This window comes from Marmota flaviventris, chromosome 9 (assembly GCF_047511675.1).
Source record: "Marmota flaviventris isolate mMarFla1 chromosome 9, mMarFla1.hap1, whole genome shotgun sequence".
Lineage (NCBI taxonomy): Eukaryota > Metazoa > Chordata > Mammalia > Rodentia > Sciuridae > Marmota > Marmota flaviventris.
The window spans coordinates 38,617,588-38,689,676 of NC_092506.1; positions in this window are offsets into that span (position 1 = coordinate 38,617,588).

The following is a 72,089-nucleotide window of genomic DNA, read 5'->3' on the forward strand; positions in this document are numbered from 1 at the left end:
GTGTGTCAGGCTACTGACTTTAAAAAGATGGATTATTCTGGATGTTCTAGGTGGCTTCAATCTAGTCACATGATTTTATTATAAGAACAGATGTCATTCTCTTTCTAGAGGCAGACGACATGAAACAAAAAGAGAAGTCAGAGATTCAGAGTGTGAGAAGGAATCGGTGCACGATGCTGGTTTGAAAATGGGGGGGAAAATATGGTAAGGAAGGCAGGCTGCCAGAGCTGAGAGCCCCTTGATACCAGCCAGAAGGAAACAGATCTCTGCCTGGAACTGAGTTCTGTCAACTATTTCACAGGAATGCAGCCTTCCTTATGCCTTGATTTCAGCCTGCTAAAATGCTCTAAATCAAGGCGCCAGTTATGCCACTCCTCAGCATCTGCCCTGCAAAAGTATGAGACAAATGGATATTGTTTTAAGTCACTAAAACTTTAAACTTTGGGTTATTTGTTACATCAGCACTAAACAAACAGGTGAGGTCTAAGCCTCCAGGGTTGTGTGTATTCATTCCTAAAACAACAGCAGACATTGTTAATTTATGACAGCACACCACATTCAGACCCAGCTCAGATCTGGCCTTAACATCTCATAACAAGTGATCCCCGGAAGCCATTTGAAAACATTCAGAGACGACACTTCAGTGAATGTTCCTTAGCTTTGGAGGATAATCGGTAAGTACCTCACACACAAAGCAATCTTCTGTAATTGTTTTCCAAAATGATTTTTCAATTTTATCTTCAGAGAGAGAAAGAGTACATTTGAAATTATGTGAATGCAGTAATACCTGAGTCTCTATGAGTATCTGTATTTTAAAAAATCTTTAAAAATCCTAGCCTTTAATTTTCCTACATGTAAAAGAAAGGGGATGATCCTAGAAGTTTAAATATGACTCTTTCCTCCCTTCCTCCCTTCCTTTCTTGCCTTCCCCACAGGATGCCTTATCTGGAAATCTACTCTATGAACAAGGAGATGCTGGCTTCTTCAGATGAAAAGGTGCAGTAGGGTCACTCCACTCTCTTCCAACCATCCAGACTCTCTATCCACCAGCATCCATGTAGATTCTGAAAAGTTTGCTTCCACACCACTGGATAACAAACTGCTTCTCATGATTTTTGTCCCCAATATTACAATTTTTTAAAAGGACATATAAAGAAAAATGGTGAAAACAATTCTTCTCTACATCAATGACCCTCATGTGCCATTTACCATGGCACTGCCTACTTATCATGAGCATATGTGAATACATAAATATACTTATTCAGTATGTATTATTAATCATAAGAACTAATGTTTTTGTGTTCTATGTCTATAGAAATGCAGTTTTCTTTGTCTACTGGGAATTGTCTAATAAGAAGATGAGAATTCAATGACTCATTTCTTTTCTTATTCATTACTTTTGGGATTTATTCCTTATTTAATAATTCATTCTTTACACAAATAAAATATGAGAACACAAAGTATCTGGTAACAAAAACTTTTCTTAAGGTTAAATGTGATTTTTCTCTAAAATACTGATTAAAAGCATAAATTGTTAATATTAATAATTGATATTATAAATGCATTACAGGTTACCCAACATGTTGTTACTCTAGTTGGTTCAAATATTTTGAAAAGCAAATCAGTTTGGTTGTATTTTCTCAAGATTAAATACCACATTTATACCATATATATCTTACTTCTGTATACCTCTTCAATTGTTGACATATAATTTATTACTTGACTTTGAAAATTTAAAAGTTTAGTGGATTCTCTTAAAATTAACTCTTTAATTGAAATACTGGATTAGCTCTTAAACGGTCTCCCATTTTTAAACCACTGTGGCCAATGTCCATAACTCATTGAACTTTTAAAGTTATTAAGTCTCTCTCTACCCTCTTGGTGCATTTCATCCCCCAGCCCTAACTCCCTGTTCCCAAAGATGGTACATAATCCGTGATTGTTATTGTAATTGTGTAATTAAATTAAAAATTTTAAATATAGTGGAGAGCTCTATATATGTATAGAAGGATAATAAAGTGAACTCATTAAAATAAATTTTTATACAAGTTCAAGGCAAAACTTTAGAAGGATTATTGTAATCTTCAAAATATTTTGCATCCACATTGCTTCTCAAATGTCCTTTAATTTTTCAACTCAAGAAAAGGTATTAGAATTAATTGTGGGTTGCGCTAGAAAGGTGATGCAGAGCTCTGATGTGGACTGTAGTTAAATGTACTAGTGTGTGAATTACATGGAAAGGAAGCAGGCATGGCATGTCTGTGAATATGTTTATGACTTTGAATGGCTATTCTTTGAACTAACAGTTTTCTTTTTTTCCTTAACTAAGCCACTTTTCAATCTCATCTCCTTGGTTTAAAAGCCTCCTGTAATATATTAAAAAAAAAAAGTCTCATTAAACTAATAAATCTATCCAGGTGCAGAAAACCCTGTAAATCAGAAGCAGGAAGAAAAAGAAAGAATTTGTAGGACTGGGTGGTAAAGATTTACTTCTTGACTGCGTTCTTTTAAGAATTAGTATGTGAACTCTCTGATATATCTGAAAAAAAAAAAGAATGTCATTTTCATAGTGATTTCAATTTTACTAGCAGGTAATTTTAACAGAGTATGTGGGTATTTCAGCACATATCTTAGTTATAAAGTATTTTATTTGCAGATAATTGAGAACTAGCAAATTACTAGCAAAAGAAGGAATGAATTGTATTAATTTAATCAATGAGGAATACTACAAAAGCAGTAGCTGGGGAAGCTTGAAACAGCATCTCCTTTTTCCATTTTTATCTATGGATAAAGAAATTTCAAGGAATTTTGTAAACGACTTTGAAAAAGTTGTATTTGAATAACTTATTAAAACCACATTGTAACATTAAGAATAAAGATCAGCATGAAGATTGGCATTTTAAGACACTTTGATGCTTAAATATCCTATGAATTTTCTTCTGAGTCTAGTTTCTATAAGATATGAAATTTAAAGACAAAATATTTCAAGAATTCAGAATTTCATATTCAGACCTTAAGTTTTCATGCTACCTGTATTAAATAGAAACTATTTCAAGCCACTTTTCCATCTCGTATCTTAAGGAAAAATTATTTGCTACATCTCTTCATTGAAACTCTCTTATGTGCAACATATAGTAATGAGGCAATATATTCAAATTTATTTTGCTCAACAGATACACTGCTAGTTGTTTAGAGCAGAATAACACCATATATTTTCTCCTCACCACTGTTCCCTGCATAGCAAAGTAATTCTTCCTGAAATACTCTCATTCAATCTGTGGAAGTTTTGTGTGTTAATGATCTTTGGTGAAAGTGAAGCATGGATATAATAATATCTCAGTTGCTTTCTGACATTCTAACAGTTTGACATCCGGCCTTTGATTATGAAATCATTACAGATTTTCAAAAGGAGTTCTACGTTTAACAAATGGGGTCATTAGAATTTAATGCAAAATTAATTTCTCTTATATGGTCTTGTGCTGTGAATTCCTTTTATACTAAACTCACAATTAAATGTCATTAGAGGAATGTGATTCCTGGCAGTCCTCATTTCAAAACTTGTTAATTTGTTCTATATTTAATTTTTTCATAAGGGCAAAATCTCCCTTGTGTATCTCTGCAATATTTTAATAATTTCTCAGATTAGCATATCATGTTGAGTTTTTAAAGAGACACATAAAAATTACCTCCCACTATTCTTGCAAAGGGATTTTTTATGTAATCTCCTTGTTTAAAGATTTTCAAAAGGCTAAAATAGAAAGGCTTGTAGTTACACAAATTCTTTGAGTAAAACTTGAAAATACCTTCTTTCACTGAAAAGTAGGACACAGTAGATGCATGTATGGAAATGTCAAAATAAAGTACAATATTTTGTACACTTAATATATTAGACATTCTCAATTGTAAAGTACAATTTGCAAAAGTAACATTTTCTCCCTCATTTGCCAAGGAATGAAGGAACAGTTTTTGGCCATTATATTTGATGTTTCAATGTAGTTTCCCTGAATTTTTGGACTTGATTCCATGTCTCCAAGTCTTGGTTACTGTTTGTTCCAGGCATGAGAATTATGTTTACTCTTCAGATGCTATCATTCTGATTTCTGAGCTCTGAAGGGGATGTACCCAGACTCTGGAATACAATGAATTCAACACAGCTATGTCTTTTGGAAAAGAGCACCTTTCTTCATCATCGCAATACACTACAACTTTGCTTTAAAATTTAATCTGTAAGGATCACATTTTAATTACTTCTTTATGCTTCTCCCACAAAGGTTCCAAGAACCATTATTATAACTGAATTTAGACTATATTCATATGTATATTTTCACCTATAACTATTTTTACATCTGGTTGTTCTATATAGAAGTGCTGCACTTTTATTAGAATAAAAAATTTTATCTCAGCTTGTTGCTACATCCACATTGTGAGTCACTTCTCTTAGCAACGTCAAGGGATCCTGGAAAGACCACATTGAGAAGGACTTGAAGACCTGAAGTTGATTCTTATTCCTCTTGGCACCAGGCACAGTGCAGCCTTAGAAGTTCACCTCAACTTTCCTGAACCTCCCTATGCTCATTATTTAAACAGACATAAGGCACTATTCCCAATAACCACAAAAATAGCAATAATAACAACCATGATTACACTTATGGAGCACTTACAGTATGCTAGACAGCACTTTAAGCACATTGAAAATTTGAAAGAGGCCAATACAGAACATATTATTACTCCAATGTTATTGAGAACAAATAGTGGAATAGAAAGAGCAAATAAAGCACTCAGGTCACAGAAATGAGAAATGGAAAATCTGAGGTCTGAACTTAGGCATTCTGGGTGTTGTGTCTTTACTCTTACTCAATTATTCAGAGCGTGAGCTTGATAAATATACTTTATCTTTCCTTTAACCACATGCCAATGAATATGTGTAGTCTCAGGATGCAGATCTGAGCTTTTGTCCCTGTGTTTTAATAAGCCATGAAAATATCCAATATTTTATGTATTAGTAGTGGTTAGCTTTCTGAGTATAAAACATCCTCCATATCAACATTCATATCCTTATTCCATCAATATTAGAAATCCTTCTGCTTTTAGCATTACAAAAATTTGGGAGATTTTAAACACTTTTTTCTTTCTTTCCATAAAGTCTTGTTCATGGGTTGCCTTCCACTTGTCCAGTTGAATATGAGGTAAATCCAAGCATTTGGTTGTCACCCTATTAATCTTGTTGTTGTATGGCTTCTCCTTTACAGGGTCAATACTTCTTATTTCTGGTCTATATTTATTCTCATCTGATATCTCTTCACTTGAGCTCAGACATGACTCATTATCACTGATTTCATTATTGGAGCTTACAGTTTCAGCTTCCACTACCAATGGGTCCATTCTCTTTGTGTCTGTCTGATTCTGAACACACCAAATGTTTTATTCTGTCATATGCTGCTCTACAATCTGTTTTTGCCTCAATCTCTGATCTAATTTGAAAAATGTGACAGCTCCCATGCTCAATGTTGGCACTGAGAGGGGTAGACTTACTAAAACATGGGTCCTGTGGATTTTCTGTTGCCTGTGTTCTTAAATTTTGATTATCATTATTTATGAACTTCTTATATCCAAAATAATTCTTATGTCACATTGCTATATTTTATTTATAGTTATTATAGTAAAAAATGCACACAACAACCTGTTCATTAGTCATTTTCCCACACTGGACTTTAAGAATCATAAAAGTGAAACTAATTATATTTAGTTCATGGGTATATCTCTAATAACTACTGCAGTGTCTGTCATATAATGGATCTACAATAAATATTTATTAAATGGACTATGTTAATGAGAGGAAATAAGTCACAAGCCCACACACTTATAATTTATTATTATTTTAAAATTATACATATTGCTGTCAAGAAACCAAATAAAGACAAATACATATTCAATTACCCATACAAAGATTTTAATAAGAACAAAAGTGTTACTTGTGTCTCCGGCTCCTTTTATTTAACAAATGTTAACATGATCAGCCCTCTTATTTACAGAGCTTCTTGAATGAATAAATAGCAGTCCACTTGGAATTCCCTGGTATTTCAGGAAATTATGAGTCTATGTGCTTATTTTCTCCAAAGAATTGAGAATTTTCATGAGATCATCAAAGATTTGAATATGAAGTTCTAAAGAATTTTTAATCCCTATCTTATATGTAGAAAATTATTTTATCATATTTTAGACATATAAACATTTCCATAATTGTCAAGAGGCTAGAATAAATAGTCAAAGTTTAATCTTCTAGAATTTCAATTCAATTAATGTTATTTTTGATAAGTTTCTACATTGTACAAATATTGAATAAAGCATAAAATGGTCATTTGTGAAGGTAAATTTATGATCTAGAGATGAACAATTTACCTTTAATAGCTTCTAATAGAATTTTTTTATCAAATTGATTTCTATAATATATACTATATACACATATATATAATTATTCATAGAGAAAATGCTTCATTTATATAAAAGTCAATGAGCATTTGCCACTTAAAAAAATAAGCTTCATTTTTTGATATGCTTGGGAATATTAAAGGCTGATTTCTTTTTTTTTTAATTTATTTTTTAGTTTTCGGCGGACACATTTCTTAACAATGTTATTATAGATAATCTAAACCTACAATGCAAATTTTATTCATTGTATTATTAAGACTACTCAAAAGTGACTCAAAGACTAATATGAGTTTAATATCTTATGGTCTTCTGGAACCAATAATTAATCAGCTTTTTGTTACAATAGATCCTGTGCCAGATTTTAAAAAATGTTGAAACCCTAGCTAAAAAATCATGCAAATATATGTGTTAGTTCTTTTTGTATCATTACTTTCAAGATGACAAGATAACTTCACCATAATCTCTTCCTGCTTATAGAAAATATATTGTGCTTCTGATATGGATATTGACAAATAAAATATATACTAAATTTAAAATTTTGGATAGAAATAAAATGAAAAGTAAAATCTAATTTTATTCCAGCCAAGGAATCTAGGGACACAATATTTAAGAAGTACATTTCGATCAGTTCTCGTAAGAATAAATATTATAATAAGCTAAAAATATTAATAAAATAAAACATCAACAGATAAAACTTAGAAAAAAAATATGCACCACAATAGAGTAAGGGATGCCAGCTTTAGATTTCTTTTCCAGACAATCATGAAACCAGAAGGGGATATATATGAAATTTTTCCCTCAGATATTTAATAGTAGATATCACAAGATTTGTGATCTCTAAGAGAAGGAAGAGAGTGTGGTGAGCTCACATGATCAACTCTAATTCAAGTTGTTTTGTGAATCACAGACCATGGAAACATAGTGGCTTCACCAAGATAAAGAGAAGATTGGAGGCGCATGGGGAGGCAGAAGCAGGCCAATGTGTCAGGGATGGAACCACTCAAAAAAAAAAAAAAAAAAAAAAAAAACCTGCACTGTGTATCTTTCTTTGATCCTCAGTTGAATCTGTTGCTGAATGCTATTCTGTACATGCAAAAAGTAAAACTCCACAGACAGTTCAGTAAAACACATGGAGATCTGAAGGTGAAAAATTCCCAGATATGAAGCAAAGTTTATAGATGTTTCATTTCCAATCACCCATCATAAGACCTTCAGTGATGATTCAGGGCAGGCAAAGCCATAATTATTATTTTAAAATATCTCCAGAATGAAAGATCTCTGGTTCTAACATCATACCTCTTTAAAACAAACATTGAAAAGATTTACCTAATCTGCACATTACTTAACTTCAGACTGAAAAAGTGTTACTATTATTTAAAGAAATATATCAAAATTCAACATTCCATTAACTACGTTCAATATTTAGTCCAAAATCACTAAAGGTGTAAAGAAGCAGGACAACTTATCACTAGGAAAAAAAATCAACAGAAAAACAAAATTAGTAGGAATGATAATATTAAAAGAAAATGACTTACAAACATTTTTATAAAAATGTTCAGAGATCTATGGGAAATGTGGGCATAAATTAGGAAAACATTGAGAATGTTAAAATATACTTCTAAATGTATAAAATGCAGTGTCTAAAAGGTAAGTTAATTTGATATAAGCCAACTACACACTAGGAAAAAAAGTTCAGTAAATCTGATAGAATAATGCCTGCAATAATCCAGTACTATGCTCATTATCCAAATCCCTGGAATTTGCAAATACCTTATAATACATAACAAAGATGGTTCAAGGTTTAATTGAGTTTACTTATAAAATGAAATAAAAACAGATCCTGCATTATTGAGGTAGGCCAATTGTAAACAAAAAGATGCTTACATGAAAAAAATCAACGTCAGTGTCAGAAACCAAATGAAGGCAACCTGGAAGGATTTGAGGTGCTACTGCTAGATTAGAGGATGGGCAGAGACCATATGCCAAAGGACTCAGGCATCTTCTTGCATCTGGAAAAGTCAAGAACATGGATTCCCTCCTCAATCCCAAAAAGAGTGCAGCTCTAGCCCACACCTGGACTTTATGTGGAGGGATCCATTTGAACTTCTGACATCCAGAACTGTAAGAAAATAAATGTGTTGTCTTTTAAGTGATTAATTTTGTACTAAGTTTTATAGAAACAATAGGAAACTATTTGAGGGGATTTGAAAACATAGCATACAAAATATTCAAGTGAGTACAGGAGAGAAAGAACAGGAAAAATGAACAGGGTCTCAGTCTTTTTATATTTTTAATTTTAAAAATTTATTTATTTATTCTAATTTGTTACATGACAGTAGAATGCATTTCAATATGTGGTACACATATACAGCAACATTTTTTACGCCTCTGATTGTACATTGAGTCACACCATTCATGTTTTCACACATGTACTTAGGTTAATGATGTCTATTTCGTTCCACCATCTTTCCTACCCCCATGTACTCTCCTCTCCTCTCCCTCTCATTTGCCCTATCTAGAGTTCCTCTATTCCTCCCATGCCCCCGTCCCCATTATGAATCATCATCCACATATCAGAGAAAAAAAAAACCCTCCTTTGGTTTTTGGGTTTGGCTCAATTCACTTAGCATTCAGAGTCTCAGCATGCAGTGATGGTGAAGAAATATGAAATTGAAGAAATAATGGCCATTTTCAGCCAATTTGATAAGAAGCTATAAATCATAGCATATCATAAATATATTCCTGAAAAAAGTGATGTTTGCTTTTCTTTTTAAGTGTATTGACAAGCTATATTTTCATCTCATTTGTTTGTAGATTAGAAGGAAATAGTTGGTGACACCAAGGGAGATTAAGTGGGGTGCTGTTAGGAGAGTTGATTTCAAGATCCAATCTTATTTAAAAACAAAGTATATGTGAGTAGCTCATGAGAATGAAGAGGATTTCTTGGAAAAAAGGCAGTGGATGGGTCATCTTATGGAAAAATTATAGTCTTATTTTTGAGAAAGTCATTGGCATATATAAACATAACCTTGACCGAGGGCTTGCTAATTGAAAACAAAAAAAGATATTCTGAAAGTTTGGGGTAGAGACCGAAATGCTATATATAAATATATATATGATGTAATTAAATATAATATAGATGTAAATATACATAACATTTGCATGTCTCTACATATGTAAATTTTAAACATTTATAAATCATCTTTAATTACATTAGCCACACTTGGGCCTTGAGAATACTTACTGAGTATTCTCAGTCTAATTTCTTGTTTGATCAGATTTGAAAGATTGCCTCTGTCTATGAAGATATCTCTGTGGACACTATCCCTGACTTCTCCAAAGTTAGTGTATGATTAGCAGGCCCATTGGTGGAATATTCACAGATAAAACTTTTATGATTGCCTTTTATGATGTCCATATTGCCTGTTGATTCACACTCTCTGACATTTACAGCCAGATGAGTGAATGTATCATAAAGTGAATAAAGCACAGCCTTCTAACAGATAAATAAAAGACGGCATGACCTCAGAGGTCATTCCCAAATTGAATGTCTGTGGATATGTGATTTTTCTTTGAGTTTCCATCAACTCTGATGATCAAGCTCCTGAAAACCTCATGTGGATAGAGTCTATTTGCCAGAAGGTTAAGGAGGCGTTTTAAATCCCTTTTTATCTCTTTCTATTAAGAATATATCCCCTCTCTTTTTTAGAGTTTGGGAAATTTTTTAAAAAAAATCTTTCTTTAAAGTAAATAGTCAAAGAGTCCAATCTTGGTTTATTTCTCTTCTAACCAATTCATACGTGTGTTCTTGTAGTTCTCATCCATAAATGGAATATTGGAGGCAGTTTAAAATTTAACTACGACTTACAATTTGATTTTTTTTAATCATAAGATTAGGAGTTTGGAAAATACAGTTGAAAAGAAACTCTAGGAGGAGGGTGGAACAGTCTTACTCAGGCTAGATTATTCTAGATGCTTATAAATTTGAGCTTTGATATGATTTCTACAACTGTCTTTTATTGAGTACCTGCTCTGTGCTAGACAGCATATTGCCCACCAGTCTCATACCCTACACACATAAGCATACCCATACCTCAGATCATGTCCCATATGCTTAGCTTATTCAGTTACAAAATTGCCTCTGTTTTTAGCTACAGAATTGCATCTGTTGTTGTTTGAAGTTTTACTAATATGTTTCTGAATTCTTAACTTTTTAAAATTATGTTACAATAAATATATAACATAAAACTTATCATTTTAACTACTTTTCAGTTTATAGTCCTGGGTACCAATTGAATTCACAGTGTTTTGCAATCATCACCACCAACAATCTTGAAAACAATTTTTTTCATCTCCCCAAACTGAACCGGTATACCCATTAAACAACAATCCCCTTTCCCCCTTATGCAGCCTTTCCTAACTAGCATTCCACTTTGGTTCTCTAAGGTTATGACTCTTTGGGGACCTCATATAAAAGAAAACATAAAGTTATTTATCCTTTGATGACTCGCTTATTTCACTTGGCATAATGTCTTTAAATTTCATCCATCCTGCAGCGTGAAATGTTTGTCTTTATAAAACTCACTAATATTATATGATATTTCTAAATGTACACTGGATTTGCTTTAAAAGGTATGGTAAAATTTGATAATGAACTATTAAATATTAATTAGACTTTGCAAATGTATATGTGAACAACATTTGACAGTTTTACATATGTTTATAAATATTAAAGAAAAAGAGATCAATAATAAAAGTGGGGAAACTTGATGACATACAAATTGAGGACATAACCTACAATACTAATAATTAATTCAAAGACTATTTGAAAATGTTTTACATAAATTATTTTGTATTGTCTTTTTAAATGCATAGTATACTTTTGGGATATGGAAAGTATGAGTTCTAGATCTATTTTTAATTCTAACTCATTATGTGACCTTGGAAAATGAATAAAGTTGTTTTTTGAGGCTCATTTCCAATATTCTTTTTTTAAAAAAATATTTTTGTTTTAGTTGTAGATGGACACAATAGCTTTATTTATTTATTTTTTATGTGGTGCTAAGGATCGAACCCAGGGCCTCACACATGCTAGGCAAGTGTACTACCACTGAGCCACAACCCCAGCCCTCAAATATTCTTTTAATACCATGATTTTATTATTATGCCTGATGTCAAATAGTTACTTAACTGTGGATAATAAGAGCAAGGAAATGGAATTATTATTTTTCTCCTCTCTACACATTTGTCTTCAGATTTGAATAAAATTTCACATGAGTATCTCATATAAAACTTATATTCTGGGATTATGATCTTAAATGCAACTCAGATAAAATGATAATAGGGATCATTTATTAATATCAACTGAATTTAAGTCCCTTAATAAATTCTTTATCATTTAAATTTTCATATAACTTTTTTGAGCCATATTTGATGCTTGCATTTTTCTAATGATGAAAATTATATCTGAAAAGGAACATTAAAGAGGTTATGTAGAGTTTTGGAATTTATGTCCATTTTGAATCCATTCTGAGTTCTTTTTTATGTATGGTCAGAGGTAAGGGTCCAGTGTTATTTATTTTTTATTTTTTATTTTTGCAAGTGGAATACTCAGTTCACCCAACACATTTGGTTGTAGAGACTCTTTGTGAATTCTTAACACTCTTTTCAAAGTTAAGTTGACCATATATGTTTGGGTTGATTTCTGGGGTATTAAATATGTTCTATTGGTCCATATATCCATTTTCAGATGAGTACCTTCCTGTTTGGTTACTGTGATTTTATAATATTTTTTTGAAATAAGTGTCTACACATGCCTGTTATCCCAGCAATTTGGGAGGCTGAAGCAGGAGGATCATAGGTTAAGGCCAGCTTCAGCAACTTAGCAAGGCCCTAAGCAACTTAGCAAGATTCTGTTTCAAAAAATAAATAAATAAAAATTTCTTGGCATGTGGCTCAGTGCCTTGTGTTCAATCCCCAGTGCCGGGGGAAAAAAAGATGAAAGATAAAGAAATGAAACTAGGACATGTGATGACTCTAGCTGGATAACATAAAAAACCTAGAAGAAAACATGGGGAATGAAAATATTCAAAAGGTACACACAGCAAAAGTAAAAATAGACAAGTGTTATTACATCAAAATTTAAAGCCTCTGCACAACAAAGAAAAAAATGAAATGGTAACTGTGTTAGTGAACTTTGCATCACTGTGACCAAAATACCTGTCAGAAGCTACTTAGAGGAGGAAAAATTTATTTTGGCTCATGGTTTCAGAGGTGTAGTCCATGGTCAGCTGAATCCATTATTCTGAGCCATTGTTGTTCATGGGGGAAGGGCCTGGTGGAGGAGCATTGCTCCCCTCAGAGCAGCCAAGAAATGAGAAGGGTGGAGAAAGGGCCATAAGGCTGATGATCCCTTCTTGGTCATGACCCCAGTGACCTACCTGCAAATGGTTAACACTAAGTCTGTTCAAAACTAGCAGGGGCTGATTTGGTTATAGATTTTACAATCCAATCATTTCACTCCCGATTATTTTTGCATTAACACAGGAACTTTTGAAGGAGTACCTCATTTCTAAACCATAATAATAAGCTATTTTTATACCATATATCATAAAAGATAGGAAGGGAATTTTGGGAGATGAAGGATTTTTTATGACAAGGATTGTGATGTATACTTATCTCTCAAACTGAAATTACTGGTATAAACTTATCTCCAAACCCATGAAGTTGTATGAATTAATCAAGTATATGACTTTTTGTACATTAATCAATAATGCAATATAGGGAAGCAGGAGATTTAGAGGAAAGTTCACTAAAATGATTCAGAAATATGACAATTTTTTTTATTCATTGACTACAAAAAATAGAAAAAGAAACCATCAGTTTTGTTCAAAGTGTCAGCTACTAATGCAAAGCAAGTTAAAGCTAGAAGAGCTGCTATTCTCAGGCACTCTTGGCAGATTACTCCATGTCACAAAGCATTTTCTTTGAACAGGAATAGCTTAACATGAAGCAATGACAAGTCTTAAGGAATTGCATGCTTGCTTGGCTAAAACCTAAAATATAATGCCGTTTATTTTCCCCTGGTGTCCTGGAAATGTTCCAAACTGTTTATCTGCATTTCTGCTTGCCTCAATCAATAAAATCATAGATAAGATTCTTTCATACCACTTAAGTATGAAATAATATGAATAGGGTTTTCATTTTGCTGTCTATGGAAAGGAAATGGATGCAAGTTATTAAGAAAGTATAGGTAGAAGTATGCCAATATAAAAATAAGCTAATATTGTCCGATATTGAATTTAATGGAAAAGAATTCCCCCTTTAATAGTCTATCATCTCAGATCTCATTTTGGGTTAACTAAAATATTTTCAGAGGAAATTCACAGTTATAATACATAAAATGATAATGACAATGACTTCTTCCTCCTCCTGTTTCTTATTCACATTAGTCTCTGAGTCAAATTTTGATATGGTCAAGCTGTCTGGAATGCATCTAAGTATCTATCCTGACAAATAATTGGTACAGCAGATTAAGGAGAGATTCAAATGAAAATTTCCTTGATTTAAGAACTGTAACATAGTGGTTTAAATAACACAGAGAGTTATAAAGGCTGTTAACATTTTAATTGCAAATCATCTCAGGCATATTAGGTGTTCAAAATAATTAAGAATGCATCTATAGTCACAAATTTAATAAAATGTTCATATTTTTGTTTTAACTGATAAAATATATTCTAAATTCTCTTATGTTTTAAGGAGGTTGTCATAAAATATGTATAAATAGAAATGCTAAAACAAAAATAAAATAAAACCATCCAAAGTGTATATTGGGAGCATTATCTCTCAAATTAGGGTTATGTGGTTATTTGCTTCACTGGCCTTTTTATTTTTTACTTATCACCAGTGTGATAATTTCTGGTATTTATTTATTGGTCCTTTGGGAAACTGTATGTGTATCCTATAATTTAATTATAACAAAAAACCTGTGAGGCATGAGTTAGTATCATCTCTCTTTTACCAATAAGGATTAGAGATTTAGAAGTTTCAACTAAAACTCCTCCAGGTTGACAAAGCTAGTCTACATCAAAGGTAGGGAACAAATTCAAGTTCATTGCTTTAACACCTAAGCTATTAACCCCATCACATTGTGCTATAAGGGGATATATGATTTTATTTCCTGCTGGAAAATTATATGAGGTCTTTATTTATAAGGGCATTGAGTTGAATATTTACCAATATCTCTAATGGTATGTTTTTCATTTTCAGAAAAATTAAAAAGTACACATTTCAAATTTCTAAATCTTGATCTTTGTTTTTCACATCTGAAAAATGGCTAAAATAACAATGTTTGCTTTAAGAATTAAAGAAAAATAACAATGTTTGCTTTAAGAATTAAAGGAGCCTGTAATTCCAGCTGCTAGGGAGGCTGATGCAGGAGGATTATAAGTTCAAAGCCAGCCTCAGCAAGACCCTGTTTCTAGATAAAATATAAAAAGTTATTGTATACTTTTTTATACTTAAATGTCCCTATTTCAAAAATTTAAAATTAAAGGCAGGCAATTTGTGTAGAATATAACTCAGTGATTAAGTGCACCTAGGTTCAATCCCCAGTACAAAAAAAAGAAAAAAAAAATTAAAGTTGGCAATCAATGTATGCAGACTTCAAATGACAGTAATTTTTCCATTGTAGTATGCAATAAATAGTGTTTTTCTTTCTTGTTTATCCATTGTGATATGGGCAAATACTTATATAGAAATACTATATAGAACCCATGTCTCTAGTCATTTCTAAATTAGTCTCTGATATGATCAGATATAGTTGACTGAGTTTGCTGACCTTAATGAACATGCTAGTGTTACCTACCATTAAACTCTAGGTAGACAACAGTAAACCATAATGAACCGTATGCAAATATTACTAAATTTACTCTCCCCTATTTCATAAATAAAACCTTGACGATATAACTGTTATGGTAATTGCTATTCAAGTTATTGGTTTCTGAATCCATAGGTTAAATGATCAGTTAGCTTTTATTAGATTACTGGGTTGAGATCTTAAAAAGATAGGACACATGAAATTGTGGAGACTACAATGATGGGTTCCTCTTAGAGTTTTTAATATTCTGACTTTTTTACACTGAGAGCCTCCAGCAACCCACCAACTTTACTTCAGATTTCTCTAATCTGTCAATGGTTCCAACAGAGGTTCATGCTTAAAGTTTTCTTTTTCAGTAAGGAACAATTTTCTTTCTTTCTTATTATTAATATTATAATTGCTATAATTATTATTTTGTTTGAAACTTATATGAAATATTAAATGACTGAGAATAACCAAGACATTTAAGAAAAATAAGAAAAAAAATTGGAGAATCTTTTTCTTTTATATTCCAAATGTATTGGTAAAACAATACATTTCTTGCCACAAATGAGATGGTTTCTAGAAGAGATTAGCTTTTGAATCTGTGGGCTGAGAAAGAAGACCAGTGTTTACTCATGTGAGTGGACATCATCCAACCCAATGAGATCTCCTGTAAAGCAAAATATGGAGGAGAGTGAATTTCCTTTCCATTTTGGCTCTGAACAATCCATTTACCACTGTTTTTGAAAGTTACAGCTCCTGATTTTTAAGCCTCTGGTCTTGGACTAGCAGTTAAACTTTGGACTGGTAGTTACATCTTTCACTCCCCTGCACCTCACTATCTCCAGCCTTCCTGGTTCTCCAGTTTTCAGACAGCATGCTGTGAGACTCTGCAGCCTGCATAGTCACCCAAGTGATTCCCATAATTAATCTCCTCTTATATTTCTCTGTGTTTCCTTTTTGGTTCTGTTTATTTGGAGAACTTTGATGAATAAAAGGGTCCATGGAATATTTGGATGTTTTTCCTTCCTATTGTATAGAGTTTTAGGTGCCATTGATATTGACATGTGTCTATGCCATAAGGGATCCAGCCATCTCCTAAGTAAAAGTTTTCAGTCTGAAGAATGAAACTGGGCCATAGATTATGAATTCTTATTAAGGTAATTGCCTTCATGCTTCTCCATATTCATTGCTGCTTTTGTTTTCTTATATCTTTTTTTATGTATATATTATGCATTACACATCCAAATATCTTACATGCCACTTAGCTATCACAATAATTGTAGTCCTTTTCTTCTGGCTTATATAACATAACCACTGGGCTTTGAGGTCCCATCATCCCTATAAGGACAAACTCTGAGATAACTTTTCCTCCCATCATCCCTGCCTTATACGGAAACTAACACTAACACTGTGTGCCCCCTTACCAATGAATTCCTAATGTTGTGAAGTGTGTCCTCTGGACTTATCTGTAGAATGTAATTTTCTGATACCTTCCAGTCTGACACAATGTATTTATTTCCACAGACACATTTTCTTGAGTTCTTAAGTTCTTTCTATTCTATCACACACACACACACAGAAAAAAAATTAGTCCCCTCAACTTGATTTATCACAGCCTTCTTTCAGCACATTTGATTCTTGAATAAGTTCTCTATCTCCTGTTTCTAAAACCATTTCCCAAAACTACCTACTTCTTAGGATCTTTATGTCTAAAATTATAACCTGAAAAACATTGGTTTTTCTCTTCAGTATTTCAACACCAAAAATTATTGATGCTTTGATCTCAACTCTGTCCCTACCAACACTTCAATCTTTATACAGAAGTAACTTTGACATTTCTCCACCACAAATTCTATCACTCGCTTACTTGTAACTTGGCAATATCTGTTTGATTTGACCATAATAAAACCTAAACTTCTAACCAAAAGGGAGATATCATGGCTTCTTACTCAAAAATATTTCTATTAATCAAGGTCAGTGTTTGTCATGCAGTTTAAATTTAGAAATATTAGCTGTTTTGCTGCTTAACTGTCTTTTGTTGGTCATGTTTTCTTATTTTCAAAATTTTGCTATTATAAATAATATAATTAGCAATACATCAAGAAGAACTGTTTAACTGCAAGAGACAGACCTTGCTAGTCTACAATAGAAAGGGAATTTTATAGCCTAATAACTCAGAAATCTAGGGATTTATGTGTTTTATATGTTAGCAACCAGGGAGCAAAGGAATAGTATATTCAAATTCAATGATTAAAAAAAAAAGTTTAATAAGGGGCCATTTACAAGTGTCTAGGCAGGATTTAGGGACACTAATAAGGAGCATGGCAGGGGATTATTTTATATCCCTTTTAAATTACTTAATTAAGACCACCACTTCACAGTAGCTGTGAACTTCAATAGATGACCCTCAGCGATCCAGGAGAGAAGGCACTGAGGAGGAAAATTAGGCTAACCTTGTGCTTCTCAAGTTCTTCTCTTCTGCTCCTGGCTTGTTTAACTGAATCCAATTAAAAGGCCTGTGGAAAAGAGGTCCATTGATGTGAACCATATAAGTCAGCCCCCTGATGTAGAAAAGCAAAAGATGTCACAGATCTGGGAGAAATAACAGAAAAGATTCAAAACACCTAATTTCAGGTAATATCAGATCTAGGATTGCAATTGCTGTAAAAATTTTTAACTTTCCTTTCTTATCTTGGTTTTGATTTCCTCTAGGCATTTATTAAAGTATGCAGTCATGTTTCTATTGAGTTCAGATGAGAAATGTGAACAGTTTCTGCTCCAAATGTATTTATAACTTATAGCTCTAGAAAAGAGAAAGACCATTTCATTCCTAGTATGAATATTGAATAGGAAGGTTCACTATTATCTTTTGGGATCACTGAGACTGCAGAGGACAAGATTATTACAAATAAATGTGGATAAAATGTCCACCCAATTTAAGAGTTAGAATGAAAGGGTTTTCCATGATAGATTGTTTTTGCAGGTACGAAGTTAATAAAAACTAGAAAATTGAACAAAAATAGATAATTATTATAAATTTTTTTCTGAATATTTTATTACATTTTAGTTATTTCATTATAATGAAATATAATGAATAATGAAATAGAACCCTTTTGGGTTTATTTATAGAAGTGATTCTTGAGCATATATTTATTTAAGCATTTGTGCTGATATATAAATGACAAATGTATTTTAAAAGACCATATGCCAGATATGAATATACCCCTTCTACTTTAAACTCTCTATTGTTCATTATTTTATTTTATAAAGCAATATAGAAAAAAATAGTGCATTCTATATAATATTATGAATTTAAAAAAAATTCTTAGTATGAATGGACATTGTTTCACATGTCTATTTTGTATGGCTGTATCTTGTGCAAATTGTCCAATTATGTTCTTTGTCTAATTGTAAGTTTTATTATGTTTCATATTCTGCCCACATATCAATATTAGCACACCTTTGTCCTATTTAATAAAAATATTTCTCTTTCTTGTTTCTCTTAACTCTTTAATTATTCATTTTTACTTATTCCTTAGATATCTTAGATATTAATTAGTGATTAATTAAACTATGTGTCAGATATTTATATGGATCAAAGAGTAGTACTTGTTTTATTAGAGAATTAGAGTTTCTTACATATCCAGAGATTGATATGCATTTACATTTATGTCTAGTAAGACAGTCTCTTGTGGCCATAGTGTCAGATTTTTTAAACAACTACTGTATTCACTTATGAACAAAAAGTGCCCACAAGAATGTCTTGCAAGTAGATGGATTTGAATTATTTGTTAGATTAAAGGATTAATGAATGTATTGTTTATTGAATAAGTTAATAAATTTCACATACTTGTTGGTAGATATTTATTTGTGGAAATGAAGTTTATGTGAATGATTCAAAGAATAAAAATAAAATTATAAATTAATGCCTGATATAATGTGTTCATATTAAACAAATAGCAGAACACTGTAACTTACATAGGTTTTGCAGTTAATAGCAGAACTAAAATTCTACCTGTACATTTATAGCCAGTCTTGCAATTTTCAGATTAGCTCAGTATCTCTAAATCATAAACCACACTTATGAGATGGTCTGCCGGTTATCAATTTGTTCTTCAATCCAAATTCAATCTCCTTTCCCCTGCTTTGGGATACCAGTCTTGGGATACCAGTGGCTTCTTTGCCACTTGGCACAGTATTTGTTCTGTCATTAGAGGGTGTGCAGGAGTGCAAGGACAAAGCGGTTTCTTTCCTGTTTGGAGTCTATTCCTCTGTGCTAGCTCCTTCAGTGGTACAGGAGCGTGGAGCAGCAATTCTTCCCAGCCGCCAGTTTTGCATAGCTCCTCTGGCATCACACCAGGTTATTTCCTGCTTTCCAGAACCAGCCTTTGGCACCTCCACAATTTCACTATTTAGCTTGCAAATTCTATCCAGAAAAAAAAAAAAAAAAACCAAAAAACCAACTAATGTGTTGCTGAGGACAGTCCTCTTCCAAGTTTATGTGTTCTTGGACATTCTGCTTTAGTCCTTGAGGTAGCACGTGCTTCCTTATCTACTGTTCCTGTCATCTTTTTAATTCCTGTTAATTTTTAGGAATTAATGATGTCCTACTACTTAATACTTGTTTATATTAATGTCTCCATACCAATTTTAGAGTAGTTTGCCTTCTGGCTGTAGCCTAACTGATATAAACAGGCTTTAGGTTTCCTGTTTACTGAGAGGCTGTTTATGCTTACATGATCCTATATTTCTCATCTAAAAATTAAAGTTGAATTAGTAATCTCTCCTTCTGTCTCAACTTTACCTTAAGCATTAAATTATATTATGTGCATGATAAGACTTGATATTTTCATTGACATAGCTTTTTACTGTACCATAATTAAAGTTGTACCCATTATATCAAATCCCTGGTACATTTGTTTATTCTTGAAGAAATCGAGGAATCCCTTACACTCTATTTCCTCCATGAGACATTTTGTATAATTTTTAAGCTGCCAAAAACTGACCAAAGAGAAAACCCTGATAGGAAGTAATTTCTTGTCTGCCAAAGAGAACACCTGTCTTCAGGTAAGCTTTCATTTCACTTACTCAAAACAAATGCAGTTTCATCTTCCTACTGAATCCATCCAGGGTTTGGTCCTTTCCTTCTCCCATGGCTTTCATAGCACACTCTGCCCTATTCATCTGTATCTGTCTACTTCAGAATCAGTACCTTTATTATGCAGAAGCATAAAACTAACAAACTTTATATTATAGCATTGCTTACCATAATACCTATTCTAAGTAATCAAAATACACGGACTAAAATAATTTCTTTCTTTCTTTCTCCATCCTCCTTCCTTCCCTCCCTCCCTCCCTCCCTCCCTCTCTCCTTTCTTTCTTTCTTTCTTTCTTTCTTTCTTTCTTTCTTTCTTTCTTTCTTTCTTTCTTTCTTTCTTTCTTTCTTTCTTTCTTTCCTTCCTTCCTTCCTTCCTTCTTTCTTTTCCAGTACTGGGGATCTAAATCAGGGTATCATACATGCTAAACAGCACTGTTCCTTTAGATTAAAACAATTTTTGAACTGTTCTATTAACAGTTAAGCTCTGATGTGCTCTAATTATGATGAAATATTGGTGACAGCCCTTGATCCAGCTCAGCAATCCACTGGATGTCTGTAGATTAAAAGGGCTTCTCCTCTGAACATGTGTTATCTCAATGATAGCATACTCTTTTAAAAAGTTAATCAGTTGTTCATGGGGTGAGGTACCCTGTTGAACTCATACTAGAATAAATCAACTAAATAAAATTGTCTTAAATACGCAATTACATTTTCATGGTAGGACCAATACTTTTTCCCACAATTTCTCTTATTTTAAAATGGATAGCCGTGTGAAACAAATGAGACAATATACTGTGTAGATTAAGGCATTCATACAATTGCAATTGAAGGAAAAGGCTGAATTATTGAACAAATATACTTAGGAGGTTATATAATCTCTCTAAATATCACTTTCTTGTATGAAAATATGGATAATAATAGGGGCTTTTTTGGAGGTTGATGAAAGTACTTGGTTGTTGATTGGGGCACACAAAAAATTCAGTACAATGACCCACTGTTATTCTTACTGTGATAGTGCAGATGTGGAATCCTTCCCTCAGCACCTCACACAGAAAAGGGATGAAATATATGATATGTCAGAATGCACTTTATTTTCCTGCTTGTCTGGAGAGGATAGAATTGTTTTTGATGAAATCCATCACAGAGTTTTAGGAATGAAGCAGTTGCTTGCCTGAAACATAAGTTCCAGGTGTAAGACTACCCAAAACTTTTGGGTTAAGTGGCAGTACCTCCACAGCACTTTCTTTCATTTATCCTCTTGATGTGATAATTTATCTGCATTTACCTTCTTGCTGATTCTGCCAAGGAGGTAATGCTGGTCGCTTGAGAGAGCTTGGCTGTTGAGAGCCTAGAAAATACAGGTACATAACTTCATTGAAAAAAGCGAATTATCACAGTAACGCTGTTTCTGGGTTCTTTTTAGTATGAATAGCTATGGAGTGCTCCATGCCACATGGGCAGCGAGTCAAATATCAGGTTTATTTTATGCAGGTTGGAATCATCTCATTAGTGTGCCCTTTTCTCCCAAACAATCTTAATTTTTATAACTTCTCTTTAAAACTGGATGATATAAGTTCCAAAAGGATGCCATTTCACCACTATAATTTTCAAAAGTATTGGTTATATAAGTTATTTCAAAAAAGTAATTACTATTTTTAACAAATAACGCTAATTACGGTTTTGAAAATAGAATCTTAAATCATTGCCTGCCTTTTGATTAACTCACATCTGAATTATTGTTTCTAGCTTTCCTATATTTATAGAGTATCCCTCCCCCAGCTATTAAACTTGCATTCTTAGACAATTTCTGGTTCCTTTGTGTGAAATAATAGTGACTAAAGTCTGACATGATGCTCAAGTTTATTAGCCTCAGTTCTTTTCCTCAATTCCCAAATCACTTTTCAAAAAAAATTTCTGAGTAAAGGATATGAATATATACTTAGTGACAAAAAATAATTAGATGCACTAGTTATTCTCTACACTGAATGTTCACATACCACTCTAATTTGCTCTAATTTCAATATCACACATTTTCTGGACTGAAAATCTCTCTGGATGCCTATAATCAATGTGAAGGATTTGGAAGGTATCAAAAAGTACATATAGTGAAGTAGTGGGGCAAGGATTCACATGCCCTGTCCTTGCTGCCCCCCCACCCCCCGAACCTTGCTTTTTATAGTTCTGATACTGTCTTTGGTGGGAGGGCTTATTTTTATCAATTTTTTTTTTCTTGGTTGCAGTAACATGGCTCATGCCTCTTTGTGTTCTAGGTCTAGGTCCTAATGGCATATTGATAATGCCCTCCTTGTCCACTTCACACCCCTTGTCCATTACCTTACCCTCGATTACACATAGCATAGGTGCCTAACACTTAAGCCTTGCTTACACCTCTGTAGTGTGTCCATTCATTAAACTGTCTTCAGAGAAAACTTTCTGTGAGCCCACTGTTTTCTGCAGGGTATGTGACTGTCATAGCAATCATGAAGTTATTCTTTGACACATATTTTCTTCCTTGTAATATTTTCTCCCTTACTCTTCATCCATATCTAACTAGACTCAAATTTTCTGAAGAGGAAAATTTTAGCATATACTTTTGGTAGGATTTCATTGAACAAATTTCATTTAAAAAGCCACCCCAGTTAAGAAAATATTTACTGAAAACATGTGCTTATGTATTCTATTCATGAAAAAATGAAATTGATTCAGGACTTTGTTCCATAGATGATAAAGTGTAGACAAATTTGTTTTATCCTTGTACATATTTTTCCTTTCTTCACAGTAATTTACTTACTGAAATATTATTTTTATACGTTTGATGAGCAGGGTCATTGAACTGCTATGATCCTTCTAAATATAAATACTGATGATTAGAGTTGGAAAGAATTTTATAGATCATTTGTTCAGTTTCATCATTCAGCTGATTCAGGAACTAAGGTCAAGAGTGGAGAACAGTTGGCCAAGACTCTATAGCTTATGAGATGCCAAGACCAGTTTGGATTTTAGACTCGCAGTACTACAGGGCATCCATAGGAGAAAAGGTATGATTCTTGTCTAAAAATTGCCCTTATGATAAAAATATTATACATGTATATGTGACTGTATCAAGCATATATTTTACAAATCTTATTGGAAAGCCATCAAGCTGAGAGGATTTCAGTACCTTCTAGGTCAGCAAATCAAATCTTAAACAGTAAAATGAAACTTAAGCTTAATTAATAAGGTACTAGTTACTAACCCCTATCTAGGGACTTGCCATTTTAGGTTACTAAATATTATTCCTTTTTCTGCTTATAAAACTTTCTTTTCTCTCTATTTCCCTCATCCAGTGCTAAGCCCCTTGTGATTGTATGCTGTCCAATTCATGAATCATTAAATGTTCAAATAAACTCTTTTAAAATTTAATGTGTTCAAGTTTATCTCTGAATTACAGTATGTATATGTGTGTCTATCTGTATGTGTGTGTGTGTGTGTATATATATATATATATATATATATATATATATATATATATACACACACACATATGTATTATATGTATATATATGTATGGTAAGTGGCATAGTAAAAGACAAAGTTAGGAATAGGGATACCAATGAAAATATCCAACAATAGATATGAAGATAGAGAAGGTCCTCTAGAATTAAAAGTTTTGCTAGTAATGGAGGAGTGTTTCATTTAAGTGTAAGACTTCTGGAAAGGAAACATGTCTAGCCAGGATCACTGCATTGATGACAATATTTCTTCAAAGACTGTTTTAATAGCCAGTTTCTCTGGGTCTGACAAAGAAAATGTACTCTTAAACCCTTCCAACTGGTTTCACCAAGAAAAAATAAGACATGTGATACCTCTTGTTCCTGATGATAGGCACCTAGTATCAGAATCTCAGTTCTTCCAAAGATCCTTCTGAGGGTACACATGGGATGTATTATTTGAAGCATTGGAGTTTGGAGTAAATTACATTATCAGACACCTTGTAAACTACCATGACTGTACAGGCACAGGTATGAGCTGAGCTCAAGAAATAACAAGCAACAACAACAATAAAAAAACATATACATAGAAAAGTTAGAAAAAACAGGAGGAGATGACTTGGCAGGAGGGTTGTTACAGAGTAACTGACGGGCACAAATCAAGATAATATTATTTCACTTTTTTCCTGACATGATGTATCTATCCCTAGCCTCCACATGAACTAGCTTGTGATTCTCCATCAGGACAGGTACATGTAAGAGTATTGCATTTTGAGAAAAAGCAATGTTTTTCAAATCTACTACATTAAAAAAATAAATTTGTTCATATTTTGTTTAATAACATCCAGTTCAATTAATGCCATTACCTATATAAATTTTTTTTTTCAAACTCATTGCCAAGGCCTGGATGTACCTCAAAAATTCATATGTTGAAGTTATAACCACCAAGATGATGGTCCTATGAAAGAAGTTCTCAGGAGTAATTGTGTCAAGAGAACAGAGCCCTCATGGACAGCTTACTGTTCTTATAAAAGAGGAACAAAAGAGACCAGCTCCCTTTTTCCATGCCAGCACCCATCAAGAAGGTGAAATAGAAAGGTGGCCCTCACTAGACAACAAATCTATTAGTGCCTTGGTCTTGGACATTCCCACCTCCAGAACTGTGAGAAATAAATTGCTACTCTTCGTACTCTATCCATTGGTGGTATTTTGTTGTAACATACCAAATTGATTAAAATGTTTACTAAGAAAAAAATTGGGGAGAAAATTTCTTTGAATAAATGTTTTTTCAAAGAAGATACAATACTAAAAAATATGTAAATATGTCATAGAGAAAGAGTTAATTCTCTAATACTTTTTCCAAAACACTGTTATACTGGATTTTCCTTCTTATTAAATGTACAGCATTTTCTATGTATTGATCAATGCTAAGTATCACTTAATAACAATCAACCCCTCTTTAAGCTTATTGAATGGCTCACAATAGTAACCTTGATTTACACATGTTAAGTTTTTGTTTGAAATCTTACAAAATTGTTTCTTCTTTGAGCACCAGGATTGATATTAGTGAATTTTAATCCACCATCCTAGAGAGAGATGCAAAACAAAATAAGATAAATAAAACACCTGCAGACACATACAGTATAATTCAGGTTTTAAAAAAATGGTCAAACTTTAACTCTACCATATTAATTTTAAGCTTATGATGAGTATATGAATTTGCTTATATATTATTCATTGTGCTTTTGTGTGCAAAATACTACAAAATCAAAAAAAATAAAGCAAATACATTTATCATAGTCTTAGAATTATTCCAAACTACATGATCTCACAATGTCAAATTAGTTTTTTTGCAAGAGTGGAAAATAAATAACCCAGCTTAAAAATGGATAAAGGACCTGAGCAAACACTTACTTGAAAAATACATAAAAATCAATAAGCATATGAAATGATGTTCATTCAACACCACTAATCATCATGAAAATGAAAATCAACTCACAATGAGGTTATAACCTCATTCCTGATAGGATTATAATTTTCCCAATAATGTGGATAATAACAAGTGTTGTTAAGGATATTAGAAATTGCAACTCTTGTGAATGCAAAATGGTTTAACTGCTATGGACAAACAATATGGAGATCTCTAAAAGGATAAAAATGGAAATACTGTATAATTCCAGCTATACTTTCATGTATTTATCCAAGATGGTTCTCACAGATATCAGTATGCTCATGTTCATTGCAGCATTATTACTAATTTTGTTTTTTGCAGTACTAAGGATTGAACCCAGAGCCTTACACAAGCTCACTGCAGCAATTATTCATGCTATCCAAGGGAAAAACCTGAATATTTACTGAAGGATGAATATACGAATAAAATGTGGTATATGCATAACGTGGATCACAGCCCCTCAGAAATTAGCCTCTGAGGTTGAAATGTAAATCACTTTGGAAATTTGTTTTTTCTTAAGGGATATGAAACAGAAATTCACCCTCAGAATTCTGGTCAGTGCTGCTTCTTAATCTTTCTGTTTCAAGCAGAGGGCCTGAAGAAAACATTATGCCATACTGAGAAATCAAATGCAAATTCAGTCCTTTAGTGATCTGCCCAACAGCTGGCTCATTGCAAAGTGTTTCTTTTTCATCTCTTTTACAACTATGAGTACTGGCCCATTGTTGCTTAGCAACTCATCCTGAATTAGAGGAAGACAAACCATTACCTCCTGAAACAGTTCCTCCTGTTAGTAAGTTCTTTGAAACCTGGAAATAGGCAGAGATAATGAGTCATTCCTTCAGTGCAATTTGGGCTTGCAATTTAGAAACAGTTCATATTGACTCAACTATTTTACAACTCACAGATAGGGAATGACGCAGATGAATTATTATTTTTTCTTTTCTTTCTTTCTTTCTTTTTTTTTTTGGTATTAATGATTGAACCCAGGGGTGCTTAACTCCTGAACCACATTCTAATCCTTTTTATTGCTGAGGCTGGCTTTGAACTTGTGATCCTCCTGTGTCAGCCTCTTGAGCCACTGTGATTACAGGCATAAGCCACCATGCCCAGTAAGATGAATTATTTCTGATAGAACAGACAATCTCCAAGATTATGTTTTTTGGCATCATTGGACATTAACTTGATTTATATATAAATGAGCACTCTTAAACTATTTTGGGGGGGTTCATTTTTATACGCACAGTTTCTCAAGTGGTATTTGAGCAGGTAATGACATCTTATTTTCTTTCTTATAATAAGTTATATAAAATTACACATAAATTTATGTCTACATAAATTCTATAGTTGTATAGAGTTGTGATTTTTTTCCCATTTCAAAAATTTCACTTTAATATTCCTTAGATTTCCTTTTTCATAATCAAAGCACTAACTCCATATTTTCCCTCCTCTACCAAACATCCTCAGGTATTTACCATAACTAAAATACCATGATAAATTCAAAACTATTTGGGGGTTAATAAAAACTCAGCTTACTGAGCTTAATGAGAGCAAAGGACAAAAAAAAATTTAAATACACAATCGAAACTATAATTTCAAAATAGCTATTGCTATGGAGATTCTATCACAGACATCTGCATGAAGTACAATTAGATGATTATTAGGTTGATCTTCATTATGTTCAGTCATTGGTTGCTACTGTCAATATTACCACACATTCAGTCAGAACAGGGTGTAAGGTCCATAAGACTGCCAATGAAGACTTGGTGACAGGCATACTGCTATACTAGAGGCAGATTAGGATAAGAAAAGAAGCAAATGTGCTATAGCATTAGCTGAAAAAAACTGCCAACATTGAGATTGAATATATCTTCTTTGTAAAAAGCTTGTAATCCACTGTTTTGAAAAAGTTAGAGCTCATATTAAGAAAAAGTTCCTAAAAGAATAATGATTACCTAAGACAATATTCTATACAAATGACAATGAACACTAGCATTGAGTGTGTGGGGGTTCTTTAGGAGTGTGTAAGTTGAAATCAGCTTCTTAGCATTTAGATCAAGAAAATTTCCTATACTATATCTAGAAAGCAGCCCAAAATACTATATTTTAAACATCCCTGATTATTGATATGCAAGTTCCTCATCCAAAACTTTAATGCTAGAGGAGGGAGAGCAAAATAGGCCCTACTTTAATGTGACTTCATGTAAGTCACCTAAATACTTTAAATGGGCAATATTTGTGCTTAACCTCAAATATGCTTCATCTATCTATCTATCTATCTGCCTAACTACCTACCTACCTATGTATCTATGTATCTATCATCTATCTATCAATCCTTATACTGACTTATTTATATTTAAAATCCTTGCATCATTCTATTTAGGAATATTTATGGCTCTTCTTTTTTATTTTTATTTATTTTTTATTATGGTCACACTACTTAATTTTGCCCATTCTGATGGATACTTCCATGTGGTAATTCTGGTAATTTAAGGGGAAGAATAAAATATTGACCCTAATATGTTCAAAAAATAGTAAATACTAGGCAGGCACAGTGCCTCAAACCAGTTGCTGGGACAACTCAGGAGGCTGAGGGAGGAGGCTCACAATTTCCAGGTAGCCTAGGTAATTTAGTGGGACACAGATTCAAAATTTTAAAACATGAAAATGTCTGTGTGTGTATGTCAATGTCATAGGGTTCAAACACCAATACCAATAAATAAATACATAAATAAATAAATAACTGTCTTCAAAAACACACTCCTGACCTGAACACTCATTGAAGCAACAAATCTTACTGTCTTTTGCTGTTGGCATTGGCCTTGAGCCTTAAAATATGTCAGCTCAGGACTCAGGATATAATTCAGTTGATAGAGTGCTTGCCTTGTATGCACAAGGCCCTGGGCTCAATCTCCAGCATGTATCAGCTCAACCGGAGACTATCATGCTCAGTGAAACAAGCCAGCCCCCAAAAGTCAAAGGTAGAATGTTTTCTCTGATCTGTGGAAGCTAATCCAAAATAAAGGGGGGTTAAAAATGTAAGAAAGATCAGTGGAGTAGACAAAGATATGAAGGGAGAGGAGGAGAAATGGGATAGGGAAAGACAGTGGAATAAATGTGACCTAAGTTTCCTGTGTACATATGCGAATATACCACAGTGAATATCAGCAACATGTACATCCACAAGACACTGATTAAAAAAAAAAAAATGAAGTACAAAGCAGAAAGATCCGAAGAGTAGAGGGAAGGTGACAGAGGGAGGAGTGAGGGAAGGGAAAGGGGAAGTTCCAGGGAATAAATTGAACAAATTATACTCCCTGCTTTTATAAGTATGTCAAAATAAATCCTATTGTCATGTATAACTAATCAATTTAAAAAATAAACTAAAAAAATATATGTCAGCTCATTGTTTTAGAGGATTATCTCATAAGGTTCTTTAAATTTGAAAAAGATGTGTGTGTGTGTGTACTGGGGTTTGAATCTTGAGGCACTAAGCTATGTCCCAAATCATTTTTATTTATTTATTTTTCTTTTGAATCATGGTCACACTAAGTTACCCAGGCTGGCCTTGAACTTGTGATCATCCTCCCTCAGCCCCCCAAGTTGCCCCAGTAACAGGAAAAGATTTCCACACAGAGTAAATCTACCACAAATATCAAATATATGAAAAGAAGAAAAAATTAAAGCCAGTTGTGTCCAAAAAAATTGATATATGAGCTCAGTACTTCAAAAATTATTCAATGTATTCATCCATGGTTTTAACTTAACTAGATGTCAGAGTATATCCAAACCTATACTTAACTATATGTACATGATTTCTGTACCTGTATCTAAACTAGAAGCCCTGCAGTTTGGCACGTACTCCCCTTGCAACATCCTCACTGTGTAAACCAATCAGTTTAAATGAATCCCCCTCTTGGAGTGACCAATCCCCCCTCCCCAACTTGTTCCCGCCAGTGAATGTGCTAATCATGTTTTAGAATTGTTATTTGATTTTCCCGCGGTGTGTGATGATTTGCTAGGAGATGCTATGATGTATGTGGGGGTCCCTGCCTTCTCCAAAGAATGTATAAAACTGCTGCAAACCCTGGGCTGGGGCCTCTCAGCGTCACCAGTTGCTGTGTGTGTGCAGACCGAGCTAGCTCCCAATAAACACCTCTTTGCTGCTTACATCGATCTTGGGTCTCTGGTGGTCTTTTGGGGGTCCCAAATTCGAGCTTAACAATAACAAGTGATAGAAATGGGATAGCTGAGTAGAGACGTTGTTTTAGTTCAGGAACCAGTGCACACTTCTGAGATAAGGTGCTACTTGAGAACATGCTAAAAAAAAAAAAAAAAAAAAAAAAGCCATTTAACATTGGAGGACTAGCAGCCCAAATAGGAATGCAAATTTCCTGAATCAAGGGGTATTTGGGAGTTCCAGACACAGAAAGGAAGACAGAGTGACTGAAGCTGAGTGGACCAAAGGGAGAAATATAGGGGGTCAGGCCGAGAGAGACAGAGTATGGACTAATAGGAGACCATAATGAGGATACTTTATCAATTAAATGAAAAGTGACTGGAGAGTTTTAGGGGAAAGGTGCCATTCCCTGACACATGTTGGAGTGATTATGGCTTTGGGTGGCATGGAGACTTAAGAGTTAAGGTGAAATAGAGTGCACATTTAGGAGGCAAGTAAAGAAGTACAGAAGTTGTGAAAGGCAAGTACAGACATTGTGAAAGATTTCATTTTAATAATTTGATGGGTTTGTGAGGGCCAAGCTTTCATGAGTCATTCAGTACTACAGAGACTCTGTCTCATTTATTTCTTTCAAAGAAATTTTAATGTGTATCAGGAAGAGTTATATTCATAAAGGATCCTTTAAAAAGAGGGCAGTGGAATGAGAAAAATTAAAGTGGCCTTCTAGGTTTTAAAGCTTTGAAGTTGGGAAGAAGAAAAATTGAAAGGAAAGCAAATTTTCAATTTGTCAAACAAGAAACTGAAAAAAAAGTATGAAATATGGCAAAATTATTTTCACCATAAAGTTTGAAATATGGTATTTTTGATTATGTTTTTGGTGGATTTAGTGTCTTGCTTTTTTTCTGTAAAACATGAATTGAAGCTTGTAAATGTAAAATATTATTCATTTATTCAATAAAAAAAAGAAAACAATTTACCCATTTCTCTTTGGAATTGCATGCTTGCAATGCAGAATAAAATTAACAAGAGTAACCAGCATTAAAATAGCAAACTTTGAAATGTCACCTTAAAACAATAAGCATACACATTATCAAATACTATTTTTGCTAGTAATTCAAAAATGAAAAGGAAAGGATATCTTAACTCTAAAAAAATAGCGAGAGAAAAATCAACATGCTATTTTTTATTTATTCTTTTACTACATTCTTTTCTTCTACCTGTAGTGAATGTAAAATTTTTCAACCTAAGAATGGCTGACATAACAATAAAATGTAATGGTAGATGCAATAGGGCTCAAGAAGTGAATGGAAAATGGCTCAACATTTGACAGTTGATTTCTGGCCCCTTCAAAATCAACAGTATAATGGAAAGATCTGTTAGTACACCTCAGGTTAAAATTCCCTTACAATGTGGTTGGATGAATTGAAAAGTTCTATCAGCCCATCAAAATTCTGATTCCTCAAACTACAAAGCAAGAAAAGTAGCATCTGTTTACAAGGTTTCTTAGATGGGTTAGATTAAACAATCTATAATGTTTCGTTTCATGAAGTTTTACACATGACAGGCACACAATTAAATGTTGTTTCTCTCCCGCTAACACTTCCCCAGCATTTCTGCCCTTCCATCAAAATCTAATTTATACCAACAAATATGTGAGAATAGAAACAGAAACATTGTAATATATTTATAATTCTGCTGTAAATATAGTGATTTTTATCTTCAAAAATCTTGATAACATCAAACTATTTTGGTCTTTCTTCCAAGCCTATAGTGTTTCATTTTGCTTTTTTATTTCTTTTTTATTTTATTTCACTTGGGACAAGAAAGATTTTTCCTTACTTAGGTACTCTGCCTTCTTTGATCACTTAGAGTTTGGTTTTTGCTTCCATTTTTCCCCCACATTTTCCTTGAGCATCTGTGACAAATAATATTACTCTTTTAAATTTAGTTTTGACCACTTTTTCCATTTCCAAAAGAAAGACTTTTTTTGTTTTGATTTTTAAAATACAGAACATGACATGGTTTATCAATTTTTTACTACCATCTTGTCTCCTAAGGTTTGATTGTGCACTTACTATTACCCTTATAAGTAAACAGTCAGGTGTTTTAATACATAAGAAATATACATGACAAGGAAAAGACAAACCAACCCATCAAAAAAAAAAAAAAAAAAAAAAAGAAGACCAGCCACTCTAGTATCCCCAACTCATTTAATTAAGAGTTAGGGAAAACTGAGGACTTAAAGTAAAAATAATATTTAGAGTATTTTAAAGGGAAATCATGAAAATCAAGAAACATCTCACTTAGATATGTTTGTACTTTGAGCAACTTTTCCAGGGATATTATAACTTGTACTAAACATAATTTTCATATTTCAGATAAAAACACAAATTTAATATGTTTCTATTAGTAAGGAAAGGTCAAAATTGCTTTAAAAAGGGAGAAGATGAAAAGAGAGAAATGAAAAGTCACAAAATGGAATGCTAGATCTTTAAATGATGCCTGAATGAAGTTTTGAATCCACCAGTGCTTCAGAGGCAGTTCAAAACACGTGGTTTCTGACAGATTCACCTTTAACTGTCAGGCTACCCAAGGGAAACCACCCTTCTTTGTGTCTGAATTACTTTATTGGTACAATGAAAGAGTAAAATATGTTAACAATCTACAATATCATCTGGCATTGAAATTGTGTAATTATATTCAACAAATAATACTGAATATATACTGAAAGCAAATATGTTGGTGGATAATGACATTAATACAGATCATGACAACTTCATTACAGTGTCAATCTAATGTGAGAAGAAGGTATTTTATAGAAGTAACTAAGTAAACCTTATACATGTAAGTGCTTAGACTGTGGTTCTAGCTTTAATATTTCTATAAATAAAGGATCCTAGTGAGACAGGAGAAAGCCCATAAGAGTTTGATTGTGAGACTTAGGCTCTTAGGCACAAACCTATAGGTCAAATTGAGCTTTGTATCTATAGACAATTGATTTGACCACCCCCTCCAAAATATTTTAGTTTATTATATATCCAATTGTATTCCATCAAATTAATCGATTAACTTTTATTTCCTATATAACCATAAACTTTGAGTAACTTCAGGACACTCTCTTAATCCAGGTGTTCTATGATAGATATCCAGTGAGAAAGCAGCCAATTGGTCCAAGGACACTGGGAGCTACTCATCAGCTCTGCCACCCATGGAAGGGAGTTTATTTCTTGGCAAATGACAATTCTGAGAATGCTGCAAGTAAAGCCACCTGTTCAGATGCTTGATGAAACATTGCCCAAAATAACAATGGTCTGTGGTCTATGTCCAGTGCAACAAGGCATGAATGGCCTAAGGATTATATTGAATTTATTTTTCTTAGACTAATGCCTGCCAACAAATCACTGGAGATTGCAAATATCAGACAATAAACATGCAATAACAACAAACAATGATTTCACAAATCTCTGCCAAAATTCAATTTTAACTTGAAAAAGCTGGCAACAGTTTTTCTGCTCTAGGACTTATTGCTTTCTATACAATCTTCTCTTCCATTTTTCTGGGACAATAGCATTTTGTTGAATAAACTCCCCCTGGTCAGGAACACGCAAGCAAGTGTAATGACAGAAAACTGAGGCTCCCTGTGCTAAGAAAAAAGCCATTGTTGCTTTTCATTTCCATAGTGCATTAAGAAAAATTAAATGGTTTTTACCTCAAGGAGTTTGGAAACATTGTGAAAACCATTTAAATTGAACATTATGTCTTAATCCCTAAGTTAAAATAAAATGCACAATTTGTTTAATTGTAGATATGCTATTAAACTATCTGAGGAACATTTACAAGCTAGAGGAAATGGGGAGGGGAAAAGTATATTCTTTTTTTCCTTCATTTGATTTCAATGTTACCATTTAAGCAAAATTGTTGAGCATAACAAGTCATTCTAAAGTAATTTAAACATACTTTGAATTGAAAGTTAATATTTCCCCAAGCTTTTGAGGATCCCTTTTAAATTTTCTGAGTCCATTAAAAATAATCAAAGGACCAAGGCTAATTCCTACGTTCCTTGAAGAGGATACAGGCAGTGTGTAGAACCTAAGAAGCATCTAAAAAGGAGCAGGATCCCAGACACAAAGCTATGAACCTAGCCATAGTTCACAAATCCTTAATATTACAATTGAAGACCATGGTGTTTGTGAGAAATAACTAATAATATGCCCATGATGAGTTCTTTATATATCCTAGATATTAGTGCTCTATCTGATGTACATATGGTAAAAATTTACTCCCCTTCTCTAGGCTCTCAATTTACTTCATTTTTGTTTCTTTTGCAGAGAAGAAATTTGTATTTTGAAGCCATCCCATTTATTGATTCTTCATTTTAATTCTTGTGCTATAGGACTCTTATTAAGAAAATCAGGGCCTAATATGACATGATAGAGATTTGGACCTACTTTTTCTTCTATTAGACACAGGGTCTCTCTTTTAATTCCTAGATCCTTGATCCACTTTGAATTGAGTTTTGTGCAGGGAAAGAGATAGGGACTTAATTTTATTTTGTTCTTCAATGTATGTTTTTGGATCCTTTGTCTAATATAAGATAACTGTATTTATGTGAGTTTGTCTTTGTGTCCTATATTCTATACCATTGGTCTACAAGTCTATTTTGGTGCCAATACCATGCTGTTTTTATTTCTAAGGCTGTGTTGTATAGTTTAAGGTCTGATATAGTGATGCCACCTGCTTCGTTCTTCTTCCCAAGGATTGCTTTAGATATTCTTGGTTTCTTTTTATTTTTCCAGAAAAATTTCATGACCACTTTTTCTATTTCTATGAGGAATGTCATTGGGTTTTGATTGGAATTGCATTAAATCTGTATAATGTTATAAAGAACTCAAAAATCTTAACACCAAAATAAATAAATAACCCAATCAATAAATGGTCCAAGGAACTGAACAGACACTTCTCAGGTAATGATATACAATCAATCAACAAATATATGAAAAAATGTTCAACATTTCTAGCAATTAGAGAAATGAAAATCAAAACTAACATTTTATCTCACCTCAGTCAGAATGGCAGATATTAAGAATACAAATAGGGCTGGTGTTGTGACTCAGCAGTAGAGCACTCACCAAGCACACATGAGGCCCTGGGTTTGATCCTCAGCACCACATAAAAATAAATAAATAAAATAAAGGTATTGTGTCCAATTACAACTAAAAAATAAATATAAAAAAAAAATAATAAAAACAACAGTAAGTGTTGGTGAGGATGTGGGGGAAAAGGCACACTTATACACTGCTGGTGGGACTGAATATTGGTGTAGTCAATTTGGAAACCAGTATGGATATTCATTGGAAAACTGGGAATGGAACCACCATTTGACCCAGCTATCCCACTCCTTGGTCTATATTCAAAGGACTTCAAAGCAGCATACTACATGGATGCAGCCACAACAATGTTTATAGCAACACAATTCACAATAGCTAAATTGTAGAACCATTCCAGATACTATTCAGACAATGAATCAATAAAAAAACTGTGAGATATATTCACACACACACACACACACACACACACACACACACAATGGAATATTACTCAGCAATAAAAGACAATAAAATTATGGCATTTGCAGGGAAATTGATGGAGTTGGAAAATATAATGCTAAGTGAAGTAAGCCAATCCCCCAAAAAACAAATGCTGAATGTTTTCTCTTATATAAGGATGATGATTTATAATTCTAACTTCATGTATGAAAACACAAATGGTGTGTCTCTACTTTGTGCACAACCAGAGACATGAAACATTGTGCTCTATTTGTATACTATGAATTTAAATGAATTATTCTCTCATATATAACAAATTAGAATAAATAAATTTTAAAAATATACTTATGAAGTGTATAATTATCCTAATAAAATTACAGATTATAATATCAATATTTTTAAAGCATGAAACTACAGTGTTTATAGAAGAATAGTCTAGGTATACTGCTTAATATATGTTAGATTTCTGGGCCATATTTCAGGCCTTTCCTCATCTTATGAAGAAATGAATGATCCTGCATATAGGATTTTAAGTAACATGTTAGGAGATTTTTAAGCATTGTGTAGTTTGAGAACAATAATATCATATTGTATAGATAAGGAGAAATTCAGAATATTGGATCTATTTCCCCAAGATAGCATAAATGAGAATCAACTAAATCAGAAAAAAAATATATGGTTTTGAATATCAGACCTAACTCTTCTCCCTTTTGTGACTAAGTCTCAGATGTGTCACTTTGCTCTTTCCTCACTGAGAACTCAAGTGTGCTTTTCTCAGCATAGTCACAGTCATTGACCCATAGCCAGCTCCAGGTTGGAGTTGCTTAGTGCACCAAACTTCACCCCAGTTAGTTAAAAGTATTTTTTCTCATATTAAATCTCAGGAAATTATTTATTTACTATTTTCTTTCTCACATAAAATTTAACAGAATAACTATTCAAGGATGACCTAAACTGTGATTATAGTTAACTTGAAACAAAGATTACATTCATCCCTTAATTCTGTTCAGAATCAGAAGCAACTATTTTTTCCATTAAGAGATGAGGTGTCTTCCTCCCAGCTCTTATTAAGGTCTCTGATGACCATACGACACTAGAGGTAATGGGGTTTCTAACACCACTCATGTTTTTCACCTTCACCAATGCTTCAGGGCCGGAAAACATCCCTCTCTGCTACTTTTTATTATTTAATATTACAATCTCTTATCACAGCCCTTCCAGGTGCTGCTCCCTTTAAAAGAGTAACATGAAATACAAGGAAATTAAATATATAAATAATATTAGCAAGTATACTCATTCAGAACAGTAATCTAAAATCATTTTATGGAATGCAGATGAGAAAAGGAGAAACTAATATTTACCAAATATCGAGGATGTGAGAGCAACTAAGCTATTCATTTCACTTAACCTCCCACTCACCAATGGCTTATTTCAAAGTACCAGCCCCTTCTCTCACACACAACACAACTGAAAGATAAAGAAATTGATGCTTTATAACCCAGCAAATGGTAGTATTTGCACCCATTTTGTTTTGGTTTTGCTTGCCAAGTTCTTATTTTTCCCAAATATATAAACCATTGAGTATTTTCATCGTTTCATCACTGCGAGTTAGCTCAGAGAAAGTGGAAGTAACATGTTATTCATTAAGTCTTAGACTGCCTGCCTGGATCCTCTGTGGTCCCCTTTTTAGTGTCGTGAATAGAACTTCAGTTTCCTTTCCTTGTTGGGAAATACAAGCCCTGCTTTGTGATTACTGCAGGGAAGTGGGAAAGAGTCTCTATAGAGACTCACTGTGTTCAACTCCCAGCACTGTCACTCCTAATATGAGGTTTAGGCAAATTTCTTTATTTTTTCTTTTTCGTTTTTTTTTTTTTTTTTTTTTTTTTTTTTTTTTTTTAAGAGAGAAGGGGGGGAGAGAATTTTTTAATATTTATTTTTCAGTTTTCGGTGGACACAACATCTTTATTTTATTTTTATGTGGTGCTGTTTATTGAACCCAGTGCCCCACGCATGCAAGGCAAGTGCATTTCCGCTTGAGCCACATCCCCAGCCCAAGGCAAATTTCTTAATATCTACATGTATCTATTTCCTCATTCTGCATCCTGGGATTTTTGTAAGGACACAAAAGAGACAGTTTGTATAAAATAAAATATGAAATAGAATAATGAGTTAGTGAGTGTGTGTGTGTGTGTTGGGGGTTATAGTGTTATTAGTACTATTATGTTTTACTGTTAAGATGAGACTTGCACACTTAGGTACATTACTTAATCTCTTTAATCCTGAGTTTCCTTGTGTTTGAGAAAAATTAAATAACAATATAAAATAACTCTTGAGATTGTCTAAAGATAATGGAAATTAAATGAGTTTCCCAATGTAAGATGTTCTGGGAAATAGAAGATACAACATTTTTCCTATGTTGAAGTTCTCTTGTGAAGTACTTTTCTACCCTTTCTTTTTAATTAAAATGAGCACTAACCTAAATATATTGCTTAATTGTACTCAATACAAAAACACAGGCCAGCTGTGATTTTACAAGTGGTAGTAGATAGTATCTGCTCTAGACATGCCATTCTCCCCTGAATTTGAAGCCTTTAAATACTGTTTTAATGGAAAACTTATAAGAGATTTATTTTCCATGCCAGTATTTTACATTAAAAACATACATAAAAAACATTTATAACAGTGGGATTATTATGCCGTATTCATATATACACAGAACATCATTTGATCAAACTCATTCCCCAGTACCTTCCCTTTCCATTCCTCTACTTTCTTCCCCAAAATGCTCAGCATACTTTACTGATCTCACCTCTATTATTATTATTATTATTATTAATCATCATCATCATCATCTTAATTAGCACATTATAAATATAATTACGTATCAGCAGAATTCATTATGGTGTATTCACACATGGGCATAGCATAATTTGGTAGATTTTATTTATGGACAGTATAACCAGATTACAAGAAATGGTAACTTAAATGTAGTTACATAACAAATAAAGTGTCTGGGATTAGTACCACTTACCTATTATCAGAACTAATGCCATAGTTTTTGATTTCCACTTTCAAATCCACACTTTAGAAGACTTATTAGAATTCCAGCATTTTAAAAATGCGAATATATCAATGTAAGGGTGTGTAGAACACTTATTATTGAATATTATACTAAGAAAGCTTTTTAAATCTGAAATAGTGCATCTAAAATATTTGTCAACAGACCCTCTGCAGCAGAATCATCTGAGATATGTGAGAGTGCGGAAAATATTTTCAGATTAGCATTTCTGACTATTTTATATGTCTTTAATTTAGAATGCCCTGATAAACTGTTTGAGCAATTTTCATATTCAAAACCTTTCTGTGTGGACCATTTGCTCATTACATTTATAAACAATTGATTGTCAATTTTTTTTTAACCTTATATGAACATCTGTTCTCTTGGATAACTTTAGCAAATACTATGCCTTTACTCTATCCAAAAAGAATTTCATTTAACTGAGCTGGAATTGCCTCTGGCATAGGTATTTTGTAAAAGCCCCTTGCCAATACCACTATTGAGGCAAAGAAAGACTATTGATCCCAGGTATGTAATCAGATTCAGCACAATCTCACCACACCTTCCTTCTTAAGCAGATCTCATTTAATTACATTTTATTTGTTCACTTGAACTTTAAATGTATTTGACTTGCAGGCTCTGAAATTTAAATTTTACCTACACTAGTTGGTATAGATTCTTGGAAATGAAGACATAAATGACAGGCAATTTACTGAGACCAAATTAGATAAAGAATGTTCACAGCACTAATGAAATGACTCAGAGTTGGAATGCAGAACAGAGCGATGGGACAACAGATGGGACAAGAGAAGGAAAGACGCCTGACAGAAAGGAGAGTGAATGTACCCAGGGACAGAATTAGAAGTGTGAGCAAATGCCACTCTTTAAACATCAAACAAAAAATGAAAGTAATTTACAATAGCCACAGAAGACAGCAAATGGCTTCTAGGATTGCTACTTCTTATAGCACCACAATCAGTAGTAACACAGGATTCCTTTGAAGTTTCAGAAAAACAGAACAAAACCCAAACACTTCTTGCATAAATAGAACCACACACATCGTTTGTGGAATTCACTCCAAATTAAAACACAAGGACTTCTTGTATAAACAAGCAAGTAAAAGGGGTTATTAAAGGTACTGAATATAAAGCTTTTCATTTTTTCAGCTTAGCATTTCGATTTTTGTTGGTTTGAGATATATATATATATATATATATATATATATATATATATATATATGTATGTATATGTATATTTAGTTGTAGATGGACTCAATATCATTGTCTTTATTTTTATGTGATGCTGAGGATTGAACCCAATGCCTTCTACATAAGAAGTGAGCACTCTGTCACTGAGCTACAACCCCAGCCCTGTTGGTTTGAATTTCTTAAGTGTAAGTTTTTTCATATGAAGATAATTATACCTTCATATTAGACACAAATAATGTTTGCTTTACCCCCCAAACACCAAAGAAATATCTTATAAAACTCTCACTATACTCTCACAGCAAGGACACTGAATTGGCACAAAGCAGAGAACATTTCCATCATCATATGTATTCCTTATATTGGCCTTTTGTAGTCATCTACTTTTTTAAATACTTTTAAAATAGATTTACATTTTTTGACTTCATACAGTAATCTGAAAAATGTTAAGGACATATCTGAGATTATACACACACACACACACACACACACAGAGAAACCATAACCCACATCAATAGATAGAATATTTCAAATAATTTAGCTCATTCTTCTTTCCAATCAATATCTCCTAGAAGTACCCACTAATTCCTATTTCAGCAACATAGCTTCTCACTCATTCATTCACTTTTCACTACTACATAGTAACCCAATATATTTGCATTTCATGAATTGAGACATAAAGTGATTGTTGCTTAGCCCTAAGATGCCCCAATAAAGTGAGTTAAACAAGCTTGCCCCTATCATTTCATTAACCCAAAATGATAAAGAGCAACCTGAACTAACACACACATACACACACACACACACACACACAAGTGAGTTTCCAAAAATTCCACTGTGTAAACTGTGATATTTTTTATGTAATTTTTTTATATGTAACAGCAGAATGCATTACAATTCTTATTAAACATATACAGCATAATTTTTCATATCTCTGGTTGTATACATAGTATATTCACACCAATTCATGGCTTCATACAAGTACTTTGGGATAGTAATGATCATCATATTCCACCATCATTAATTACTCCATGCCCCCTCTCTTCCCCTCCAACTCCTCTGCCCTATCTAGAGTTCATTTATTCCTCCCATGCTCCCCCTCCTTATCCCACTATAAATCAGCCTCCTTATATCAAATAAAACATTCAGCATTTGGTTTTTGTGGATTGGCTAACTTCACTTAGCATTATCTTCTCTAACTTCATCCATTTACCTGCAAATGCCATGATTTTATTTTCTTTTATTGCTGACTAATATTTCATTGTGTATATATGCCACATTTTTTTTAGCCATTCATCTATTGAAGGGCATCTAGGTTGGTTCCACAGTTTAGCTATTGTGAATCATGCTGCTATAAACATTGATGTGGCTGTGTCCCTGTAGTATGCTATTTTGAAGTCCTTTGGGTATAGATTGAAGAAATGGATAGCTGGGTCAAATGGTGGCTCCATCCCCAATTTTCCAAGAAATCTCCATACTGCTTTGCATATTGGCTGCACCAATTTGCAGTCCCACCAGCAGTGTGTGAGTGTACCTTTTTTTTCCCACATCCTTGCCAGCACTTATTGTTGTTTGTATACATAATAGCTGCATTGAACCGTGATGTCATACACTTTCTTTCAAAACTTTCCATTTCTAGTTTTTTTTATCCTTGTCAACATTAATTACTACTCCCTTTTATTCTTACCCTTTAATGAATGTTATGGAAATGAATCATTAAGTATATCTAATTTTGGAGTTAGTTTTTCTTATTTTTATTTAGCATAATTCTCTGGATATCCATCCACCCTGTATAACAATAGCTCATAAGTGAGAATAATAACTCAGTTGATTTTGTAGTTTTTAGTTCAATAAAAATATTATCTAATATTTAAATCTTTCCAAGCTGCCCCTTTTCTGATGATTTGAATAGAGTTTGTTTTTAGTCTGTTGTTGTTGTTGTTACAACCTTTTCATGGGCAAAAGGAAAACTCGGGGAGCCAACCTCCATGTCATTCCTTGGATCTCAAAGTTCCCCCTGGTCTGACTTTTCTTTTCACATTTAGATATTTTTATATATGTTTTATACATAATATTTAGGGATTTCAATTGCACTCAATAGGAGGAATAAGGAAAATTGCATCTCCTTTTTGCTCACATAAAAAATGGTCTCAAATATAATTTAAAATTTAAATTATTAGCACAAACTCCATTGTTGATTCACAATGCCAGTTTATTTGCATATAAATATAAGAAAATTCAACTGAAATTACACATTTTTGTCTTCCATATTTTGCATATTTATGAGTATTTCATTCTTTCCAGAATGTAACATTAAATGATACTAACTATTTTTATTCAACTCTTGGCATTGGTGCATGCTACTAACTTGTTGTGCTTTTGGTTTTCTGATAAGTAATGAAAGCCTCAAAGGAAAAAGACCTGTGGGCTGCCCTACCTTTAATTTTCCTGCCATTCCATTATTTTACTCTAAGTGATTGGTCATTTCAAATAAATTTAAAGAATAAGAAATGCTATGGAAAAAAAACTCTTAGGAAAGACTTGTCCTCTTTTTGTATTTGATGCATGTTCTGGTGTGAATGGACAGTGTGGCCTTTCAGAGCAGTCAATGCCTCTTCATACACACCTGACATGCTTACCTATGCTCACTTCAACTTGTGCTAAACTTTCACAAAACCTGGACTAAACAAAGTTGGGTCATCATGGGCAAATGCAAATGAAATTGTAAAGCAGTGTGTACATCCCAATATGTCTGTTTCGGACACATGGGCTCTATTATCCCATTGGACTTCACTTACAGAACAAGGACAATATTTATAATAATTTTGTGGATAGTGACTATACAAGTGTGGGGCTCTTCCAAGTGATATTAATGTGCAAAAGCACTAGTTGCATGTACGTGAAGCTATCTCTGCCAAAATAAAAATTCTGGCCTTGCTTTGTATTTGCACTCAAACTTCAAAAACACTTTGTTGCCTCCCTTGTAAGTCCAAATAGTTTTGCTTTCATACCAAAAAGTGGCAAACTCTCTTTTTCTTAAGCTCATATGCCACTATTCACCTTCACATTTTCTGTACCTAGACATAATGAAAGCAATCTGAATTCTGTAGCCTCTGCCCATTTGCTAACACTATCAAGGACACATTCACTTTTCAAAGTACAGCACCAATTTTATTCTCATTTAAATCATTTTGTATTCTTCCTGTTGCCACATTAAAGTAAATCTCTTAACCTTTAGAAGATTTGTCTCTACTCTTTGTTAAACTTGCTATGCTCTACTTTGCTGTGCTTACATAAATACAGAGATTCAATGGTAAGATCCTCTATCCATTCAATTTTTTTTTTAATTTTTCCTTGTTATCCAGCATAAGTCAGAGAGAATGAGTTGGTTAATTCATTTTTGTTCTCTGCCCTTATTAGATAAAACCTGATTTTTTTTTAAGCATCAACAATTATTTATAGTATTTCAAATTTCTCAAATGCATGGAAGATCTAATTTAGAATCCATTCAATGTGGTCGTTTTCAGTTGCTCTTTCTTAGGTCTAAGAAGGTCAACCTCTAAACTTGACTTTGTGCAAGTTCTAGAATTAAAATTATACTATGTTCTTTGTGTGTGAGAAAGAAAAAGAGAGAGAGAGAGAGAGAGAGAGAGAGAGAGAGAGAGAGAGAGAGAGAGAATCAAAGGAGCAAGAGAGAGAGAGAGAAAGAAAGAACCAAAAGAACAAACAGGGGTTTAGATTCACATTTTGAAATCACCTCTTCTATTATCTTTTAAAAAAAGAAAAAAAATCTTTTAGTAGGCTATCTCCAGGATATTGGTTTTATTTACTTTCTGGGGAGAATACTGCAGCATGACATCCTGTTTCTTCACATTTTAACAATATTCATGCATAGATATAAGGATGAACCTGTTGTTCATTTCACAAAGCTATAGCAGCTCTAGCAGCCTCTTCTAAAGAGTACCTGCACACTCACATTCAGAAAGCATTTGCTTTTGCAAAAGCAGAAGTGATGAAGTTTCATTCTAGTATTTTGGCTTCAACATTCATTTGGATCCCTAAAGTTGGTAAACAGCAAATAACACTGATAATTAAAGAAAATTATTATCAATTAATAAAATAATTATAAAAGATAATTATAAAAGATAATTCCATCACTCTATCCCTTTCATTTATTTAAAAACAAAGCAAAACATTGCAAAAGTGCTTGAACCCTATTATCCATGAATCATTTGAACTTTCAGGACTTAAAACTAATTTTTTTAAATTGACAAAAATTATGTATATTTGTCATGTATAAGATGATGTGTTGAAATGAATATACTGTGGAATGGCACAGTAAAGTTGTTTAACTTTGCCTGGGGCTTCTCTTCTACATTACGGCTATAGTTTGGATCTGAAATACACTATAGTGGCCTGTGTATTAAGGGGTGTGTCTTTGGCTTGGCGCTCTTGGGAGGTTGTGGAGCTTTGAGGACATAGATAGTGCCTCATGAGAAATCTTGAAGTCACTTGTGGTGTATACATTTGAAGTGTTTGTGTGACCCCGGTCTTGTCTTTTTTCCACATTTGCTTCTTCACTTTGAGCTGAGCAGTTTTGCTCTGCCATATACTCCCCTCATGATGTGGTGCCTACCTAAGGGTCCAAAGCAATGTGGCTAGCCACTCAGGGGCTGAAATCTATACAGCATGATCCTGAATAAGACTTTTCTTTTTGATGAGTTTATTATCTCAGCTCTTCTTTATAGTGAAGTAAACCTGAATCACACCCTCTCATCCTTTGCATGCTTTGCGGTGAAAACCCTTATTCAGAATTTTTAATGGGTGACACAATAGGTTTTATGTTAGAAGTTTCTGGTTCTGAGTCTTCGTTATTTGGTGGGGGGATGAAAGAAAATACTGTTGACTTGAGATGTACTATACCATACCATCTTTTCCATTTATGCCCTGGTGAACAGACCAGTTAGAATGTCCTAAATGGCACTGGTGTTTCAGTGCTATGGCCTCCTGCTACCCCGTAAGTTTCTCTCTCATATTTGTCTTTCTCTTTTTCTCCTTGGGTTTAGGATAAAAAAAGACAGTCGGAATGGGATATAAGTACACTCCAAAATATTTACCCTAATGAGTGGGTTTTCCTTTTAGCTTTTATCTTAGAGCTTCTTTCATATAAATGCTTTGAAACCTCTTTTTTAGAGGCTTAGCCTGGGGCTTCTCTTCAGAACTGCCTGGCAGCACTGAGTCCTGAAAGTGCTGATGTGGGGCTCAGAGCTCCTGGCTGTATTATTAGCGATGCCAGTCATTCAAGGGCTGCTTTCAAGCAAGTTGCTTTCTTGTCCAGTCCGCAATTTCCTCAGCTATAAAATAAACTTTCTGGGTAAAATGAAGTCCAAGATTCTCTCAAGTATCACATACATTTTGTTAGTCTCTCCCACATCCCCCGCTGAATAGAAAGTCCGAGATAGATGTAATGCTTAGATTTGGCTTATTCTATGGTATTCCTTCACCAATCTACACAGACTCAAATATCTCAAAAGTGAGTGGCCATAGGGATGAGAATATGTGACTCAATGGTTCTGGGGTTATAGTGTCTGATATAGCAGCCACCAGGCACATATGGCGATTTGAGATTTAGTACAACTGAGGAAATGAACTTTAAATATTGTTTCATTTCCATGATTGTAAATATGAAAATTGCTACTCTCTTTGTTAGAAAACATATGCATCATTAGAGCAAACTAGATATCTGAAATTAATTTTTCAGACTTTAAATTTTATAAATTTAAATACAAATAAATTATAGATATAAAAATTTAACTTTCCAACTGCAACATTGTGTCAAAGTGAAAAAGATTTTGATGCAACAGAACAGAAAGAAGGTAAGATATTAAAATTTTTTAGGTCAACTTGATGCCAAAACAACAAAACTTTGTATATTCAATTAAATGTAGTATAGCATTAAAATGAATTTTAACTATTTGTTTTTAGTGGTGGTTTTTCTTTATATAGGGCTCTTAATAAATTTTAAGTTGCAGATATAGTTCTCATATTTATTTTAAATGGTGGCATGGCAAGTAAAGTCACATGTATATATTTGCTCATCTGGTTCTGAGCAGTATGCATTCAATTGTTAAAACCAAGGATTTGTTGGTCTTTAGTTTTTCTTTTTTTCCGCTATCTCCACATGACATGGTGTTGCACTATTGTGGATGACGGAGAGTGACTTGAGATTCCACAGCTGTTATATAAATTATTCATATTCATAAGTACTTAGAATAGCTTCCTTTGGATAATCTGATTTATAATTAATAAAATGCTGTATGGAGAAAATGTCATAGAGAAATGAGAAGAACAAGACTTGGAAAACTCAATGACACAAACAAGGACAGAAAGCAAAGAAATGTTGTCATAGAAATGAATCCAGAGTCCCTTGGAGATCCCTAACACATTTATTGTTAACGGGATCTCAAGAGTTTCCCATTGCATGTGGCTATTGTCATAGATTCATAACCCCCAAATATTCCAGAGGGGAACCAAATCTGATATAGTTGGCTAGAATTTGAATCCTGGGTCTGTGTCTTAATAGAGAGCTTACCAGAGACAAATATTCCTATTTTAAAATTCTCTCAGAGATCCTATATGATAAATATATATAACATGAAATCTACCCACCTGACAAGCTTTTAAGGGTGCAGTACAATATTATTAGCTAACTGCATATTGTTGTACAATTAATCACAAGAACTTTTACATTTCACATGATGAAATTCTCTATTGAATTGCAATTCCCCATTTGCTCATCTCTTCAGATCCTGAAAACAGCATCTATTTTCTGCTTCTGTGAGTATGACTACCATGGATGCCTCACATGAGCAGATCATGGAGTATGCCTTCCTTGAGGGCTGGCTTATTTCCCTCGACATAAGGTCCTCTAGTGTTAATACTGCTGGTTACCAGTGACAAGTTCTGCTCCCTCAAATGTTGAAGTTTGAACATTAGAGAAGCACACCGAAACAAGCAGAGTTTATTAAAAAAAAAAAAAAAAAAAAAAAAAAGGTAACATAGACTTCTCCCTGGAGGGAGAAGGAGCCATAGCTGGTGTCCTGGTATCCCCAGAAGTGAGGTGTTCTGCCTTTTTTGTGTGTCCTTGGCTTCCTTTGTTCTCTTGCTCTCTTTCCCTTGTCTTTCTCCTTCCTGCTAGGTGACTAAGCCCACGAATGCTTGGTGGGATGGCCAAGAGGTGGGAAACACATGGGCTGAAGGGAAAAGGGCAAGATGGTGCAGCCCAGGATATGTTAATTAGCAATTTTCCAGCTCTGTGTAGGGATGGGCAATTCCTGGACCAGGTTACCTTAGCAACAGGTTGGAGCAAGGGCAGGTTCTTGGTAAGGGTGGAGTAAGAGCCAATGAATTAACATTTCAGTCCCTCAGGAGACAGGTTCCCACTTCCCAGGACTCACTCAAAATTGGCCTTATTCATCTGACCTGACTCGATTTACTTATCTATACTGACTGCCTAATTCTGGCTTCAGTGTCATCCATGTTTTAGCATGTGACAAATTCTGGAAAGACATCCTAGTGAGAATGTGGAAAAAAGGGAATCCTTATACACTGTTAGTGGTGGTAATGCAAAACTAGAAGAGTCATTATGGAATATCCTCAAAAAAATTAAAAATAAAACTACTATATAATTTGGCAATCATACTACTGGATGTATACCCACAGGAAATGAAACCAAGATGTTGAAGAGACATCTGCACTGTCATGTTTATCTCAGCACTATTTGCAATAGCTAATAAATGGAAACAGCCTAAGTGTTCATCAACTGATGAGTGAATAAAAAGCATGTGATTTATATACACAATGGAATAATGTTCAGCTATTAAAAAATGAATTCCTATCACTTTAGGACTATGTGGAGATTTTTATGCTAAATAAAAATCAACCCAGAACAGAAAGTCAAGTATCACATGATCACACTCATGCAGAATCTAAAAATGCTTATTTCACAAAAATTTAAGAGAATGATGTTTACCACAGTCCAGAGAAGGTAAGAAAGGGAGAGACAGGAAAAGTTGATCAGTGAGTACTAACTGGTAATAGATAGGAGTAAGGAGATCTAATGTGCAATTGCACAATAGAATGACCATAGACAATGCTAATGGCTTTTATGTATCAAAAGCTAGAAGAAAGTAATTCACTTTTTTACCATGAGGAAATGATAAATGTTTGAGAAAATGTTTAATCTGATTTAAATAATACACAATTTATAAATATAAAAGTGTCACACGACAACCCACAAACACAAATTTTATGTGACTATGTGTCTATTAAAAAAGTAAATTTAATTTACAAATGACAAGTTTCTTTTCTCTAATCATTGAATTTATTCAACATTGTTCATATAAGATTTTAAGATGACTAAGGTACAGAGATAGTGATGTTGTGAGATTCAAAAGTGTTTAATTTTGTCTATTTGTTTAGTAAATACCATCTAGTTATTTGCCTGAATAACTACCCACCACCCAGATTCATTTTGTAAAAGAGTTTGTAGCAGTGTTATATTTGAGCTAAAAGAACAGACTTCAAATTAATTTGAGATAATAAGAAATAATAACAAAATAAGTATCTTGGATATTATTATTTAATAAGTGGTGAATTTTTGATTGATTCAAGAAAGAATGTGAAAAATCATTCCAAAGAAATGAAACAGTATGAGCAAAAAAGTAAGAAAGGAAGAGGAGGCCAGCAAGTTTGATTGGCTACAAGAGGGAATATGACTATCATTGAAGACCAGACTACAGCAATAAGCAAAGAGTTCAAGGATTGAACTGCACAGTGGATACTTCATAAAAACTCATGGTAGCCATGGCACTCCCAATCTAGGAGTGTCACAGGATTAGAGCCCTTGTTTCATGATATGGCTGCAGTATGTGGGCAGAATTGAACAAATCAATTTAGATTAAGGAAAGTGATAAAGATTAGGGCTACCAAAGATTTCTCAATCATAAAAGTTTTCTGAACAGTATTACATTGGTGGATTTATTCTATATCATTATATATTTATCAAAATCCATAGACAATATAATGCCAAGGATAAGTCCTCATGTAATCTCTGCACTTTGGTTGATATGTGTTAATATCACTTTGTTGATTGTAATAAGTGTACACCACTGTGGCATGGCATATTGATGGTAGGAGAGGTTTGGTTTATGTAGCTATAGGTTTACATGACAATTCTTTGTATTTTCTGCACAATTTCACTGTGAACCTAAAACTGATCTAAAAAAATGAAGTCTATGAAAAACAGACAAACAAACAATAAGCAAGATTGGGATAAGAAATCTATGATCAAAAGTACGATGGAAATAAGATAAAATCTACAGAAAATGGGTGTTAATCTTGTGTTTGTGGGGTAAAGTGTTAGACTTCAAAATTTGGAATTTTGAACAGAATTAGAGGATGATAAGGAAAGGGAAGATTTAGAGAGAAAGATGATTTCAGTTTGGGGGGGAAATGTTTAAAACACTGGGATGCTTAGATAGAGATATATTACAAATGTAAAATTAAAAACTCTAGCAAGAGTCAAAACCAGTCATCCACTCTAGGTACGATCTAATGAGTGTTTGTCACCTGTTATTCATGGCCCATAAATTTTAGGTGCTTTTGAAGAAGAAATCAAGAAGATTAAATAAACACTAACAGTGAGCCAAATTCTCCCCAAGCATTGAGACCAAAAACTGCAGCTTCCAAAAGATAAATCAAGACCTCCGGAGACCATGCAGGAATCACGTCTGATTTTATTGCACAGTTACCATGTAAATATACTCAGGCAGCAGCTAAGCAGATTATAGGCAGCCACCAGTGCAATTTCAGCTAACTGGGGAGGAAGAATGTAGAAGTACAATGCTACTGATTTCAATCATCTCATACCAAAGGAGCATACTATGAACATGAGAAGACATGATTGACATTAATCTTCAGCACCTGGTTGAGAGAGTAGTTGTCTAGTTTCTTTATATTGAAAGCTTCTTCCCATTGCCATACTGTGTTCTTTTAAAAGAAGTCTGTATGTACCTTCCACAAAGAGTGCAGGATTTTGTTCTGCTGTTCTTAGTGTCGAGTATAAATGTACATCATTTGGAATTTCAGGAAGAGGGATTTGTGTCTTCTCATTTATTTACAAATTAATTCAATCATTTTTATTAGTATTGACCTGGAAATTTACCATAGGTTTAACCCAATAATATTTTATTCACATTGTTGCTCACAGTATTCTAGTTTTGGCCATTCAAGGCTATTCCAGATGGCTCCTGTGCATCTTTGACATACCTCATCTTTTTGAGCATTTCTTTATTTGAAGAAACACTTCAAGATACTCACACTGGTCTTGTGCATTTCCTATTCCAGTGCAACAATCAGGCAGTTTTTTCAAGAATCCATTTTCCCAAAGAATGGTATCAGAAATGGGTCTAAGTGTTAGTTTGTTTGTTGCTGCAGGAGTATATTTGTATAATTATTTCTGAGCACTCTTTTCTGGCAAACTGAGGGGATATATGTGTATAAGCACCCAAGAACATGCATATATCTATACATATTTTAAATATGCATTAAGTAAACATGAGCTCTTAATGATGTCTCCAACTCCTGTTCATTACCTCATATGCTGTTCTAGGTCTGTCTGCTGCTTATCTGAAAACACTTACTTCAAATGTGAGAAACCAGGCTCTTACTGTCTATCATCTATTAACTCAATTGTTCTGTTTAAGTGTACATTTATGAAGGGTTCAGATGTGTTAATCTGTACAGCTTTAGATTTTTCTTTTTAATTTAGAGTACACTTTCACATATGGTTACTTTTCCCTTTAAATTTGTAGATTCTATTCATTACTATACTTACTTACTTAAACACACATTTACTCCCCTCAGTGAGGCTTTTTATACATTTGCAAATATAGTTAGATTCTGCTGTTTTAATCTGTATTTCATTCTGGGATCATCCAAAGTCCTGAAAATTTTTTAAAAATATATTTACATTAATGTTCACTGTGATGAGTGGTAAATATCTATCAAATATCTATCAGTATAAAGTCAAACAAAAACATTTCACTGCCCCCCCCAAAAAAAACTTATGCTTAATCTATTTACACCTACTTTCCCCAAAATAATCTACTGTAAGAAAAATTGATGCTTAGTTTGTCTATAGCTTTGGCATCTGAGGGATGCCATGTCTCTCCATTATGGAGACGAATTCAGTCTTTAATGGGTAATTAGAGGTTAGAGACACATCCTGCACAGGAATTGGATGTCCAATAGTAACAATAAAGTAAACATTTTTACACTATTTTTTTATTTTTAAATTTGTTCTAATTAGTAATTCATGGCAGTAAAACACATTTTGATACATTGTACATAATGGAGCACAACTTCTCATTCTTCTAGCTGTACCTGGTGCAGAGTCACATTGGTAGTGTAATCATACATGTATACAGGGTAATAATGCTCATCTCATTTCACATCCTTCCCATCCCTACACCCTTTTCTCTCCCCTTCCCTCCCCTCTGCCCAATCTAAAGTTTCTTCATTCTTCTCCACCCCCATCCTCCCATTATGTATCAGCATCTGCTTATCAGAGAAAACATTCGGGTTTTGGTTTTTCTGAGTTTGGCTTATTTTGTTCAGCATGATATTCTCCAGATTCATCCATTTAAGTGAAAAAGCCATAATTTCATTCTTTTTTAAGGCTGAGTAATATTCTGTTGTGTATATACACCATATTTTTTTACCCATTCATATATTAAAGGGCATCTAAGTTGGTTCCCTATTTTAGCTATTATGAATTGAGTTTCTATAAACATTGATGTAGTTGTGTCACTGTAGAATGCTGATAGTTTTGAGGTATAGACCAAGGAGTGGGATAGCTGGGTCAAATAGTGCTCCCATTCTAAGTTTTCTGAGGAATCTCTATACTGCTTTCCATAGTGGTTGTACAAATTTGCAGTTCCATCAGCAATGTATATGTGTACCTTTCCCCCTACATTATCACCAAAGCTTATTATTGTTTATATTCTTGATAATTGCCATGTTGATCAAAGACTTAGGCACTAGAACAGAGACTCTGTGCCTAATAGAAGAAAAGGTGTGCCTAAATCTTCCTCATGTCAGCTTAAGAACTGACTTCCGTAAAAAGACTCCTAAAATGCAAGAAGTAAAATCAAGAATCAATAAATGGGATGGATTCAAACTAAAAACTTCTTCTCACCAAAGAAAATAATCAATAGCATGAAGAGAGAGCCTAAAGAATGGGAGAAAATCTTTACTACATTTACCTCACATAGAGCACTAATCTCTAGGATATATAAAGAACTCAAAAAACTTAACAAAAATAAAAACAAATAACCTAATCAATAAGTGGGCTAAGGAACTCAACAGACACTTCACAGTAGAAGAATTATAACTGATCAACAAACATGAAAAAAAGTTCATCATATCTAGCAGAGAAATGTAAATCAAAACTGCACTTGTCTTTAAAATGATAATGAGACTCAGGAACACAAAATATGTAGCAAAATAACATAATCAGATATTAGCATACTGTAGATTAAGATTATGCTATATAAAATTTCATACAGGGCTGGGATTGTGGCTTAGTGGTAAAGCACTCGCTTAGCACGGGCGGGACCCGGGTTCGATCCTCAGCACCACATAAAAAAAAAAATTAAAGGCATTGTGTTGTGTCCATCTACAAAAAAAAAAAAGATATTCTCTCTCTCTCTCTCTCTCTCTCTCTCTCTCTCTCTCTCTCTCTCTCTCTCCTTTAAAAAAATAAAATAAAATTTCATACATAAAAATATTAACATATTCAATACAGTCAAGAAAATTCTTATCACACAAAGAATAAGACTAGTTCATATTTTTTCTAGTGTAGGAGTTAAGCACAAGCAATGGAATAACTTGAGAAGCTTTAAAATCTCACAGAAATTTTCCATCAAAAGGCATTGATACATTGTAAAATGATAAAAGGTCTAAAAATTCATCCACGCATTTAAGTTTTATTTATGATCTAATGCTCATTAGAGAAAAATAAGAGATGAAAAACATTATTTGAGACATCCTGAATTGAATCAAAGCAAAATTGAAATGCATAGTAACTACCAAACCACTTGTCACCTGGAAGAGATTATACTTCACATGGAGCAATGGGAGACTTGACCCTGTTCAATGTTAAAGAAAAAAGTCAGGTGATTATGCATGACTAGTTAAGTCAAAAAGAGAAAATCTTTCTGAAATCTTTATATTTCGATTTGGAAAACTTGATGACTGAACATTGCTGCAGACAATGGTATATAATGTGATAAAATAGAAAGAAGAATGGTGAATGATCATTGTTATTAATCATTTGTCAATGAAGTGATGATTTGTTATTAAAAAATAATTTCTTCTAAATAAAATGCTCAGAAAATGGCCTTAGTAACATTGGACAATATAGTTTAAGTGCTGAGCTAATTTTCTCCAATGAACGTTTTTCTTTTTTTGTACTTAGATCTCACAGTTTTTAAAACTTTGTAAAACACTAAATTCTTAACAGTACTTGAAGTTTGACCCTTTCATTACTAAGTTTCATGGTAATTAGCTTAACTAATATAAGGAAACTTAGCCAATTCATGGGACTTTAAACAAATAGTAGACACATTTTGGGGTTTGAAATGTTGACAGTTTATTAAAAATATAAAGGATCACCGTGTGCCCAATTGATGTGTCACTGTACCCAGTTTCTGCCTGTGTAATGACCTAAAGAGAACATCTGCTACTATGATACCAATTTAATTACTTAATGGTTAATTATTTGGGATCCATCCACCTGCTATACAAACACTGTACCAGAATATGCACCCCAACCTTGACTGCAATTTTAAAATAAAAAGTGTTTAAATTAAAAAAAAAAAAAACTATGAATATTTAAAATGATGTTATGGAAATCTCTTCATTTTAGTGACTTATTATTTAGTAGTGGTACAAAGAGTTACAATTTAGTACGATGGTAAAAATAAATGATTTGAGCCTTAGATATAGGAAAGTTTTAAAATCAATAAAAATTACAGCTATGCAGTGAAATGATGGGCAACGATTTATATTTACAATAAGTGCAATGAAATATAAAATGCTATGAAAAATTAACTAGTTGCGTGATCTTGGGCAAATAGCAATCTCTTTGTGCTACTCTGTAAAATGAGAATATATTTTTAATAATATTATTTGAAAGTATGATTTTTGCCCAATAATTTTTATGGTGAACACATAGCATTTTAACCCATTTGTGCTACTAAAACAAAACTCCTAAGAAAGGTGTAATTCATAAACAATAGAATTTAATTTTGTCACAAATGAAGGATGAGACTTCCAAGATCAAGTGACTGACAGGTTTCCTTGTCTGATAAAGACCTGCTTCATGGGTGATGTCTTTTCACAGAAGAAGCCCAAACTAGCAAAGTCACTAATTTGTCCATGAGGATTGAACCCTCATGATCTGATCACTTCTTAATACCACAACAATGGAGGGTAAATTTCAACATATATTTTAAAAAGCACATTATTCAAACTTTTGCACATGTTGTTTTTAATAAAAAAAAAATTTAAAAATTTAATTGCTATTAGCAAAAGTGGCTATTGTTGGGTAAGTCAACAGTTATGCTTATGCAGATAAAATGGATCATTAGTAAAATAAGTAAGTTGGAGGAGTGTTGTCTCCACACTACATAATCCCCATGGAACCTAATATATACATGCAGGCACACAGAGGTCAGGAAGAAGGCCTCTGTGAGAATGGACTGAGCAGTCCAGTGAACTGTGAGAGCTGATAGAAAGTGTTCAATTGTAAGTTCAGCTCTGGGGAGCTGCAGGAGGCTAAGTCAGAGGAACTGTGAAGTATGGGATGAAAAAAATATTGTGATGTAGCACCTACCACATAAGATGATTTTCAAATGTCCTTTGGTTTTCTATTTCTTATTAAATTAAACATTAAGAATTTTGTTTACATTAGAGTGAAAACAAATGGTTTGTAATCCAGGGTCATTGTCCTAATGCATGGCTATTGTCATGAGTGAGAAGGGAAATTAAAATAAAGATTTCCACATCATGGGACCCAGATATCATCATACATACACGACTAATGAGGAAATGAGGGGAAGAAAGAGATTAATACAAAACTAACAGACAGTACCATTTTTGAAATGAACATGTATCTCTCCAGGATTTCAGGAATGCCTCAGCTTGACCACTAGGGAATCACTTATTTTGCTAGATTACTTATTCATTGAAAGTAACAGAGACATCATGTCCCAAACTAAATACTGGAGGCACTAAACTAGCACATATTCTCTGCACTCAGGTACTTGGCTATTTTAAATGATGCCATTGGCTGTAATATGTGTATATAACATTGATAAATTTCTAGAAATGTCAAGTATTACTTTTGTTGAAGAATATGAAAATTGGTACAAATGATACAGGATTATTACTACATATTAATAATTAGGTAGCTTTTAAGATGTTTTTATTGTGTATACTTTGCATGCATTATTTTATTTACTCTCCTTTGTAACCATAGGCTGAGAATCATTAAACACTGTTTTATTAGAGATTAGAAATTTGTCCTTAGAGCTTATTTGGTCTAAGGACAGATTGAAAGAAAGTGGCAGGAAAAAAAATGGAATTAAAGTTCACCTGACTTTGAAGTTCTTTGTCTTATCTAATGTGATAGCTGGTGCTTAAAAAACGTTTAAACTAGAAAAATTTGGAATCATGGATATCCTTCATGTGGAAAACTTACCAGTAAACTATTTGACGAAAATAAAATTTATGTTAAATTCAATATTATTAGAAGTCAAGCTGAGTGAAAAACAGGAAAAACTTAAGGATAATCAACTGAAGGATGATTAATCATCTTTCAGAGGCTCAGAGTAAAACTTAATTGTAGATGGAAGGGGCTGTCATTTCTGTATGTGACAAGGGAATGTATATTAATGACTGTAAATAAGATCTTAAAAATAGCACTGATTTTTTAAAAAAAATATCTCCATAAAAGTACAGGAGATAACTTTATGACACTTAAATATTTAAAATTTTATATTTGGCTAATTTTTAAAAGGGTTACACAATTTGTTAGTCAGAGATCTCTCAACTATTATGAAAATTAAGCAAATATAGTTTTCTTTCAAAGAAATTTTCTTTCTTCTAATTTCCAATATGATGTAGTGAAATATTAATCTATTTGTTCTTATCAGGTAAGTATCAATACTCATATATTTTTTAAAAATTCTGCATGAAAGGTATTATTCAAGGCTTCAATGATTACAAATGATAGACAAAAACTTTAGAATTACATTTTCTTTTCAGTAACTAATTACCTAAAATTACTGTGTAATAACTCACAAAATGCAAACTGATATTATTGGGCCCAGATATTTAATGCAAGACAAAACATGGTACTAAAACTGGTTTGAATTGTGATTGTCATTGATATAAAATCTAATCAACCAAAAAACCCTTCCCTTTACCTCTGAGTGTTATATATATATATATATATATATATATATATATATATATATATATATAATATATGTTTCCAAAAACTTTTTTTGTCTGTATTTGAACAAGAACCCATGAATTAGGGTGGAACATGCTGATCATTTAGAAACACATTATTTTCATGGCTTTATATCAAAATTAAAACACACAGAGGGAAAAAAAATGAAATACAGCATGCTGAATGTTTACATAAAGCCAAAGCTTCTTATAGTAAAATTTTCTGTTTATTTTCTTATATTTTATGAAGGATTTATTTAAAACCATAATCTGTGAAGCACTCTAACGAATGCTGAAATACATATAGACTTCAGAAAAAAAAATCTTCAGTTACAACTGAGACAGGCAATTAGTTACATATTATGCCTTATGGACATTCCTACCAATGTTATTCATTTAAAACTATAACATAATAAATTTCTCTAACATATTTTTAAATCTAAAACTTATTTTTATGTATTCAGATTCAAAATTTAGCATTCCGAAAGGAAATACACAATAACAACCATTTCTTTCCTACCAAAGGAGGCAACAACAATATATGTGAGAATTAGTTAATTGTGGTAGTTTAGAGCACAAATTCTGGAACCTTACCACATATATTTTAATTTTAGCTTCAACATTCAACAGTTTTTTTTTTAAATTATAGCTAGATATTCAGTCTCTTTAAGATTGAATTTTTTCATATATAAAATGGGAATAGTAATGGCACATATTTCATAAAGTAATTGTTAAATTTAAAGTGGCTTTACTCAATGAATGTGCTCAGGACAGAATCTTTTGCATTTTAAGTGCTAAGCAAATGTAAGGTAGTAATAGTAATGAAGGAAAATGTTTTTAAGACAAAGTACGAAAATCACACTTTCTCTAATATTCTAAAATGTGTAGATACTTCCTCACTTTCTACAAATACTCAAGAAAAAAACAATTGTGCAATTAACAGAAGAACTCACATGCAAAGGATAGTAAATCTTAGGTTTGCATTTTTCAGTTCATCAATATTTAAAAGAAGCACATCCTGGAGGGGAAAAAAATGAGCCCTGGGGAAAAAAACAAAGAAATATGAATAAAACATGGGCTTCAGTTAATAATGATGCATAAACATCAATCCGTAATCATAAGAAATCCAGTATATAAAGATAAAGAAGTTAAAAGAGATTGGTTGTGGAATCTTTGGGAAAATCTGTATTATCTTTCCCATAATTCTATAAATGTAAACCTGTGCTAAAATGTTCTAAAAATAAGCTATTTAAGAAAGAAGTACAAACTGAATAATCTAAATTAAGAAAAATTGATTAGTAAACAAAAAGAATACTAAAAGAAGATGATAACAAATGAGCCTGGTGAACAAGGAAGAAAGAACATTCTGCATAGAAACAGGCTTAAATTCACTTCCAGTCTAAAATTAAGTTATAAGCAATTTAATTCATTGCTTTTAGGATAGTCCAAGCTAAGAGGACAAAATTAGTCAATGAATTCTGTGACATAAAAATAATGAAAATCATGATTTATCTGATAGGTGTAAATGGGGAAGAGAGCTATATAATACTAAATGTAGAGTTTACAAACTAGAACAGGAATCAGCAAACTATTGCCCAAAGCTAAATGGAGGCTGTAGGTGGGCTACAAATCTTAAAATATTTGCTATTCTGGTAAATGTTTGCCAACTTCTGGGGCAGAGGCAATTTGGGAAAATATATTAAATAATATTTTTTAGACTTAAATCTGTAGTTGCTTAGGAGTTAACCAAGGCTTTTTAAATGAAAAATCATGTTATTCAGGTTCATAATGTCATTACAAGCAAGGTAGTAGATAAAGATTAATGTGAAGCAGCTCAGAAGCAGAGACCAGGTAAGGGACCCTGGCATCATGCGTAAGATGGATGATTGGGACCTGTGGGACCAAATTTAGATAATGAGGCAAAAGATAATGTGAGAAAAATACAGCAATACCATGGCTTATCAAAATGTGTTTTCTTTACTTTAGAAAGAAAATGCTTTATGATTTACTCAGAATGCAAAAAAGTACCAAAACTCTCATAGCTGAATTAAAGTTTTTTTTTTTTTCTCCCTAGTTATAGTGGAGATGTACTCTTTTTTTTTTTTTTTTTAATTTTTTATTGTTGGCTGTTCAAAACATTACATAGTTCTTGATATATCATATTTCACAATTTGATTCAAGTGGGTTATGAGCTCCCATTTTTACCCCATATACAGATTGCAGAATCACGTCAGTTACACATCCATTGATTTACATATTGCCATACTAGTGTCTGTTGTATTCTGCTGTCTTTCCTATCCTCTACTATCCCCCCTCCCCTCCCCTCCCCTCCCCTCCCCTCCCCTCTTCTCTCTCTGCCCCCTTTACTGACATTCGTTTGTCCCCCTTGTATTATTTTTCCCCTTCCCCTCACTTCCACTTGTATGTACTTTTGTATACCTCTGAGGGTCTCCTTCCATTTCCATGCATTTTCCCTTCTCTCTCCCTTTCCCTCCCACCTCTCATCCCTGTTTAATGTTAATCTTCTTCTCATGCTCTTCGACCCTACTCTGTTCTTAGCTACTCTCCTTATATCAAAGAAGACATTAGACATTTGTTTTTTAGGGATTGGCTAGCTTCACTTAGCATAATCTGCTCTAATGCCATCCATTTCCCTGTAAATTCTATGATTTTGTCATTTTTTAATGCAGAGTAATACTCCATTGTGTATAAATGCCACATTTTTTTTATCCATTCATCCATTGAAGGGCATCTAGGTTGGTTCCACAGTCTAGCTATTGTGAATTGTGCTGCTATGAACATCGATGTAGCAGTGTCCCTGTAGCATGCTCTTTTTAGGTCTTTAGGGAATAGACCGAGAAGGGGAATAGCTGGGTCAAATGGTGGCTCCATTCCCAGCTTTCCAAGAAATCTCCATACTGCTTTCCAAATTGGCTGCACCAATTTGCAGTCCCACCAGCAATGTACAAGTGTACCCTTTTCCCCACATCCTCGCCAGCACTTGTTGTTGTTTGACTTCATAATGGCTGCCAATCTAACTGGAGTGAGATGGTATCTTAGGGTGGTTTTGATTTGCATTTCTCTGACTGCTAGAGATGGTGAGCATTTTTTCATGTACTTGTTGATTGACTGTATGTCCTCCTCTGAGAAGTGTCTGTTCAGGTCCTTGGCCCATTTGTTGATTGGGTTGTTTGTTCTCTTATTGTCTAATTTTTTGAGCTCTTTGTATACTCTGGATATTAGGGCTCTATCTGAGGTGTGAGGAGTAAAGATTTGTTCCCAGGATGTAGGCTCTCTATTTACCTCTCTTATTGTATCTTTTGCTGAGAAAAAAACTTTTTAGTTTGAGTAAGTCCCATTTGTTGATTCTAGTTATTAACTTTTGTGCTATGGGTGTCCTATTGAGGAATTTGGAGCCCGACCCCACCGACTGTAGATCGTAGCCAACTTTCTCTTCTATCAGACGGCGCGTCTCTGATTTGATATCAAGCTCCTTGATCCATTTTGAATTAACTTTTGTGCATGGCGAGAGAAAGGGATTCAGTTTCATTTTGTTGCATATGGATTTCCAGTTTTCCCAGCACCATTTGTTGAAGATGCTATCCTTCCTCCATTGCATGCTTTTAGCCCCTTGAGATGTACTCTTTCATAAAACATCAAAAGTGAAAAAATCAATTTGTTTCTAATTTTAAACTGGGCAGAGAGACTTTGGAAATAGAATAGGTAAGACAGAGTTTTTATTTGCTTGTTGATTAATTTATTATTTCTTTGTTGAATTGTAATGATATACAAAACATGCACATATTTTAATGTAATATTTTATACAGTGCATAGACTTAAATGAATAAAGAAAAAATGGTTTCTCTCAAATGAAAGTAAAATTTTTAAAAATTAGAAAAGGTGCTACATACATGTACTGTATATTAGTCTTTACAAGAAGGATATCCTGCCATTTATGTAAATGTGGATGAAACTTCAAGACATTATTCTGAGTGAAATAAGCCAGTTACAAGAGGACAAGTATATTGTATGACCCCTCTATGTGTTTGGTACATAAAACGGTCAAATATATGAAAGCAAAGAGGAGATGAAGTGGTTTTTACCAGAGCCTAAGTGAGGATGAACATATAGGTTGTCTCTGTTCGTTGTCTATTGTGACTAACACTTAAATGAATGTGAGAGTGCAGATAATTCTTTAAGATTCTGTGCTCTATTAGGATATATACCTAGAAGTGGGATTGCTACATAATATGATGGTTTTATTTTTAATATTTTGAGGAGCCTCTATAGAGTTTCCTAAAATATCTGGCCAATTTACATACCTTTCAACAGTTGATAATGGTTCAAATTTCTCCACATATTCTAACACTTGTTAATGTTTGTGATTTTGTTGATAGTTGTCCTGACAAATGTAGGAAATATATTATTGTGGCTGTGAATCGCATTCCCCTGATGATTAGTGAAATTGCATCCCTTTGCATATAGTTCTTGGCTATCTGCACATCTTCCTTGAAAAACTGTAGGTTAAGTCCTTTGCCCATTTTTAATCAAGTTGTATAAAACATATGTCACTTTTAATATTAGTGACATGCAATATTTGTCTGTAGTAGTACAAAATTTAACAAAGAATTATTTAATCTCTCAAAAATTATACACAAAATAATTTATAGAAGATTCTTTAGCATGATTTAACAAATAAAAAGTGTATTTACATATTTATCCCTCAATTTTCACACTAGGAGGTCAGAGGAGCCAATAGACAGGGAAACATAAAAGCCTGATTGTGCTAAAGATAATTTCTTTGAAATTTCATAAAGACTTGACTCTAGAACGAGGTCAAAAACGATCAGAATCAGTACCCTGTAGATAGAATTTGGATTTTTATCTTGTTAATTCTGACTTTCAAATTGTCTTCTGTAATTGGGAAATCTGCTAGCAGAAGATTTTTGCTACCATTGATTTTTCTTTCATTTGTCATTATTTTCATGTTGACATAGATGAATCAGCACAATAAGCCCACTTAAGTATAAATAAAATAATTCTTACTCATATACAGACACCAATTCAAGCCACAATTATGCAATAAAATGTTTGTGTAATCTTTGTCAATTAACACTATTATGCACCTCAGATTCCTTATTTGTATGGGTAGAATAGCCACCCTATGCAGTTATTATACAGAATAAATTGAGAGGTAGGGAGGAGTGAGACATAAAGGATACTGGGTAATCCTGATGAATAAAATCTACCAAATTATGATAAGCTAATGTATGGATATACCACAATGAATCACATATATAGACAGATATAGATATAATGTACTAATGAAATTAATACATTTAAGACTAGAAATCAGATCATTAGCAGTGGTAACCAACTCACAACACATCAAGGGGAGGGGAACAGGATGTGAAAGGAAAGGTATTTGCATGTATGAATATGACATAATGATCCCCACTATCCTTTAAATTATAATGTATGAAAATATAAATAATACTATATAATATAAATATAACACCAAATTACAACCAAGTCCAGCTCTAGCAGTGCACATGAAATCTGGTATGTATCACTGTTTTTTTTTTTTTCTTATCTCTTCCAGTAATCTGTCATTTGAGTTGTGAAAAGATTTGGAAAGAAAGGAAATATGTTCCTCAATAATATGTGCTTCAAAATTAGTGAATTTTAGTGAAATACACATAAATTATAATTCCAGAAAATTGTTATTTTTTCTTTAGGAATATGGAAGCTAAAGAAAAACAGAATCAAAATCAATAAAATGAAGTAAGATAACAAATCTATTCATAAGTATCATCATAAAGGCTATGTGGCAGATAAAATAACTAAATATGATGAAATTCTCAACTAATTTCTTCTACTACATAGCTTGGAAGAAATATTTGCACATTGAGATACAAAAAATCTATGCTATAATCAACTTATTTTCGTTACATATCTTCCCTAACAATATTTTATTTTCACTCTTCCTACTACTGCATCTTATTTGGGAGTTTTATAATCTGTCCTCTGAACCTTTACAATATACTAACAGACTTCTTTACTTATTCCCACCTTCCAGTTCACCATCCACAGAGAGCATAATTTTTTGAGAGTATATTAAGTGTATCCTTAATATTCTCACTTATTTATGTCTATATCAACTAGAGCAGTGGTAGCCAACTCACTAAATTCAATAATCTTTTCTGTAACTACTGTCTTGTCCAGCTGCTTTTACTGTCCTAAAGTCAAATTTTAATATGGAAAGAAAAACTACTTCCAAATGTATATATTTAAATGCATACACTGGCTTAATAGAAATGAAAGTAAAAGCATAAAGAATTTAATTTAAAATGAGCTAATGTATATCAGTTTGTTGACTGAACTAGGAAGCATATTGAACTAGCAGCAGACTTTCAGTGGCTCATTTAAATAACTGAATATAAAAACTGTAGTCCACACTGCTGCAAATATGACAGAATGAGTATTTAATATCACAAGGTCATTGACATTAGTGCTAGTATTTTTTAAAACGATAAACAAATTTGTAAACTGTTCAGATAAAGTGGTTACTAATTGCTGCTGATTTCCAAAGTCTTCAATACCACCAACAGAAATCCAGTGTATATTAACGTTGCAAAATGATGTACCATGCCTATTTTAAAACAGTCTAATTTCTATCTTGAATTGATTAGAAATAATGGAATAAACTGGATAATAATCAAAAGTCTAGTTAAATGTGGGCCAGGTTTTCAGAACTGTCCTGAGTACTGAAAATTATTTTTATCTTTATTCATTTCATAGCATATGCCAATAGGCCTCACAATATAACTCTATTACATATAATAGCCATGATATACTAACACCCCCACAGATTTCCAAATTGCATCATAAAAGATGGTGCTGCTCCCGTGATAATAACTTATTTAAATAATAAAGCCCCAATTCATTAGCCTGTAATAAAATACTTCTTTGATGATCTGACCTCTAGCAGCATCAGGTATCTACAAACATTGTATCATTAAAAATATCTGAATCTTTTGAATAAACCATGCCATGTCTTCCTCCTATATCCTTTTAAGTAGCATTCTTTTTACTTACGTTATTATTTTCGATCAATTACTAACACATAGAAACTGTGTAAATTAATAGGTCTTACTGTGACATTTTTTTATGTGTAATGTGCATTGATTGCATCTTACCTTTTAACTCCAATGGCTCCACTTCTTTATCCCTAAACTGAAATCCTCAGCTTTTTCACTTTAATATACATACTATCTCTACATTAACAAAATTTCATGGTCATCCCATCTATTTTGGAATCCAAAACAATAAAATCAGGATGACTAGGAACACGGTAGCATTTTATCTTAGAGGTTACCAATACTCCATTGTGTATATGCACCACGTTCTCTTTACCCATCATCTGTTGGTAGGCACTTAGCCTGTTTCCATTTCTTGGTTATAAATGGTTCTCTATTGAACATGGGATTGTAGAAGTCCTTAGGCTGGTTTTACTTCCTTTGGATATATACCCAGCAGTCAGATTACTCTATCATATGGGAGATCTATTTTAAAGTTTTTGAGGAACTGTTTTCCATAATGTTTAACTAATTCACATTACCACCAACAGTGTGTAATGGTTCACTTTTATGGAAATTCTCAGAACACTTGATTTTGTATACATCTTGCTAACAGCATCCTTGATGATTTTCTAAGTTACAGATTTACCTTTTTTTTTTTCTATTTATTCCCTTTTCTGGCAATTTTGATGAGTCTGCAATCAGATGTGTTTTGGCTGTTCACCAAGTCAATAATCATAGTAAATTACATAATCTAAGTTTCAGGTTTTTATGTTTGTGTATTTATTTCTAAACCTTATAATAAATGAGGGAACTAATATCTTTAAACATGTCTTTGTGATGATAATCATTCATAATTTATATTTTTCTCAGTTTCTAATTTTAATATATTAATTATATTTCTGTTAATATTTATATTGCATTATTATTAATCAGACTTGGAAATTGCACATTCCTCAAATTTCAAAGCCCAAGTACAGTAACTTGACCAGAATGCAAAGCTTGACAGTGAAGACAAATAAGAGAAAGTGACTTAACATTTTTCACAGTCTTCTAAAATCCTTACAAAATGACCTTCCTTGTGCAATAAAATGAGAATGAAATGAATACAACATAGTTTAGCATGTTATTTGCACAGACAATAAAGAATTGTAAACCAAGGAAGTTATGTGGAATTAGACATATAATAGTTGTGTAGTTGATGTTCAGTAGAAGAATCTTTTGCCTTATTTGTGAAATATTCTAATTCTCACTTCATTTTATAAGAATAGAATTAAGCATAATGTTTTACCAATGTCTGAGTATAATCATACCTTAAATAAATGTAATTTTATGATCAGAGTCTTATTTGACAAAGTTATATATGAGAAAATAAAACTAATTTTAAATTTGAAAATAAATAGAAAAATAAGCAGCCAGAGTTTGATTTTATATTATAGGTAGCTAGAACTTTTCCTATTATGGTTATAACAATGAGAATATTTTAAGACGTGCATCCTAAAGGCATTCCAATTTCATTTGCATCTGATAGAAATGTAAATAAACCACATAAAAACATTTTTATGAGAAATGTGAGAATAATTGTCCAACTTTGTGAAGCATCTTTGGTTTACCAATGAATGGTTATACTTTTTAATATTTGTCACTATATAAGAATATGTTAAGAAAGGGGAAGAAAGGCAGGTTTTTATTTGTGTTTGAGTCTCTGTTGTAAGTCTGATAACATTGCTTTGTAACAGTTGTTTAATCTGTTACTTTTGTAAAAATTTTTTCACAACAGACAAAAATATACTGATGTTTATGTTGAAAAAAAAAAAAAAGAATATGTTAATCTATCACTAAATGGGAGGAAAATGAACTGAAAATCATGTCAAAGATGTGTTCTGAGATAGAAGTTTCTAAATAATTACAGGTGTGTGTGTGTGTGTGTGTGTGTATACATATACATATAAAAATATGCATTATTTGTCATTATTCATACAGTGTATCAGGAAATAAAAATTATTTTAGAATGTCAGTGATGTTTGAGAGGGGTTTTAAAGGGCAATAATTCATTCTGCATCAACATGTGCATGAGATTGATGGGATGAAACTGGGAAGAAAATGACCAGGTTCTAGTAGTTGTAAAGAGAAAAAATGTACAAAAATATAATCTGAATCCATTTGTTGTTTTAATATAATTTCCTAATGGGGCAATATAAATATGCTTAAGGAAAATATCTTTCTTTATCTTTATTTATTTATTATTTTTTGTGGTACTAGAGATTGAAGACAGGGCCTTGCATGTTTTAGGCAAATGATCCATCTCTGGTCCATATTTCAGCCCTTTATATTTAACAATGAATACTTTTCTGTTTTATCATATGTAATTGCAGTAGCACAATTTGAAAAAAATATAGAGACCTTCAAAAGTTAAAATTGTATGCAAACCTGCAATTTAGAAACTTGAAATAGTGTTTTTCCTAAAAATATTTATTTGTTCATATATATGATTTGCTATCATTCATATGCTGCTTGTAAAAAAATTAGTTTGAGTAATTGATGTTGGAGCATTCTCCTAAGCTTCCCAATGTTTCTTTCGTTATTAAATGTAAAGATTACTTAGTAATGTATCATATGAATGTAAATTTTAGCTTAATCCAGATCTATTAATAAGCAATTGGTGTCTTTCAATATCATACATGATAAGAGCTTTACAAACAAATGGTTTTACATGTTACTCATTCAAATATATTAGTATTACTATATTTCAAAGCTAGTCTTAATATATTCTGAGACTAGAAATAATATGGCTAAAATTCTTAGTGTGCTTAAATAAAATGGCGCATTTCCTCATTCTCCCTCAGTATTTATTCTAATTTTCTTAACAACTAGAAGCTTTCAAGAAAATGAATTAAAAGTGCATCATGTAGGAGAATAAGAAAATATGACAGATGAAAAACAAAGTGAAAACTGGTGAAAAGGAATGGAATTCTATGTAGTCATTAAACTGATGAAGTAGCTTAAGACTCATTGATGGTGTGGGAATATACTTAGGTAAATTTTTATATATCAAGCACTGTGATTCCTTTTTAGTTTTAAAATATGTGTGTGTTAAAAATTATTTCAATTCAATAGTCAATAGATTTAAGAGTTCTCTCCCATGTCAAATATGGATATTTTGGGTTGGCTTAAGTGGCTATCATCAAAGCTTCCATTTACTTTGCCAAATCATTAATTGGAAGAAGAAAAGTAAGCAACAATATCATTGGCTGTGAATATATATTTCATGTTGATAACTATTGGCAGATTTTGCTCAATACCAACTTTAAAGAATTTTCTCCAGCATCCTCATTAAAAATCTTTCATAATTCTCTAATTTTACTATCTTGTCCCCTTTCTCCATTCCCATAGGGTCCCTTTTATATATATGATATATTAATATTATTACCCTAGTAAATTTCTAGACCTATTTCAAAGATTTTACTACAAAAACAAACAAACAAACAAACAAAAAAAAAACAAATAAAACAAAACAACAAAAAACCCTCCCTGGCCACAGCTCTTATATATACTTGGTGCATGTCCTATTTTATTTTTTCATTTTCCTATGTTTTCCTTTGCCACATGTCTTATAATTGAAATAAAAAAGTAATGTGGTTTTCATTTTCTTAATAAATCCTGCAATTTGGGCAGAAAGCTCTGTGCTTTCTCTTCATCCCTGGACACACTAAAATTCTTATAGTAAGTGATGATAAACATTTATTAACAGAAGGTTGGAAGGAAGCATAGAGGAAAAGATTTAGAACCTAGGTATCTGTTCCCCTCTTTAAATCACAAAAACTAAGCCCTGCATTTTCTGGAGGACAATATATTTGTGTTTGGAAAATAGTAAATAACTAGAAATAATATGGATAGTTGACTTTATCTCTTTTGTTTAACAACATAGGAAAATACAAATATCACTGGGTTTAGTCTGTCAGAGCTTAGCATAAATCTATTGCTCTGCTAGTTGTTAGACCTCAGGCAAAATTTTTAACTGCACAGTGTTGAGCTAAGTACCTTAGCAAGTGTGCCTGTGCATCCCTTTGAAAAAAGACTGAGGTCAAATTAGAAATCTGAAGTGCTAGGCTTCACAGGATCCTAAGCACCTGTATCCTTCATTTTTGTTGTCTTCCCATTTAAACAGTATAGAAAGAATGGTTTTTAAAGCTTTGTAGAGATAGAGAAATATGTTGAGAAAGTGTATATATGTATGAGATATGCAGCTGCATCACTGTAACTCAGAAAAAAACGATACAAAAAAACCAGCTACCTGCCTTCATATGGTAGATGGGCTGCATTGTGTGAATTTAATATTGCTCTGAACTAACAGTGAGGGGGCCCAGAACAAATCTCTGTTAATCTACTTTCCTATCAGAATCTGTAATTTTGGAACAATGAAAAGTCTCCCAAATCTGCCATGATTTCACAAAACCTTCACAACTACCTTTGTGTTTTGAAGAAAAATAAAGCTAGAACTTCAAATTATCTATATAAAACTTTAGTCCTCCTACTACTTTGAAAGTAAGTTCAAAATTCAGGTTCCCTGGGATTTTTTTCAGCATGATAAAAATTTTCATTACTTTCAACACACAAAGAATTCTCTTGTTTCTTGTTTTGTGAAGTTCTTTCAGTGAAAGCTGTAATTTATTTATTTGCCTTCATTTTAATTGCTCTGATTCCACTTACATTTTTACAGCAGACAATTTTTCACAAATGATCGTGAAATATTTTATTCACAAATAGATTGAAACTAATAAAACTCTCACTAAACCATTAAGTACATTACTAACTAATGATTCCAGTCTACAGAAATTATTTTCAAACTGATATTTCAAATTTCTAGATTTATGGAGGAATCCTAGAGATCCTCTGTATGGGGAAGTGGCTAAGTAGAGGAGGCAGGAGTAGCTACTTTACACCTGACACTAGAAAATAGTTCTGTTTTTAACCTGTTTAAATATTGAACTTTTAGGATGACATATATATAGAGATATCTCTCTCTCTCTCTCTCTCTCTCTCTCTCTCTCTCTCTCTCTATATATATATATATATATATATATATATATATGGAAAATATGAAAAAGAAAAATCAGAATTATCTATCTTGCTACAAAACCCTTTCAGTTTTGTGATTTCAAAGATCCCTTATAGCTTTAAAACACATTGAAAATACAAAATAAAATCAGTTTAAATTACATTTTTCATGGGTATATGTAGTTTTCTGCATAACAATCTAGAGATGTACATGAAACATTAATGTCAGTATAAATTTCAGCTATCTGTCTTTATTTATGATTGCTGTTCTATGTTGTTCCAATCTTAAAAAAACATATTGACTATTAAAGAGACTTCACTGCTTGGGCTGGGGATGTGGCTCAAGCCGTAGCGCGCTCGCCTGGCATATGTGCGGCCCAGGTTGGATCCTAAGCACCACATACAAACAAAGATGTTGTGTCTGCCGAAAACTAAAAAATAAATATTAAAAAATTCTCTCTCTCTCTCTCTCTCTCTCTCTCTCTCTCTCTCTCTCTCTCTCCCTCTCTCTTAAAAAAAAGAGAGAGAGACTTCACTGCATACTCTAAGTTTAATTGTATGGGAATATTAAGGACATATGAGATAATGTGGCCTCAATAGCTTAGGTGAATGTAGTGAACAAAGGAAATTCAATTCAAGGTCTGCATTCCTAGTTCTGAAAGACATTTGAAAAATATTTGCATAATCACTGAGTTGGGAATGTTTTCTTTTTCTACTCTTTGCCTCCAACACACATACTCACATAGACCCAGAGTTATATTCATAGAGACAAATGCACATACAAACTCTCACATATTCATTTGACATTTCAGTGGGAGACTAAACATATATCCAGTTTGGTATTTTCTTAATACATCTAAGATAGTGATTATATCTGTCAAAGTGCAACATTTATGCAATAATTTAGGATATTTATAATTTTTATTTGTATACAACTAATTATAGCATGCAATGCATGGATTAATCTATCTGATATATTATTTATAGTGGTAAATTATCTATCTACTCTATGTAGGTATATATGAAATCATAGACAAAATTAATGTTTTTTCTATTGTTCTTCACTTCCAATTATGTTACTTGATATATAAATATTTTTTAATCAATAAATACTTATCTGTTATAACCACTTTACATTTGAAGTGTTTACTCATCTGATTTTTTTCTTCAGTAATTTTCAGTGCTGGGGACAGAACCCAGGGCGCTGCACCTGTTAGGCAAATGTTCTACCATTGAGATGAGCCCTTAAGCAATATGCATAATAGCCTGAAGAAGAAAGTACTATTATTAGCCTCATTTTAAAAATGGGTTCATAACCCACTTGAATCAAATGTATGAAATATGATATGTCAAGAGCTATGTAATGTTTTGAACAACTAATAAAAAAAATAAAAATGGGTAATCTAAGATGAACACACACACACACACACACACACACACACACACATATATATATATATATATATATATTTTCTTTCATATAGTATCTGGAAGAAATATAATTAAAACCAAAGCATATAGTGTCAGAGTCTGCTCTTCACCACTAGATGGACAACATGCTAGTAGTAACTGTTAGAAATGTGACAAGCACATCCCCTTGCATTGTGTGTAATATTTTTGTATTGTTACCTGCATTTATTAGGCCAAGAATCAAAGTTTTTCATACAATGTGAAGAAGCTCACAAGTCCAGAAATGAAGAAGAAAAACAGGTGTGAATACCATATGTCAAACTTCAAAGTCTGTACTGTTATGTGCACTTCTTGATGCTTGATTGTATATGCTGATTCAAATCACATAGTATCATAATGGAAATGGCACTGACACTGGCTTCCAGTGCAGTTCTCCATGGAAGTGAGGTATTAAAGAGTGTCTAGAATGGTGAGGCAGGCCTCACTACCATTGTTTGCAATTGCCTTGGAATCACAGCTGCAAATCAGCATCCACCAAAACCCAAAAGCAGATTTTGCTTCTACCTGCTTTCATAGAATATTATTTAGGTAGATCTAATTAGAAGCTATCCTTGTCTTTAGGAGACATTATTAAAGGACTCAAGAATGAGGAAACTTCCATGTGATTTTAATCTCAATATATTCTGTTCAAAATTTTAAGATGTTCATATTTTAATTTACTAAACTTCTTTTGAATTGATTTTTTAAAATTTGGTGGAATTCAGTTCTTGTTATTCTAATTACATTTTTTGCTACCTCCTATTTGAAGCAAAATTGCATTGTATCTCTTATGTTCTATAAGAGACTGAACATAAGGATACATATGTGCTTCCTCATATTTTTTTTTCTGGACTTGAAGACAAAATAAAAGGTAGACAAATGTGAAGTACTATAGGGAGGATTTTAGTTGTAAAGCTGGATTTTTTGTTATGGAGTAAAATTCATGTCATGATGATCCATGCTTTGTCTCAAGGTGAAAAAGATTGCCTACATCTATCGTAATACATTTATTAATAATAAAAAAGATCCTCATGCATTTTTACTGACTTCATTGTCATTCCATGTTTGTTTAAGTTTTTATGTCAAAAGCTACAAAATGTTATTACTACCTTGTCTCTTCTCAAATGATATTATGAGTCCTTCACTATCCACTGATGCAGTTTGGCTTTTGGCCACATTCCTATTGCTTCCTCTAGAACTTTGTATCAATTACCACCTCTTTCTTTCTCACTTGTGCTTTTAATATGTTTCTTTATTTCCTTTCTCCCTAATTAAAAGTGGATTCACACTGTTTTTTTGAAAGAAGGCCCATCCCTTGATACTCTGCCTTTCTTTCTGCCTACTACATTTCATAAAAGCGTATTTTTTTTTATTCCCACCAATTTTACCTCCACAGATTCCTAACAGCAGTATCACATTTGCATTTTGCACATCTATTTTCTTCTTTCCTTTTCAGCCTCCACTGTTTCTGTTTATGCAAAATACAGCAATCTTCTAACACCATTTTCTGTCTCCATCTCTTGCTCCAGATCCTTTTCCTCTATTTAGCCAATAAAAACACCTCTATAACAGTCAATTCTTATCATTGTTTTTTGCTTAAGTACTTTTATCAAATTCCAGTGGCTTCATGATTCAGTCTTGTCAAAACCACCAATCATTTTTTAATTAAGCATCTCTATAGTTTGATACATTGGCCCTACAGGAAAAGATACTACATTGTTTGTCTTTTTCCATATTCCATAAATAAATACAATACTAGGTAATTATATGCTTATTGGTTCTTACGGGAAATGAAAAATCAGAAGTAAATTAAGTCAAATGCTGCTTCTTCTTTCTCCAAAACAAAAAAATGTCCTTAAGTTTGACAAGATTAAGACTTGTTTCATTATCAGTGAAAAAATATAGGAGTCTAACTTTGTACTGCATATCTGGTAAGCAAAAATTAATCAGAAATGCTTCTATAATTTCTTGGTACTTTTTTTTTTTTTTTTTTTTTGTGGTGCACAAAGACAACTATAACACCTGGAAGAAATTCTCTCAAAATTAAAGTGAAAATATATTAAAAGAAAATAGAACCAGATTGTGTGTGTGTGTGTGTGTGTGTGTGTGTGTGTGTGTGTAT